Source organism: Ovis aries, chromosome 1 (assembly GCF_016772045.2).
Source record: "Ovis aries strain OAR_USU_Benz2616 breed Rambouillet chromosome 1, ARS-UI_Ramb_v3.0, whole genome shotgun sequence".
In the NCBI taxonomy this organism is placed as follows: Eukaryota; Metazoa; Chordata; class Mammalia; order Artiodactyla; family Bovidae; genus Ovis; species Ovis aries.
This window is the reverse complement of record NC_056054.1, coordinates 52119577-52191665: the sequence shown is the minus strand read 5'-3', so window position 1 is coordinate 52191665 and position 72089 is coordinate 52119577. Positions and strand designations below refer to the sequence as shown.

General features: G+C 38.2%; 1 protein-coding gene across 1 annotated transcript; it reads left to right on the top strand.

Moving 5' to 3' along the window:
* The first annotated feature begins 45720 nt into the window (after positions 1–45720).
* On the top strand, positions 45721–66639 carry ASB17 (ankyrin repeat and SOCS box containing 17). The gene is made up of 3 exons (XM_004002089.4): positions 45721–46121; positions 63786–64065; positions 66433–66639. Exons 1-3 carry the CDS (start codon positions 45721–45723, stop codon positions 66637–66639), a joined length of 888 nt encoding a protein of 295 aa, XP_004002138.1.
* The last annotated feature ends 5450 nt before the right edge of the window (positions 66640–72089 follow it).

Genomic DNA, 72089 nt, shown 5'->3' with positions numbered 1-72089 from the left:
AAGCTCTACTTGTTTATAATTCTTAGAAATATATACGATCAATTCTCATTTATGTGCTGAAATGACAAAAATTGACAAAATGCAGTGATATTCCACAACAAAAACTTTTCATTTCATTATACTTTCTGACCAAATATTTTATTTTTAAAGCAAAATTAGCTTTAAGAAAGAATACAAAATATTGATTTTAGTTTATGTTCTCCACTAGATACTCAATGAAGTTCTAAAGGTGCCCTGGAGAAACAGGAAAAGAGAAAACAAGAAGTCTAAACAATATATAGGCTTTATAACCAGTTCTCAGAGTATTAGTCATAGATCCACAAAAATTTTAATTTTTCATTTATCTCATAAAGCTGTCTTTTATTTAGCCTCTCATATCGTGACTGATTCCCAGGTATTTGATATGATTGATATGCCATATCAATCATACACCATATGCCATTGATATGCCATATCTAATTGAGAGGCCATATCAAGTCATAGTTGTTCTCACTTTTGTTAGTGAGATGAAAATATCAATTATCCAATCCACTAAGAAAGAACACTGGGCTGGGTAATAGAACTAAAATATGGGAAAGTCTCATTATTTTGGGATAAGAGAGCGTTTAGGCATAAAGTTTAAAGTTGCTGCTGCTGCTGCTGCTGCTAAGTCGCTTCAGTCGTGTCCGAATCTGCGGCCCCATAGACGGCAGCCCACCAGGCTCCCCCGTCCCTGGGATTCTCCAGGCAAGAACCCTGGAGTGGGTTGCCATTTCCTTCTCCAATGCATGAAGGTGAAAAGAGAAAAGTGAAGTTGCTCAGTCATGTCTGACTCTTAGCGACCCCATGGACTGTAGCCCACCAGGCTCCTCCGTCCATGAGATTTTCCAGGCAAGAGCACTGGAGTGGGGTGCCATTAGCTAGAAGTAACTGATTTGCCCCAAACCAATTTTCATGAAGTAACAATGAAGACAGTGATGCTCTGTGGTCTGCTGAAACCCAGGAAGAATTTCCAGAAATCAAAACGTGGATGGGTTCCTGGCAGAACAAATGAATGAGCAGAAGAACTGTAAGATAATCAGACCCAATTCTACTTTCATGTCTCCAAAGGACATGGCATCTTTAAGATGCAGGAGAACTATTTCTGTGCATCTCTACACTTCCCCTCCCCAGAATGAAGATCCTGGAAAGAGGCACCATATCGATTTTACTCATTCTATTTTTAAAGCCTAGTACATTGAGGAATAGTTGGCACTCAATAAGTATTGATTTCAACAAAAAATGAAGCGAAGGGCACACATAAGAAGATTCTTAAAATCTAGAAAAAAGGAAAATTGTAGGGGAAAAAGTGAGATATATAATAAAGACTTCATTAAGAGACCACAAACACATTCACAGAGAAGTAATAACAGAAGCATGTTTTTAATTGATGTGTTCCTTCAGATCCAAAGAGCTTACCAGATATCAGGTAAAATAGAAAAAAAAAAAAAGAACCATCTAGATATAATTCAATGATACTTTAAAATTTCAAGGACAAAGGAGAAATCCTACAAATGTTTAGAAAACTAAAATAGAAAAATAAATAAAAACTTGATCTAAAATATTTCTGCAGGAGTAATGCCATTGGACAACTTGTTTAGCATTCACCAAACTTTGAAAGATTATGTAATACACATTCAAATTGTTGTTTGTGTAATAAGAGAAAGAAGTTTTTAGTTACAGAAAGATACAGAATATATAACCCTATAGTTACCTTCCTAAAAAAATATTTACTTGAAAGTTTATTTAAGGGGTTGGGGGGGAATTAAAAATTGAGAAAATATAAAGAGACTTGTGGAAAGCACCAAAACCAACTAAATATGTATTGTCTAAAGTTGTTGAAAATATGATAGGAAAGCATTAAAAACTTGAAAGAAATGAACTAATACTTTAGAGAACCATTTAAAAATAAAACTGTTATATAACATTGATAGTACTGCAAAGAAATAACAACAATGTAAATCTGAAACAGTAGATTATATCACCAAAGCAAGGAAGTGACTCAATAGAATATCGTTTAGCCAATAAAAGATATAAAGACATTTCAGAAGGCAGAAACTGAATGAGTCATGTGCTCAGACAAATATACAATAAATCCAGAAATAATTTTTAATTCCAAAACTCAGAACACTTAGAAATATTAAAATACCATCACAAAGCAAAGATAATCCAGTCATTAGAAATTTACTCAAATATTTTCCATAATAATAAGTCAAAAAAGAAAAATCATATATTTGAGGATGGTTCTCAGACACTTTCCTCCTGTAGCATACCTTCAACTCTGATCCAAAAGAGGTCAGCCATGAGGTCTTATGAAGTTACTTCACAAAGCAGGAGTCAACTTCCACATGCCAGACCTGCTTCTTGATTCTCTGTCCTTGAAATTATTAGTAAAGCCTGACATTGGGCAAGATCTCTGATTCATCTGAGTATGATTTGATGATCTGATCCTTTGTGGTATATCAGGTTATAGATTAAGATTTGATGCAAGGATGGCTGCCCATCTGTGTTAACTGGTGAAAGTGTTGAAGCAAATTACAGATAACAAATCTTATCAATAAAATTGGAGGAATTCAGAATTTGTAGAAAAGACTTAGTCCTAAAGGAAATGGCAAGCAAATTGTCATAGAGTGGCAGGCAGGAAGTGACAAGTAGCCACCAGAACCAGTTTAAACATTTTCAGTGGATCAATGGTAATATGCATTGCAAACCATTCTGAAAGTCATCTAGTTCAGAAGAGATTCCAAGAAGCCTTCTTTGAATGCCAAGCAATTATTATCAAAACAGGCTTGTTTGCCCTTCACACAGTAAACCAAATACTGAGACATGGAGGTTTGCAGCTGAGAAAGAGTTCATTCAGAAGGCAGCCAGGCGAGGAGATGGGAGAATAGCCTCAGATCTGCCTCCCCAAAGACAAGGGGCTTGGGATATTCATGGGATAAAGAAGCAGGGTGGTCTCAGGCTTGGGGAAAGGGGTTTGGAGGAAGGGAAAAGGTAACATAATCCATGTTTTATTCAGGTGTATCTGGGTTACACACTTCTTTGTGGGATAAATGTTCAAGACTGGCACTTATCATGATCTGAGGGTGGAGTTTTTGGCTCTCTAACATCAAAAGGTCTCTCATAGGACACCAGCATAGGCCCAGTTTTGGGATGGTCTCAATCAGTCTTGACCAGCTTGAACTGAGCAGAAGCCAACTCCAGGTTCCTTGAAAACAACATAATCCCCCCTCCATTATTATAATAACTCATAAGATAGAGGCATTATCTATAGAGGTTGTTAAGAAGTCTAGTGATATGTATTACCTAGGCTATGTGAGCCTCAGAGGGTATACAATTAAGAAATAAAAAAACAACTAAAGTAGGCTTAATTAGCAAAGGCAATTTACAAGCAGAGGGGTTTATAACAAGCTGTTCCCTTATCTGCTGTTCTGTAAGATACATTTCCACAAACTCATCAATGTTTTCATTGGATTCTCTCCAAAACTTGTCTTCTTCATTTGTGAAAGATCACTTTGTTTAGTCCATATTCTGGAGTCAACAGTAGTCAGGTTGTTGATAGTTTGACCCTTTCTAGCCTCTCCTTGGTTGAGGAATCTACGACAATGTCCAAAAGTATACTATTTGTTCAGTTAAAGTGGCTTTCTTGTTTCTAAAATGTTTGTCTGTGTCAGTAACTCTCAACTGGGGTGAGTTTGTCTCCCATGGGACATCTAGCAATGTCTGGAGACTTTTTTAAAAATTTTATTGAAGTATAATTGATTTATAATAGCAAAGTAATTCAGATATATATATATATATATATATATATATATATATATATACATTTTTTCATGTATTTTCCATTGTGATTTACCATAGGATATTGCATATTGTTCTCTATGCTATACAGCAGGAACTTGTGGTTTATCCATTCAATATTAGAGACACTTCTATTGTCACAACTGCAGACATTTTAAGTCGAGGCTAGAGATATTGTGAAATATTCTACAATGCAGGAGAGTCCCACATGACAAAAAATTATCTAGAGAACCAACAACAGTGTATCAAACTCCAGACAATCCTCATTGGTCTCTCCTGCAGCTTTATTGAATGACGACCACAAAGGGCAACAGGAAATAAAAAGGTTCTCATGCTCTTAGAAAAAAACCTGACTGTTCTGTAGACATAGTGGCATATAGTCAATCACGGAAAGTCCCTTGCTTCTGGAATTCAGCCAATCGGGGATAGACTGACTTCAATAAACTCACCTATAAGTGCCAATTATTCAACAACAATCTTATTGAAGTAACTAAGCTCTACTCAGAGAGACTGACCAGCACACTCTCTGAAGTAAGCCATCAATTCAGCTTTGTCTTTTTATTCACACATTGAATAATGCTCTCATCATCCTTTAACAACATATATGTCTTCATGGTATGTTCCTTATGACTACTTGGCTAGGAGGGAAAAGAACCTCAAGTCTGATTTATAGATGATTCTACATAATATGCCAGCACAGACAAAACGTGGGCCTTCACAGTGGTACAAGCCCATTTGGGAGTGTTCTGGAACAGTGAGGAAAGAACATTCTCCCAGTGAGCTAAAACTTTGAATACTGTTCCATCCACTTGATCCAGATTAAAAAATTGTCATATATACAGATCTGTCTACTATTCATAGATAATGGCTAATTGTTTGATTTTATTGTCAGGGAATTGAAAGAAATAGGATTAGAAGATTAATCCATAAGGAAGCCTGGGAAAGAAGTAAATGAACAGACCTTTAGCAATAGGAACACTGTGAAGGTGTATCCTATGTGAATGTATACCCAAGGACATACACTATAGAGAAGTTGCCCAATAATCGGGTTGACAAAATGACATTCTGTGTATGCCACTCTTTTCCCCCAACCACTTCTATGCCTGCTCAAGGGACCCAGGAGCAAGTGACTGTAGTGAAAGAGAAGGAGCTAAAAATATACATATTTCCCCTCATTGAGGCTGACTTGGTGTGGCAGATTTTATTTTCCTAAAGATGGTCACAACACTATGGATATAAATCATCCCCCACATGCTCCTCTTACAATGTGACCTTGACACTTTTACCCTCAAGTAATGGGTCAATGTCCCCTCCCCTAGAACTTAAGAAGATCTTTACTATGGCTTTGATCAGCTAAATACAACAAAAGTGATACAATTTGACTTCACAAAATAAATCACAAAAATGGCACTCACTTCCAACTTGTCTTTTTAAGACACTCACCTTTGGAGGTCTAGGCCACCATCTAAGACAGCTGAGGCTATCATGCTGTGAGAAAGTCCAGGCTACAGGGAGAGACCCTTTGTAGGTTTGTTAGCCAACAGCCAGCATCAAGTGCCAGACATGTAAGTTAAGACACTTTCAGACGATTTCAGTCTTCAACCATCAAGATACTCTCAGTCTTCTCAGATGAGGCCTCAGACAACAAGGAGCAGAGAAAGGCCACATCTACTATCTAAATAGCAGTGATCTATCTCAATTAGTGATTCATCTATCTAAAAAAAATTGTGATCTATCTAAATTCCTGATCCATAGGATCCATGAGTATAACAAAGTGGTTGTCTTATATCATTAAAGCTTCTTTTTTTGGGGGGTGGGGGTGGGGGTTATGCAGAAATAGATAACTAGAACAAAATTTAAAGCCTGTAAGTGGAGATGTTCATACCAAACACATAAACTATGTGGTGCTGACTTTGGGACCAAGCAAAGCTGGATGGATTTGAGGACAGTTAGTCTAGAGTGCTTCAAAGAGGCTTTTAATGAGTGCTCAAAAGATACTAAGGAAAATGTTATTGCAGTCTGGAGGAGAGGGAAATCTTTCTATGTATTATTGAAAAGTTTGGCAGCATAGCGTCTTGTTCACAGTGTTTGCTGAACCCAGGATAGGCAAGGTGTGAGCAGGGAAGCTGGAAGGAAACTCAAGGAGCCATAGGAACTGAAGACGTGTTTATTCTTTTCTGGCTGGCACGGCAGCCATAACAGCAGACATGGTGTATTCTCTCCTCTCGTGATTGACCCAGCAGACACAGCCCTAATGTAGCCATAACACACCCTCAAGGCCGTCTCTGATGGCGCTTATATAGGTCACCGCACAAAGTAGCCTGTGACCAAGTGAGTATCTCGTGGTGTGTAGGTGCAGTGTTATAAATGATCTCAGCTGTTACATAATCATTATTTACAAAACGTGGGGCAAGAGAGCCTGATTACACCACACCATCTTGGCTAATTTGCTCCTCCGTTACACAAAGACAATAGAAATGTATATAAGGAATTTAATAAATAAAACTAAGAAGATTTCTAGGCAGAATATTAAAAGTGCTACCTGACTTCTCACTATGATAAAATATGAAAGTAAAGAAATTAATTAAATAATAAGCTGTTGAATATAAAGGATCTAGCATTCACTAGGTTCAAAAATAAAGCTGTTTCGAATCCTAGTGGCTTCCAGGTTAAAGTCAAAAGTGCTTTCCCCATAACAATCTCACATGAGCCCAAAGTAAAGAAAAGACTATCTTAAAATAATTTCTGGCTTTTATCTAAATAGTGAAAGTCACTCAGTCATGTCCAACTCTTTGCAACCCCATGGACTGTACAATTCATGGAATTCTCCAGGCAAGAATACTGGAGTGGGTAGCCTTTCCCTTCTCCAGGGGATCTTCTGCAACCCAGGGATCAAACCTAGGTCTTCTGCATTGCAGGTGGATGCCTTACCAGCTGAGCCATGAGGGAAGCCCAAGCCCAAGAATACTGGAGTGGGTAGCCTATCCCTTCTCCAACGGATCTTCCCAACCAGGAATCTAACCAGGGTCTCCTGCATTGCAGGCAGATTCTTTACCAACTGAGTTATCAGGGAAGCCCTCTTTTCCAAATAAGCGTATTATAAATTGATGCATTAAAAAGTCTGTAAAATTTTTCAAAGGATTTACCAGCTTTGATTGAAAAGGAAAGAGACAGAAATAAAGAAGAGGTGTTTAGAGTACCAGCACCTACTTGTACAGATGATGTCACAGATGTCATTTACACCTGTGACAGTTCACCAATCCCTGAATTCAAGCTTCAAAACACCCCTTATAAGATTAGTGGGACTTCCCTGGTGGCACGTAGAGTCCACCTGCCAGCACAGGAAACAAGGCTTCACTTCCTGGTCTGGGAAGATTCCATGTGTAATGGAGCAGCTGGGCCCATGTGCCATAACTACTGAGCCTGCATGGTACTGAAACCCACATGCCTAGAGTCTATGTTCCACAGTAAGAGAAGCCTCTGCAATAAGAGGCCAAAGCACTGCAAGAAAGAGTAGTGCCCACTTACTGCAACTAGAAAATCCCTGTGCAAATCAGTGAAGACCCAGAGTAGCAAAAAAAAAAAAAAAAAATTAGTGGATGCAGGCAAAGTTTACTCAGTTGCAAACACAGACAACTTTTTATGGAAAAGGAAGGATGATTTAAGAGGCAGAGGGAGTGGAGCCATGACTCCAGGAGCACAGCCAAGAGTCATGGAAAACAATTTCTAGGAAGCAGGACTGAGGCTTATTCAAGGAATTGGCCACATGTGCCTGCTGGGTTTTGGAACTGCTATAGACCAGTGACTATTTTCCTCCTTTATCTATAAGGGGTTCCCCTATGTATATCCCACAGTTTCATGTTGAGCATGTGTGGGATATAAATAATTTCGTTTACAAGTCTTCAGAGGGAACCACACCCAAGGAGCCTTATCTGAACCTGGATCTGATTAGGTAGCAAGATGCATTGAGTTTAAGCTGATGCTATGCTGAAATAACACTAGAGGGATCCTAAGAGAGGAGGTGAGTCAATGTTGCACATGAGAGGGATGTGAATTACGACCAGAAGATGGCCAGAGTGTGGATCTAGTGGTTCTCATAGATAAAATCACACACAGGTAAATCTGAAATTCATAATCCACAGTAATTCAGTTTGCTACTTAGTATACCAACTGTGTAGGAATCAGCTGACATTTTCAAACCAGGTGTTGTATCAGAATTGATTACTTGAAAGGAGAATTTGTAGTTTGAAAATTGATTGCTTAGCACAGAATTAGAGCAAAGAAAGGATTTATGCAAGGAATGTAGTCTGATGAAATCTGATGAAAAGTTCCTGTCCTTTAGAAAAGACCCTAGAGATCTTGACGCTCATGTAATTCAGATTTTAAAACACTCTAGAAAATGCTCGATGCTCATTGCTATGTGTTTCTGTAAAGTGTGCTTTTTCAGATGCTGGCTATATGCTTTTAGTAAGAGTTTTAAAATACATATTAATATCACTGATTAAGCAACAATCAAGTAATTTTTTTCTATGGACCTAAGAGATATTTTGTAGTACTCATGTTGGTTTGATTAATTTAGATTTCAAAATAGTAAGCTTTATTTTCCTTAAGCTTTTTTACCAAGCACAATTTATATAGACACTTTATATTTTACAAATTGGTTTATAAATAAAACAATAAAATGAGATTTATTTACATGTTATTATTATAATATAAACATAATTTTTATAATTATACATAATAATAAATACATATTATATATATATATATCATGACAAATCAACTCATCTAAAACTTAAGCCACTCTACTACAAAGCTTTTTAGCACTTTTCATTGCTATCATCTGTAGACTTGCCACCACCTCCTTAATCAATGAAGTGTATGGGATTTTATTCACATTTTTATCTGCCCTAACTTTTCCAATCTTCCTACATCTACAGGAGCAATTCATATAATGACTTTGTCATAAAATTGCTGGACTCTTAAACTGCTATAAGTCTAACTCTCCTCCCAGGCTCTAATGTGGATCTTGTCTTCAAAAGAACTTCCCCACCTCAGATACATTAAATGTTAATGCTGTACTCTCTGACCCGCCAGATCTCTTCTTCACTGTTGCTTCACCTAATCTTTGGCCATGCAGCAATACAGTCCCCAGTATCTCCCAGCCCAATCCTTTCCTGACTTCTTTTTCTTCCCACCTTCACCTAGACACTACTGCTGATCATTTTAACCTTAGTTCTATTTGTTTATAAACCACAATATGACCAAAAAGTTACAATTCTGATTTCAAAAGTAAAGTTAATTTGGCTTTTCTGGCCTGATTACAAAAGAAACACACAGGCATTGGGCAAATATTTAAGAAGCAAAGAAACCAATAAAGAAAATTAAAATCACCATAAACCACATTAAAAAGAAATATCCAGTATTAACATTTTGCTATATATACCTTCTAGTTATTTTTACTCATGTATATATGCTGCATGTATTTTTTTAAAATATAGACTGAATTGTATATGCTGGTTTTTTAAGCTGTGTGACTTTTTTATTCAAATGTTACTTTATAAATAATCAAGAAAAAAGTTTTTTTTACAAGATAACAGCATTTTTGAAAATATATTACAAATGCCTTTAATTTAATATAGAGATTTAAGTTATAACGACCCTGATGCTTGGAGGGATTGGGGGCAGGAGGAGAAGGGGACGACAGAGGATGAGATGGCTGGATGGCATCACCGACTCGATGGACGTGAGTCTGAGTGAACTCTGGGAGTTGGTGATGGACAGGGAGGCCTGGCATGCTGCGATTCATGGGGTCGCAAAGAGTCGGACACAACTGAGCAAACTGAACTGAACTGAACTGAATGATATAATTTATGTAGCAGAGATCTTTTATGAAAGTTACGACCAAAATTATTACAATCTCACATTATTTCCTGTCATCCTTTAAAATTCTAACTGTGATTATATTTCTCTCTTGGTTAAAATGTTCTGCATGTAGAGGTCGTTTCTTATTCTAAACACTTTGGAAATTAGAATTTGACAAAATTTTGAGACGTAATGGCCTGTTTTCTTTTTAGTATTGCCATTTTCTTCAAGTAGAATGTATCAATAATATTACCATAAGTCTCTGTATGCTAATTTTCAAGAGTACATATTTTCTTTTCAGTATACCTACGTTCCTATTTTAAAATACTCGTTATTATTTTTAAAAAAAAAGTCTCCACCCTAATAAAGCCATTTTAAAGCCCTCTTCCTGCACTTTAAGTAGGTACAAAAAACAAAACTAATTCAGAAAAAGAAGAGGAAAGAAGAATCCCAAAAAACAGCCTATTTATGAGTTGAAAATAAAAGTGGTAGAATATTTTCAGACATTGTTCTCGCTTTAAAGAAAGAGAACACTAGGCCAGTAGTTTTCAAATATTTTTAGCAGGGTTTATTTTACAAAAGGAAATATTGTAAGAGAACAGTACATAAAACACATGAAGTGGGCTACTTCAGTTCAAGCACAAGGGAGCAGGTCCCAGACACACCCAGTTAGATCTGTCTCACCCTATGCTAACCCTTGAACCACAACTACAGCCCTCAGGGTTCTGGGTAGCAGCTATGAACAAATAGTTATCATTAAACACCTATCAGCAACATGGTATTATCAACAGACAAGTCTCAGAAACTACTGAAGAATGTGACTGTATATCAAGTATAATTGTTCTACCTTTTTTATATTAAAAATCACTATATGGAGTTCTATTTTTAATTACTTGAGGAACCTCCATACTGTTTTCAATCATGTCAGAACCATTCTATATTACCACCAACAGTGTATAAGGGTTCCAATTTCTCCATATCCTACCCAATCAACAGTTTAAAAAATTTTTATAAAAGCCATCCTAATAGGTGTGCTAAGGAGTGTCCGCCTCTTTGTGGCCCCATGGACTGTAGCTAGCCAGGTTCCTCTATCTGTGGAATTTTCCAGGCAAGAATACTGGAGTGGGTTGCCATTTCTTACTGCAGGGGATCTTACTGATCCAGGGATTGAACCCACATCTTTTGCACCTCCTGCATTGGCAGGCGGATTCTTTACCACTAGCGCTACCTGGGAAGCATCCTAATAGGCATGAGGTTATAAATCACTATGGTTTTAATTGAGAAATTTCATTTTGGGTATATATACAATAGACTTGAAGTCAGGATCTAGAAGAGGTAACTACAATCCCACATTCATATCCAAGTAGGACAATGAATCCAGGAAAACAACCTAAATATCCATCAACAATGAATGAATAAAATGTAGTCAGTTCAGTTCGGTTCAGTTCAGTTACTCAATCGTGTCCAACTCTGCAACCCCATGGACCGCAGCACACCAGGTCTCCCTGTCCATCACCAACTCCTGGAGTTTACCCAAACTCATGTTCATTGAGTTGGTGATGCCATCCAACAATCTCATCCTCTGTTATCACCTTCTCCTCCTGCCTTCAATCTTTCCCAGTATCAGGGTCTTTTCAAATGAGTCAGCTCTTCGCATCAGGTGGCCAAAGTATTGGAGTTTTAGCTTCAACATCAGTCCTTCCAGTGAACACTCAGGACTGATCTCCTTTAGAATGGACTGTTTGGATCTCTGTGCAGTCCAAGGGACTCTCAAGAGTCTTCTCCAACACCACAGTTCAAAAGCATCAATTCTTCAGCGCTCAGCGTTCTGTATAGTCCAACTCTCACATCCATACGTGACTACTGGAAAAACCATAGCCTTACTAGATGGAGCTTTGTTGACAAACTAATGTCTCTGCTTTTTAATATGCTGTCTAGGTTGGCATTAACTTTCCTTCCAAGGAGTAAGTGTCTTTTAATTTCATGGCTGCAATCACCATCTGCAGTGATTTTGGAGCCCCCCAAAAACAGTCTCTCACTATTTCCACTGTTTCTCCAACTATTTGCCATGAAGTGAGGGAACTGGATACCATGATCTTAGTTTTCTGAATATTGAGCTTGAAGCCAATTTTTTCACTCTCCTCTTTCACTTTCATCAAGATTCTCTTCAGTTCTTCTTCACTTTCTGCAATAAGGGTGGTGTCTTCTGCATGTCTGAGGTGATTGATATTTCTCCCAGCAATCTTGATTCCAGCTTGTGCTTCCTCCAGCCCAGCGTTTCTCATGATGTACTCTGCATAGAAGTTAAATAAGCAGGGTGACAATATACAACCTTGATGTACTCCTTTTCCATTTTAGAACCAGTGATCTGTTCCATATCCAGTTCTAATTGTTGCTTCCTGACCTGCATACAGCTTTCTCAAGAGGCAGGTCAGGTGGTCTGGTATTCCCATCTCTTTCAGAATTTCCCACAGTTTATTGTGATCCACACAGTCAAAGGCTTTGGCATAGTCAATAAAGCAGAAATAGATGTTTTTCTGGAATTGTCTTGCTTTTTCTATGATCCAGCAGATGTTGGCAATTTGATCTCTGCCTTTTCTAAATCCAGGTTGAACATCTGAAAGTTCACAGTCCACGTATTGCTGAAGCCCGGCTTGGAGAATTTTGAGGATTACTTTACTAGCATGAGATGAATGCAACTGTGTGGTAGTTTAAACATTCTTTGGCATTGCCTTCTTTGGGATTGGAATGAAAACTGACCTTTTCCAGTCCTGCGGCCACTGCTGAGTTTTCCAAATTTGCTGACATATTGAGTGCAGCACTTTCACAGCATCATCTTCCAGGATTTGAAATAGCTCAACTGGAATTCCATCACCTCCACTAGCTTTGTTCGTATTGATGCTTCCTAAGGCCCACTTGACCTCACATTCCAGGATGTCTGATTCTAGGTGAGTGATCATACCATCATGATTATCTGGGTCGTGAAGATCTTTTTTGTACAATTCTTCCATGTATTCTTGCCACCTCTTCTTAATATCTTCTGCTTCTGTCAGGTCCATACCATTTCTGTCCTTTATTGAGCCCATTTTTGCATGAAATGTTCCCTTGGTATCTCTAATTTTCTTGAAGAGATCTCTAGTCTTTCTCATTCCATTATTTTCCTCTATTTCTTTGCATTGATCTTTGAGGAAGGCTTCTTATCTCTCCTTGCTATTCTTTGGAACTCTGCATTCAAATGGGTATATCTCTCCTTTTCTCCTTTTTGCTTCTCTTCTTTTCACAGCTACTTGTAAGACCTCCTAGGCAGCCATTTTGCTGTTTTGCATTTCTTTTTCTTGGGTATGTAGTCTATATGTGCAATAAAGTATTATTCAGCCTTAAAGAAGAGGAAATCCTACCACTTATGACAACATGGATGAATCTACAAGATATTATATTATGTGAAATAAGCCAGTCACTTATGCCAGTCATGACAAATGCCACATGGTTCACTTATATCCATCCAAAATAGTCAAAGAAAATATAATGGTGGTTTCTATTTTGGGGGAAGAGGAAATGCGAAATTGTTTTTCAATGGATATAAAGTTTCTGGTATGCAAAATGAGTAAGTTCTAGAAATTTGCCGTACAACATAGTACCTGTAGTTAACAGTATGATATTATGCATTGTAAAATATAACAAGAGGAGAGATCTCATGTAAGTGTTCTTACCAAAAAAAAAAAAAAAAAAGGAAATTTTTGGAGGAGATAGATATGCATAGTACCTTGGTTTTTTTGATGGTATCATGGGTGTATGTATATGTGTGAACACATCAGAATAGATACATTACATTAAATGTGTGAAATATTTTTCATATCATTCATACCACAATAAAGGTTAAAATTCAACATAAAGGCCTTTCACGACATAATTCTGCTTTCATGTAAACATATGTCTATTTCTATATTTTTTGGAAAGAATTTAACTTATAAATAAAAATTTTGGATAGAACTCTGTTCATTTACAAATAAAAAGCTCAAAATTTATATAAATCTTAGCATTTCCTTTCATTGTCAAATGTCTCCTAATCTGGGTAAAAATTAGCATTTTATGTTAAGAAATTTCAAATGTTGACACCTTCGGTTGACTTTTTATAGAAAAAGTCAAAAGAAAAGCGAAAATAACATCAGTTGGAAAATTACTCTAAGGATGCTGAAGTACCTGATAAGCTCAGAGGAAAAGCAAATTATACTAAGCGAAGGATATTTTCATTTCTATTTTTTAAAATAAAATGTCATGTATATACACTGCTGCTGCTGCTGCTGCTAAGTCCCTTCAGTCCGGCTCTGTGCGACCCCATAGATGGCAACCCACTAGGCTCCCCTGTCCCTGGGATTCTCCAGGCAAGAACACTGGAGGGGGTTGCCATTTCCTCCTCCAATGCATGAAAGTGAAAAGTGAAGGTGAAGTCGCTCAGTCATTTCTGACTCTTAGTGACCCCAAGGACTGCAGCCCACCAGGCTCCTCTATCCATGGGATTTTCCTAAAACAGATAACTAATGAGAACCTACTGTATAGCATAGGGAACTGTACTCAGTGCTCTGTGGTAACCTAATGGGAAGTAAATTCAAAAAAGAGGGGATGTATGTATACATATAGCTGATTCATTTTACTGTACAGTAGAAAATAACACAGTATTGTGAAGCAATTATATTACAATAAAAATTAACTTAAAAATATAAAATTTTCAAAAATGTCATGTGATAGTCCTAGTTTTCTGAGATGCAGACACCAACATAGGATTAAATGTGGGCGGAATGTTTTAAGGAAATACTGTGAGTGGGAGAGTTAGTCAGATTGCAATGGTAGTCTAATGCTGAGGGACGGAGGAAGGAAGGTTGGGTGGAAGAGACATAAGCTGAGGTTGGTGTGCTGCCAGACATATCTCACGGCCACCACCAACATGTGAGTGTTTCAGCCCAAACTTTTCCACAAATACTCTTTTTGGCTAACATTTAGAGACCTTTCTACAACTTTCAAATAAGTCACCTATTATTCCTTTCAATGTTTCTCCAAATTTAGATGCTGTAAAACTGTCTGCTAAATTTTATTCATTCCAGACATAACTTAAGTTTACCCACTTAAAATTTCTTTCAAGTTGAATTTTACAAGGTAGACTTAGAGAATTTGCAAACCAATGTTCACATGATGGCCTGTCCTTATTTAATTTATTCAGTACTTCCCTTGCTTGTGAGGATAAAGTTCAGCATCTTCCATTGTGCAATTTTTTATTTAATAATTACAATTTTCTAAAAGTTTTAAAAACTGGAGGTGTTGATTGCTCCATTCATTGAATATTTTCATTAAAAATCTCAAGCTGATTTTGAATAAATTCAACAAATATTTGGAGTACCCATTTCCAAAAATACCATTATGGTAGGTTAAGTTGACTTACAAAATAGTTCTTCAAAGGCTCAAGTATTTCTAAAGTCTGACTGGTTATGGATAAAGGGAGAAAGTATATATTTTCTGAAGTATGGTTTATAGTTCAACATAGCCTTCTTTGTTGAATTAACTTTGCAATTAACTTTGTAAGTCAATTGTCCATATATGTTTACAAATTGACAACCAAATCTTCTATTTAGACTGGCTTCTATTTAAAATATCAGAGCTCTGTTTGGATTCAATTGAACATCATATGTATTCTAGAAAGAATTCTTTAGTACATTTCTGTATCCTAGGTCTCAATTTACTAAGAACATTGTTTTGTCACAGAGCTGTTTCTTCATAAAATCTGTTTCATATTATCATTGTTAAACCCAATAGTTTTCTTTTTAGTGAGAAAATTTATTCTTGACTTATAATTACATTCAAAATATTAGCTGATTCACCTTTGACATAATGAATTCCCCAAAGTTTTACTTTGATTCCATATATTGAATGAAAACTTGAGCCATCAATAGAATGAACTGATTTCATATTTGAATCATTTGATGACACAAATATAAAATTGGCAGCACTTGACTATCTGTGATGTTCTGCTGATGAAGCCAATGTGTTCACATTCTTCAATTGTTTCTTGTTTGCATAAGTGCATGCTAAGTCACTTCAGTCATGTCCGACTCTTTATGACCCAGTGGACCATAGCCTGCCAGGATCCTCTGTCCATAGGATTCTCCAGGCAAGAATACTGCAGTGGGTTGCCATCCCCTCCTCCAGAGGTTCTTCCTGACCCAGGGATCGAACCAACTTCTCCTACATCTCCTGCATTGGCAGGCAGGTTCTTACCACTAGTGCCACCTGGGAAGACATTTTCTTACTTATTTGTCTCTATTCATGATCAAGTGAACTAACACTTCACTTTTCATGTCTACACATGAAAAGCTTGAATAAAAAAATGAGCAAGCAATTATTTTTTTATCTAGATGAAAAAATCATGCCCTCCACAGTGATGTATAATATATTCTGAAAGTTCATTTGTGAAATTATGAACTTTGGACACAGCTTTCTTCAAAAAACTACTAATTTGAAACAAACAATACTGTTTCTTCAGTAGATTTGTCTCTTGGCTTTCAAGTGACCAGATATGGTCCCCATGTGGGTCGCAATACTGATCCAAGTGTTTTAAGCAAAATACATTCTGCTCATCAATTTCTTTGAGAAATGTAAATTCTGAATGAAATTTTTTCGAAGTAAAGCATGCACTTTATTTAAATCATTAATGCTGAAAAAGGGTATTAGAAAACACAATACAATGAAATTATGCAGTAGTTTCATTGTATAATCAATGACAAAATAATTAAAATAAGAGCTTTTAATATATCCTATGTACCCTAGGAGAGGAGTATTCAGCTTCTATTTTCATATTCTACATATTTCATGTACAGCTTTTACATATTTCATGCACACCCAACCAATAATCTTCCTTGTTTCCCACTGACTCTGCCTACTATTGTCCGGGTAGACTTGAGTATCTTGAATGTTGTAGCACAAACCATATCACAAATGACTGTAATGACAGGCTTTGTTAGGGACATCACCACTGAATATTCTACCACCACCTGCCTCCAGAGTTAGCTGTTTCTCCGCTGCTGTTGTTGCTGTTTAGTCACTCAGTTGTGTCAGACTCTTTTGTGACCCCATGGACTGTAGACCACCAGGCTCCTCTGTGCAGGGGATTTTCCAGGCAAGAATACTGGAGTGAGTGGCCATTTCCTTCTACAGCAGATCTTCCCTACCCAGAGTTTGAACCCAAGTGTCTCCTGCATTGGCAGGTAGGTTCTTTACCACTCAGCCACCTGGGAAATAAATTTAACCTCTCATTGGGAGCTCTGGAGCTGGGATGGATCTTATGAGTGTCCAAAATTGGAAGCGGATAGGACTTTTATTCCTTGCATTTACCAGGCATTAAATGAGATAATATGTCTCTGAGGACAAGTCTTGGAATTAAATGACTAGATCACAAATTTTAAGCATTTAGAGAGGAATCCAGTTGAGACCTGTCTGCTGCCAATCACTACCAGCAGCTGGAGAGATGAGTGCTTTGGTCTGGAAGAATCAGGGTGCATAACTTGGCACCAACAACTTCTAAAAATACATCCGAGTTTATCTCAATGAAAATACTCATAACATCTCATTTAACATGAAAAACCTGGAACAAAATTAAACTGGACAGGAGTCAGTATAGCAGGTATAATTCAGTGCTATCCTAGACAAACCAGTATATATGACCAAGTACTACCACTCTCTTCTGGTTCTCTCTTTGGGGAATCTTTGACCACGTTTTGGTTCCTATTGCCCAGTTTCTTCCCTTGCCTACTTCTTAAATATTCCCTGAAGATCCGATCTTTGCCACTTTATCTTATTACTCTGTATTAATCTTGTACATACTGATGACTTGTTATTTTTGAGTGGATTTTATGTGCCACTGTGCCAGTGTCTAGGGGTTAAAAAGAGATTTCATCTATGTTGTGTAGAGGTAAACACATAATCTAGGGGAGCACAAAAAAGATTCATCAAGGGGCACCAAATCCAAATCATATGACGGATTTAGTGTCAGGGAAAAATGCTTGCCTTAAGAGATATAAAAGAAGAATTCCTATCAATGTGGGAGGATTTGGAGATTTTTCGTGTAGAAAAAATAGCATGGCACATTCAAGCAGGTACAAATATTCCAGCATGGATGAGATTCACAGAGTGAAGTCTCTCAGTAGTGTCCAAATCTTTGCGACCCCATGGACTGTAACCCGCCAGGATCCTCTGTGCATGGGCTTCTACAGGCAAGAATACTGGAGTGGGTTGCCGTTTCCATCTCCAGGGGACCTTCCCAACCCAGGGATCGAATGTCCTGCATTGCAGGCAGACTCCTTACTCTCTGAGCCACCAGGGAATCCTTGTTGACTACATGGTGGAGTAGAAGGACATGTGCTCATCTCCTCCTGCAAGAACTCCAAAACTACAACTTGATGCTGAACAACTGTCAACAGGAGAATGTTGGATCACACCAAAAAAAGCTACCCCACACCCAAGAGCAAATGAGAAGCTCCAGTAAGACAGTAGGAGGGGAAAAATCATGTTTAGAATCAAACCCCATACCTGCCAGAAACATTTAGAAGGCTCAAACAAACCTTGTGTGCACCAGGACCCAGAGACCCCACAGAGACTGAACCAGAACTGTGTCTGAGTGTTTCCTGTGGAGGGACAGGTCAGCAGTGGCCTGTCGCAGGGGCAGGGCTTTGGGTACAGCAGACCTGAGTATGGCATAAGCCCTCTTGGAGGAGGTTGCCATTAACCCCACCAGAGAACCACCAGAACTTACAAGGACTGGGGAGACAGACTTTTACAGGGCACAAACAGAAACTTGTATGCACCAGGACCCAGGATAAAGGAGCAATGACCCCACAAGAGACTGACCCAACTTGCCTGTGAGTGTCCAGGAGTCCCTGGTGGAGGTGTGGGTTGGTGGTGGCCTGCTGCAGGGTCGGGGGCACTGAGTACAGCAGTGTATGCATGGGATCTTTTGAAGGAGGTCACTATTATCTTCATTACCTCCACCATAGTTTGGCCTCCAGGTCAAACCACAGGGAGGGAACACAGCACTACCCATCAACAGAAAATTGGATTAAAGATTTACTGAACATAGCCTCACCATCAAAACAAGACCCAATTTCCCCCTCAGTCAGTCTCTTCCATCAGGAAGCTTACATAAGCCTCTTATCCTTATCCATTACAGGGAAGACAGAATGAAAACCACAATTACAGAAAACTAACCAAACTGATCATATGGACCACAGCCTTGTCTATCTCAATGAAACTATGAGCAGTGCCATGTAGGGCAACCTAAGATGGGCGGGTAATGGTGGAGAGTTCTGATAAAATGTGGTCCATTGGAGAAAGATATAGTAAACCACTTCAGCATTCCTGCCTTGAGAACCCCATGAACAGTATGAGAAGACAAAAAGATACGACATTGAAAGATTAACTCCCCAAATTGGTAGGTGCCCAATATGCTACTGGAGATCAGTAGAGAAATAACTCTAGAAAGAATGAAGAGACAAGCCCAAAGCAAAAAAAAATACCCAGTTGTGGGTGTGACTGTGTGGTGTAAGTAAAGTCTGACACTGTAAAGAGCAATATTGTATAGGAAACTGGAATGTTAGATCCATGAATAAAGGTAAATTGGAAGTGGTCAAATTGGAGATGGCAAGAGTGAACATCGAGATTTTAGGAATCACTGAACTAAAATGGACTGGAATGGGTGAATTTAACTCAGATGACCATTATATCTACTACTGTGGGCAAGAATCCCTTAGAAGAAATGGAGTAGCCATTATAGTCAACAAAAGAGTCCAAAATGCAGTACTTGGATGTAATCTCAAAAACGACAGAATGATCTCTGTTCATTTCCAAGGCAAACCATTCAACATTATGGTAATCCAAGCCTATGCCCCGACCAGTAATGCTGAAGAAGCTGAAGTTGAATGGTTCTATGAAGACCTACAAGACCTTCTAGAACTAACACCCAAAAAAGATACCTTTTTCATAATAGGGGACTGGAATGCAAAGGTAGGAAGTCAAGAGATACCTGGAGTAAAAGTCAAATTTGACCTTGGAGTACAAACTGAAGCAGGGCAAAAGCTAACAGAGTTTTGCCAAGAGAACACACTGGTCACAGCAAACACCCTCTTCCAACACACGAGAGGACTCTACACATGGACATCATCAGATGATTAATACCGAAATCAGATTGATTATATTCTTTGCAGCCAAAGACGAAGAAACTCTATACAGTCAACAAAAACAAGACTGGGAGCTGACTATGGCTCAGATCATGAACTCCTTACTGCCAAATTCAGACTTAAATTGAAGAAAGTAGGAAAAACCACTAGACCATTCATGTAGGACCTCAATTAAATCCCTTACAATTATATAGTGGAAGTGACAAATGGATTAAAGAGATTAGATCTGACAGACAGAGTGCCTGAAGAAATATGGACAGAGGTTTGTGACACTGTACAGGAGGCAGTGATCAAGACCATCCCCAAGAAAAAGAAATGTAAAAAGGCAAAATGGTTGTCGGAGGAAGCCTTACAAATAGCTGAGAAAAGAAGAGAAGCTAAAGGTAAAACAGAAAAGGACAGATAGACCCATTTGAATGCAGATTTCCAAAGAATAGCAAGGAGAGACAAGAAAGCCTTCCTCAGTGATCAGTGCAAAAAAATAGAGGAAAACAACAGAATGGCAAAGACTAGAGATCTCTTTAAGAAAGTGAGAGATACCAAGGGTGCATTTTGTGCAAAGATAGACACAACAAAGGACAGAAATGGTATGGACCTGACAGAAGCAGAAGATATTAAGAAGAGCTGGCAAGAATACACAGAAGAACTATACAAAAAAAGATCTTCATGACCCAGATAACAATGATAGTGTGATCAGTCACCTAGAGCCAGACATCCTGAAATGCGAAGTCAAGTGGGCCTTTAGGAAATATCACTATGAACAAAGCTAGTATAGATGATGGAATTCCAGTTGAGCTATTTCAAATCCTAAAAGATGATGCTGTGAAAGTGCTGCACTCAATATGCCAGCAAATTTGGAAAACTCGGCAGTGGCCACAGCACTGGAAAAGGTCAGTTTTTTCTTCCAATCCCAAAGAAAGGCAACATCAAAGGATGCTCAAACTACTGCACCATTGCACTCATCTCACACACTAGTAAAGTAATGTTCAAAATTCTCCAAGTCAGGCTTCAACAGTACGTGAACCATAATCTTTGAGATGTTCAAGCTGGATTTAAAAAAGGCAGAAGAACCAGAGATCAAATTGCCAACATCTGTTGGATCATTGAAAAAATCAAAAGAGTTCCAGAAAAACATCTACTTCTGCTTTACTGACTATGCCAAAGTCTTTGACTGTGTGTATCACAATAAACTGTGGAAAATTCTTCAAGAGATGGGAAAACAGACCACCTGACTTGTCTCCTCAGAAATCCGTATGCAGGTCAGGAAGCAACAATTAGAACTGGACATCGAACAACAGAATGGTTCCAAATAGGGAAAGTAGTACATTAAGTCTACATATTGTCACCCTGAGTATTTAACTTATATGCAGAGTACATCATGTGACATGCCAAGCTGGATAAAGCACAAGCTGGAATCAAGATTGCCAGGAGAAATATCAATCACCTCAGATATGCAGATGACACCACCCTTATGGTAGAAAGTGAAGAAGAACTAAAGAGCTTTTTGATGAAAGTGAAAGAGGAGAGTGAAAAAGTTGACTTAAAACTCAACATTCAAAAAACTAAGATCATGGCATCTGGTGCCATCACTTCATGGGAAATAGAGAAACAATGGAAATAGTGACACACTCTTTTTTTGGGGGGGGGAGGGGCTCCATAATCGCTGCAGATGGTGATTGTAGCCATGAAATTAAAAGATGCTTACTCCTTGGAAGAAAAGCTAAGGACCAACCTAGATAGCATATTCAAAAGCAGAGACATTACTTTGCCAACAAAAGTCCATCTAGTCAAGGTTATTGTTTTTCCAGTAGTCATGTATGGTTGTGAGAGTTGGACTATAAGGAAAGCTGAGCACCAAAGAATCAATGCTTTTAATTGTGGTGTTGGAGAAGACTCTTGAGAGTCCCTTGGCCTGTGGGGAGATCCAACCAGTCCATTCTAAAGGAAATCGGTCCTGAATGTTCATTAGAAGGATTGATGCTGATGCTGAAACTCCAATACTTTTGGCCACCAGATGCGAAGAACTGACTCATTGGAAAAGTCCCTGATGCTGGGAAAGATTGGAGACAGGAGGAGAAGGGGACGACAGAGGATGAGATGGTTGGATGGCCTCACTGACTCTATGGACATGTGTTTGAGTAAGCTCTGGGTGTTGGTGATGGACAGGGAGGCCTGGAGTGCTGCGGTCCATGGGTTCACAGAGTCGGACATGACTGAGTGACTGAACCGATACTGACTGACATTCACAGGAATGAAACACTGAGAAATATTATTAAATAATAGACATATAGGAGTTTGTTAATTTATTTTGAAAGCTACAATGAGGCTCAAAAATATTCTTTAATGCAATATTAGTATCATCAGATTGCGTTTTGGAAAATCAAGCTGGTAATAATATGGAAAATGCTTTGGACTAGGCAAAACATAACAATTAAAGAATCTAGGAAGAAATCATGGGGTCTAACCTAAATCAGTTCAAGTGATGTTGGAGAAAAGAAGAATGCTTTGGAAGACATTACAAAGAGATATAATATATACGAAAACTGGTGTGGTGGTGGTGATTGTTGTTCAGTCACTAAGTCATGTCTGATTCTTTGAGACCCCATGGACTGCCGCACAGCAGGCCCCCCTGTCCTTCACTAACTATGTCCTGGAGTTTGCTCAGATTTCTGTCCATTGTGTCAGTTATGCTGTCTAATCTTCTCATCCTCTGCTGCTTCCTTCTCCTTTTGTCTTCAGTATTTCTCAGCATCAGGGTCTTTTCAAATGGAAAAAAATATATGTGTATATATAAATATACTGGTGTGGAAGTGAGAAAATGGAATACTATGACTTTAAGGCTTCTCACTATGGAAACTGGTTAGGTAGTAGTACCACTCACTAAGAAAGAAAATGTAGAAGGAGTAATTTTAACTTGTATCTGAAGTGCCTGTGAGTTATTAAAGAGATGATGTATAACAGGCAGTTGCATATATACAATTAGAGTTCAGAAAAGAAATATGGGCTGAAGACATACATTTTGGGAGGTCAGTATCATATAGTTGATGCAGAAGACATGCAAGGAGTAAGACTAACCAAGAAAAGACTATACAGTGAGAGAAGAAAGATAAATTAATCCTAGGAGGACATCACAATCCTGGAATGTGAGGTCAAGTGGGCCTTAGAAAGAATCACTATGAACAAAGCTAGTGGAGGTGATGGAATTCCAGTGGAGCTATTTCAAATCCTGAATGATGATGCTGTGAAAGTGCTGCACTCAATATGCCAGCAAATTGGGAAAACTCAGCAGTGGCCACAGGACTGGAAAAGGTTAGTTTTCATTCCAATCCCAAAGAAAGGCAATGCCAAAGAATGCTCAAACTACCGCACAATTGCACTCATCTCACATGCTAGTAAAGTAATGCTCAAAATTCTCCAAGCCAGGCTTCAACAATATGTGAACCGGAAACTTTCAGATGTTCAATCTGGTTTTCAAAAATGCAGAGGAACCAGAGATCAAATTGCCAACATCGCTGGATCAGAAAAACATCTATTTCTGCTTTATTGACTATGCCAAAGCCTTTGACTATGTGGATCACAATAAACTGTGGAAAATTCTGAAAGAGATGGGAATACCAGACCACATGACCTGCCTCTTGAGAAATTTGTATGCAGGTCAGGAAGCAACATTAGAACTGGACATGGAACAACAGACTGGTTCCAAATAGGAAAAGGAGTACATCAAGGCTGTATGTTGTCACCCTGCTTATTTAACTTCTATGCAGAGTACATCATGAGAAACACTGGACTGGAGGAAACACAAGCTGAAATCAAGATTGCCGGGAGAAATATCAATAACTTCAGATATGCAGATGACACCACCCTTATGGCAGAAAGTGAAGAGGAACTAAAAGCCTCTTGATGAAAGTGAAAGACGAGAGTGAAAAAGTTGGCTTAAAGCTCAACATTCAGAAAACGAAGATCATGGCATCCAGTCCCATCACTTCATGGGAAATAGATGGGGAAACAGTGGAAACAGTGTCAGACTTTATTTTTTGGGGCTCCAAAATCACTGCAGATGGTGACTGCAGCCATGAAATTAAAAGATGCTTACTCCTTGGAAGAAAAGTTACGACCAACCTAGATAGTATATTCAAAAGCAGAGACATTACTTTGCCAACAAAGGTCCGTCTGGTCAAGCTATGGTTTTTCCTGTGGTCATGTATGGATGTGAGAGTTGGACAGTGAAGAAGGCAGAGCGCCGAAGAATTGATGCTTTTGAACTGTGGTGTTGGAGAAGACTCTTGAGAGTCCCTTGGACTGCAAGGAGATCCAACCAATCCATTCTGAAGGAGATCAGCCCTGGGATTTCTTTGGAAGGAATGATGCTGAAGCTGAAACTCCAGTACTTTGGCCACCTCATGTGAAGGGTTGACTCATTGGAAAAGACTCTGATGCTGGGAGGGATTGCGGGCAGGAGGAGAAGGGGATGACAGAGGATGAGATGGCTGGATGGCATCACTGACTTGATGGACGTGAATCTGAGTGAACTCTGGGAGTTGGTGATGGACAGGGAGGCCTGGGTGCTGCAATTCATGGGGTTGCAAAGAGTCAGACACGACTGAGCGACTGAACTGAACTGAACTGAACTGAGAAGAAGAAAAGCCTTCCAAAAAAACCTAAGCATTCATAGCAAGAGGAACCATATGGAAAGTGAAATACCATGGAACTCAAGGGATTTGATTTGCATGGTCTAATTTGAAGAAGTTGGGAGTGCTGAAAAAAAATCCAATGATGCGCTGTTTTATAATAGAAGAATTAAGATTTGTCCATTGATTTAACATCAAAAAGAACATTAAAAATCTTGACAAGAGTGAGCAGTCTGAGTGGTGGGGCAGAAGCCTGACTTCAATTGATTGAAGAAAAAGCTGAAGAGGAAACATAGTAAATATAATTATAAGATGCTTGTTCAGGGCTATAGGAAGAAGAGGTAGGGTACAAGAAATATAGGGTTGAGGTAGGTAGGATTTGTAGCTTCTTTTAGGATGAACATGAGTTAAATAAGTTTATATGATGAGAAACTGCCAGAAAAGAAATGATGTTACAAGACACATGAGAGGAAAATGTTACTTGGGACAAGGTCACTAAGAAGAAAGAACAAGACACATTTGAGAGGAATATACTTAAACAGGAAGGATACTGGGATGTCGAAGAAATGAAAGGTAAGGGTGGGTGCTATTGCAGGCTGAGCTGTATCCCTAAAAATATGTATATGTGTGTCCAAGTCCTAAACTCTGATACCTGTGAAAATGACCTTATTTGGAAATAGAGTCTTTATCTATGTAATCAAGTTAAATGAGATCATATTGGACTAAAGGTAATCCAATGACTGATAACCCGCTAAGATGAAAATTTGAACACAAACATACGGATACAGAGGTGAGAAGGTTGTGTGGATACAAAGATTATTTTAACAAAATATAACATTTCTGTTTGGAACTAGGTTTAGCTAATGAAATTCAACACTTGGTTGAAGTGGGAGTAATATGCAATATCTGATTTCAAGTTTCTACTAGACCAGTGATGCTGACCATCAGAACAACTGTTTGAGACCAAATAACCAATACTCACTTCTTTTATTCCCTGGCATGGAAAATAAGGCAGGGTTGTAAGTCGCAAAATTATTTGAGCATCATGTAACTGGTACTTACTTCTCAGGTACTGATACTGATTAGAAAGTTTGTTCTAATGACTAGTTTAATCTTTCCTGTAAAAGTCTCAAACCAGTCAATCCTAAAGGAAATAAACTCTGAATGTTTACTAGAAGGACTAATGCTGAAGCTGAAGCTCCAATACTTTGGCCATCTGATGTGAAGGGTCAACTCTTTGGAAAAGATCCTGATGCTGGAAAAGATTAAAGGCAGGAGAAGAGGCTGACAGAGAATGAGATGGTTGGATGGCATCACTGACTCAGTGGACATGAATTTAAGCAAATTCTGGGAGACAGTGAAGGACAAAGGAGCCTGGTATGCTGTAGTCCCTGGGATCGCAAAGAGTCGGACATGACAGCAACTGATCAACAACAACAAAATCTCATTGATTTCCATTGTAAACTATTTTTCCAGGTGTCTTTTATTCTTTCTGCCTAGATGATCAGATAGGTACACCCATGGCTGATTCATGTCAATGTATGGCAAAACCAATACAGTATTGTAAAGCAAAATAAAGTAAAAATAAAAATTAAAAAATAAACTTCTATTGAATGAATGAAAAAAAAACTGAGAGAATTCAAATTAATGTTTTACTCTAGTCTTTCTTCAGTATTTTTTAGTCAATCACTTCATTCCCTTCAAATGATTTTTAATGCAAATGAAAGAATCTAAGAAGTCACAGTTGGATTCTGACCTCTTAAGTTAATTTCATTTAAATAGCTCCAACTACAGGAAAGAGTAGAACTTCTTGCTTTTGGGGTGAAAAGAATCACAATTTGAAATGTCAGTTGCCTCAGGCAGGCACATCACATTGAGTTGTATTTAAACATAGCTTAAAGACAGCTTCACACTGAATTATAATAGAAAAGTTACTGAAGACATCTCTTCATCTATAATAGAAAAAGGAAAAGAATTTTAGTATTATTTAACAAAGGAAAAATGGTTTATATAACAGTCCATTATATTTACCTTGTTTAACAATAATTTTTCTCTGAAAAAAATCTAAAAACTTGCAAAGTCATCCAATAATTGATATAATTTGGTATAATATGAGCATATATATGAATTAGTACGATAAAAATAATTTTCACTGGCAGTAATGAAGATTCCCAGTTAATGATTACCTAAGGTAGATGTGTGTGTGTGTGTGTGTGTGTGTGTGTGTGTGTGTGTGTGTGTGTGTGTGTGTGTGTTCAGTCCTGGTAGTCTTGAGTGTCTTGAATGTTGTAGCACAAACAATATCACAAATGTCTGGAACAACAGGTGTTGTCAGGGACATCACCACTGAACATTCTACCACCACCTGCAGCCAGAGTTATCTGTTTCTCAACTGCCATTGTTGATGTTTAGTCCCTCAGTTGTGTCAGACTCTTTTGCGACCCCATTGACTATAGCTCACCACACTTCTCTGTCCCTGGGATTTTCTAGGCAAGAATACTGGAGTGGGCTGCCATTTCCTTCTCCAGGGGATCTTCCCAATCCAGCAATTAAACCTGAATGTCCCCTGCATTGACAGGCAGATTCTTTACTGCTGAGCCACTTGGGAAGCCACTATAATACATATATTACCTTATATTACTTACTAAATATTTCCTAATCCAAAAAGGAAGTCAAGACTACAAATAGAAACAATTTCAGAACTAACAAAAATGCATCAAATTAAAAATTACTATAGCCTAAAACTAAGATCCATCTAGTCAAGGCTATGGTTTTTCCTGTGGTCATGTATGCATGTGAGAGTTGGACTATGAAGAAGGCTGAGCACCAAAGAATTGATGCTTTTGAACTGTGGTGTTGGAGAAGACTTTTGAGAGTCCCTTAGACTGCAAGGAGATCCAACCAGTCCGTTCTGAAGGAGATCAACCCTGGGATTTCTTCGGAAGGAATGATGCTGAGGGTGAAGCTCCAGTACTTTGGCCACCTCATGCAAAGAGTTGACTCATTGGAAAAGAGTCTAATGCTGGGAGGGATTGGGGGCAGGAGGAGAAGGGGACGACAGAGAATGAGATGGCTGGATGGCATCACTGACTCCATGGACATGAATCTGAGTGAACTCCGGGAGTTGGTGATGGACAGGGAGGCCTGGCGTGCTGCGATTCATGGGGCCGCAAAGAGTCGGACACAACTGAGCAACTGAACTGAACTGAACTGAACTGAACTGAAGGATGAAGCACAAGCTGGAATCAAGATTGCCGGGAGAAATATCAATAACCTCAGATATGCAGATGACACCACCCTTACGGCAGAAAGTGAAGAAGAACTAAAGAGCATCTTGATAAAAGTGAAAGAGGAGAGTGAAAAAGTTGGCTTCGAGCTCAACATTCAGAAAACTAAGATCATGGCATCTGGTCCCATCACTTCATGGCAAATACGTGGAGAAACAGTGGAAACAGTGGCTGACTTTATTTTGGGGGCTCCAAAATCACTGCAGATGGTGATTGCAGCCATGAAATTAAAAGACGCTTACTCCTTGGAAGGAAAGTTTTGGCCAACCTAGACAGCATATTAAAAGGCAGAGACATTACTTTGTCAACAAAGGTTCGTCTAGTCAAGGCTATGGTTTTTCCAGTAGTCCTGTATGGAGTGAGAGTTGGACTATAAAGAAAGCTGAATGCAGAAGAATTGATGCTTTTAAACTGTGGTATTGGAGAAGATGCTTGACAGTCCTTTGGACTGTAAGGAGATCCAATCAGTCCATCCTAAAGGGAATCAGTCCTGGGTGTTCATTGGAAGAACTGATGTTGATTGAAGCTGAAACTCCAATATTTTGGCCACCTGATGCAAAGAGCTGACTCATTTGAAAAGACCCTGATGATGGGAAAGATTGAGGGCAGGAGGAGAAGGGGACAACAGAGGATGGATGTTGTCCAACAGAGACAACAGAGGTTGGATGGCATCACCAACTCAATGGACATGGGTTTGGGTGAATTCTGTAAGTTGGTGATGGACAGGGAGGCCTGGCATGTTGCAGTTCATGGGATCACAAAGAGTCGGGCACGACTGAGCAACAAACTAACTAAAGTGGTACCTCGTAAAAAAGTATAACTTTGAATAGTTTCAGGAAAATGAACTAAAGAGATTACAAAGAAGATAAAAATTAACAGGAAGCTCTTTAAAAATGAAAAAAAGGAATGATATTAATAAATACAAAAATTAAAAGATTAGTGAAGGAAAACATTAGGACTTTGTCTATGCATCATCCATACTGGTGGTTTTTTAGTTTCCTTTTTCTGCCTCTGGGCATTTTCATACGTTATTTCCTCAAACTGCAATAATATTTGTCTCTTCTTTTCACCTAAATAACACTCATTAAATCTTTAGAGATCTCAGTTTATTTCTTCAGAGAGGTCTCTTTGACACTTATGTGGGTTAAATCCTCCTTGTACATGCATCCATGGCTCAGACAGTAAAGAATCTGCTTGCAATGCAGCAGACCTGGGTTAGATCCCAGGGTGTGGGAAGATCCCGTGGAGAAGGAAATGGCAACTCGCTCCAGTATTCTTGCCTGGAGAATTCCGTGGACAAAGGAGCCTGGCCAGCTATAGTCCATGGAGTCACAAAGAGTCGCACATGACTGAGTGACTGATACTTTCACTTTCATATGCATCCACACTCCCTGATTTCTTATTACACACTATTTGTTCATTGCTAGATTATAAGCCTCACAAAGGCATGGACCATATCTAACCATCTCAACACTGAATCTCTAGTGCCCTATATAGTGATCTTCATATAATGAGAGCTTGAACATTTGTGTTAAATGAATGCATAAGTAAATAAATGAATAAAAGGAGTCTTGGGAGAAAATACAATCAAATATACAATTTTCCAAAAATTGTAATTCATGAATAAAAAAGAACCACAAATACACAAAATTAAGAATGAGGAAAGGAAAGAACAGATATTAAAGAGATTTTAAAGAGCCATACAGGCATCAAGGAAACCTCTCTGAAGAAATTTTCTAACTGAGACCTCTAAAGATTTGGTAAGTGTTATTTAGGTGAAAAGAAGAGGCGGTTTGAGGAAACTGTTTATGATAGTGCCCTGAGGCAGAAAAAGGAACAAAAGAAAACCAGGTTACTGTGGATAAAAAAGTCCTATTTGGTGCACTACAGACATTTCCTTTAAACTCAATAGCAAAGCAAGAAAGCCCATTAGCAACAGTTATTAAAAACTGACTAAAAATGCCCACCTAGTACAATAAATAAGAAACCAAAATATGATATATAGCTATTGTACACAAAGGATCAAAATTATTTTTATTTTCAAATGATACTCTTATCCAATTAAAAAATAGAAGAGAAGAAATGTAAAAAGAAAAGATTAAAACTAATAAGAGAGTTTGTAAGACATCTGGTTTCAACAATATGCACATGGTTTCATGTTAGTCTCATCTTACTGACAGTGATGCTATTAGCCAGGATTGCTTGGGGCATGGTAGTACTTCCAGCAGCCTCCCCCCGCCCCCGCAACACTTTTCCCCCACCAGAGCCAATGCTGTGCCTAGACCTGCCTTGTGGTTCTTATTATAACTGTAAGATACACCTCAGCAACAGCAATCAGGGAATTTTGAAAAGACAAGCTTTATTACTCACAGTTCTTGGAGAGTACACGGCACACACGTGAGGAGCCACACAAGGAAGCTGTGGGTAGAAAGAGAGGGAGAAAGTGTCCATCTGGATTCTGCCTTTATTGGGGTTGAGGACGAGTTCTCTAGTGGTTTATGTGTTGACTCTTCATAAGATTTATAACATAAGAGCAAGAATTAGGGTGCAGAAAGGGAAAGTGGTGACATTGTTTTGCTAGTAGCTGTGTCATACAGCTGACAGTAAGTTGATTCGAGATGGCTATCTTTGAAATGGATGCCGCAACAATAAAAAGTTTAATGTCAGGCGGTTACATTAAAAAAAAAAAACTTATTGTCAGGAACTTGTACTATACATATATCAGTTCAGTTCAGTCGCTCAGTCATGTCCGACTCTTTGTGACCCCATGAATCGCAGCACGCCAGGCCTCCCTGTCCATCACCAACACCCAGAGTTCACTCAGATTCATGTCCATCAAGTCAGTGATTGCCATCCAGCCATCTCATCCTCTGTCATCCCCTTCTCCTCCTGCCCCCAATGCCTCCCAGCATCAGAGTCTTTTCCAATGAGTCAACTCTTCGCATGAGGTGGCCAAAGTACTGGAGCTTCACCCTCAGCATCATTCCTTCCAAAGAAATCCCAGGGTTGATCTCCTTCAGAACGGACTGGTTGGATCTTCTTGCAGTCCAAGGGACTCTCAAGAGTCTTCTCCAACACCATAGTTCAAAAGCATCAATTCTTCGTGTTTTGCCCAAGGTCCCAATCCCCAGAACTGAGAGAACAAGACATCCACAGCAATGCAAACGCAAAAAGGGAATTTATTGCTAGCTCGAGCCAGGACCCAAGTTTCATCCAATGCAATGGAGTGGAACAAGGGCCCCGAGCCCTGAATTACAGCAGTATTTATAGGGTTAAGACAAAGACGGAGTTGGCAGGGGTGGATTGGTTACAAGGGCTCCTTAGCATCTGCTAATTGGCTAGATTTTCGCATGCGCGGGCTTTCTCGGGGGGTTTTCGTCCTTGTCCTGATAAGCTTGAACCAGGCTACAGGGAGTATACTGATTGGTTGAGTCCTGGCACCTGCAGAGGATGATCTCAGCTCCTCCTTGGCAATAACTCAGCCCCTCTGTAAAGGAGACTTAGGCTTACCTTGGCCCCCTGAAGCCTGCCATGGCGCCTGTTTGGTCCTAACACTTTGGTGCTCAGCCTTCTTCATAGTCCAACTCTCACATCCATACATGACCACAGGAAAAACCATAGCCTTGACTAGACGGACCTTAGTCGGCAAAGTAATGTCTCTGCTTTTGAATATGCTATCTAGGTTGGTCATAACTTTTCTTCCAAGGAGTAAGCATCTTTTAATTTCATGGCTGCAATCACCATCTGCAGTGATTTTGGAGCCCAAAAAAATAAAGTCTGACACTGATTCCACTGTTTCCCATCTATTTCCCATGAGGTGATGTGACCGGATGCCATGATCTTCGTTTTCTGAATGTTGAGCTTTAAGCCAACTTTTTCACTCTCCACTTTCACTTTCATCAAGAGGCTTTTTAGCTCCTCTTCACTTTCTGCCATAAGGGTGGTGTCATCTGCATATCTGAAGTTATTGATATTTCTCTCAGCAATCTTGATTCCAGCTTGTGTTTCTTCCAGTCCAGCGTTTCTCATGATGTACTCTGCATAGAAGTTAAATAAGCAGGGTGACAGTATACAGCCTTGACGTACCCCTTTTCCTATTTGGAACCAGTCTGTTGTTCCATGTCCAGTTCTAACTGTTGCTTCCTGACCTGCATACAGATATCTCAAGAGGCAGGTCAGGTGGTCTGTATTCCCATCTCTTTCAGAATTTTCCACAGTTTATTGTGATCCACACAGTCAAAGGCTTTGGCATAGTCACTAAAGCAGAAATAGATGTTTTTCTGGAACTCTCTTGCTTTTTCCATGATCCATTGGATGTTGGCAATTTGATCTCTGGTTCCTCTGCCTTTTCGAAAACCAGCTTGAACATCAGGAAGTTCACGGTTCATGTATAGTGAAATACTAATATTTAAGAAGATATATATCTGGGGACTTCCCTGGTGGTAGAGTGGATAAGGGTTCACCTGCCAAGGCAGGGGATGTGGGTTTGATCCCTGATGTGGGAAGATTCCACATCCTGCAAAGCAGCTAAGCCCATGCACCCTAACAACTGAGCCCTAGAGCCTGCGAGCTGCAACTGCTGAAGCCAGCGCACTTAGAGCCTGTGCTCTGCAACGAAAGAAGCCATCGCAATGGGAACATCACCACATTACAATGAAGAGTAGCCACTACTCATGGCAACTAGAGAAAGTCTGCAAGCAGTGAGACTCAGTCCACGAGACTCAGAGCAACCAAAAATAACGAATAATTTTTCAAAAAAAGGTACGTAAATGCCCATGAGTATCTCTGAGTGGTAAAATTACAGATGATTTTCCTTTCCTTTATACCTTTCCTTTGATAGAAACTAATATAATCAAGTTATAAATGTATAAAATAATTATAAATGTACCTACTTGCCAAAAAGAGCCTATATAATTATATTGATAAATGTCAGTTATTATACAGTATAAAATAGCCTCAAGTTTCAATATAATTGTGTTTTCCCCCAAAATGAACAATCCCTCTCTCCAATAATTGGAAACATACTTACTTCATCTCTACCTATATAAGCAGAACCTTCCAGTGGCACTTGCCTGGCTTCACCTTCTATCCCTTAATTTAATTTTCAATTTGGAGAAACACGTCAGTCATGAGAGTTACCTGAGAAAAAACCAAATAACCAAGTTTAAGTCAATAGCCTTAGCACCATGTATAATAAGTTAGGAGTCTTCCACTATTTTAAAGTACTTCAGCTTTGCAACTGGCTCTCTTTTCCTTCTTTGATACTCAAAGACCTTTTTTCACTTCATATTTGTATTTTGCATTGATCAGACTATCAAAAGTCAACAAGAAAGAAAGAAAAGAAAGAGAGACAGAGGAATAAAAGAAGGAAGAAAAAAAGATATTTATGAACTTAATATCAAAAAATGATACCTTAAAGAATGAAAATTTAAACTACACATTTCCTTTGACTTACTGAAGTTCAAATTCTTCTATATGATGCATGCTCATACTGAAGATTCATATATTAAGATAGAACAGAGAGGCAAAATAATAATTCAAATAGAGGGATAACAGTCTTAAAGACATTTTAACACTTAAAATCAATTGTTACTAACACAGGAACCCAGAGGCTATAAAAAAATGTTCTGATCCCCAAAGTAATTCTTAGCAACTGCCAATATTTTTCAAGTTATTCAGCTTTATTGCAAAAAAACTGTACTTGGATATTGTCTAAGCTTGTTACAGACAGACCTTTATTAAATTATTAAGAAGTATCATATCCTTTTCTTTTTAGAGAATTGAAGGGAAAAGAACAATATAAGAAATATCCACTGAAAAGTTTGGGGATTTTTACAAAACTCTAGCCAAAAATATTGTTTATTATATTTTAAAAGAGTATTATGACAATGAATTATATCTCAATTAAAAAAACCCATAATGTTTTTAAGCATTATGCTCATCATGCTACTTAGTGTCCATTAACAAAAGGAGCCACATAACAGTGACTTCACAAAAGATCTGGAAACTTTAATTCCTAATAATCTAAGACTTAGAAATAACATTAATATAACCTAGAAAATGCATCATTAATTTGTCCCTTAGATTTTTCTCTTTTAAACATCAGCTCTCAACTGACAACTGGTTAAATGCTAGATCCCAACAATCTCATGTTTGAATTCTCTAAAATGCTAATTTATTAGTAAATGCTTGATATAAATCACAGAAATAGGGGGTGACTTGAGCAAGATGGTAGACTAGGAAGCTTCAAGACTTTCCTTCCCACACTGACAAAGAATTAACAGTACATGGATCAATTCCTTTTATGAGAAAACAACAACAACAACAACAACAAAAAAAAACAGTTAAGAGGCTCCTGCACCACAGGAAAGCTTGAAAACAGTTGTATAAAGTCCAATAAGAAAACTCATGGCACCCACTCTCCAGAGCCCCTCTGCCCCAAGCACAGCAAGATAAGGAGGAAATTCCCAACCACCAGCTTTTCTAGGGGAGGGGAAAAGTTGGAGGCTGTGTCCAGCATTCTGACTTCTCAGGGGCTGCCCAAAAGATGGGCTGTCTGGTCTGTCTCAGAGGGCACACTTCCAATCTCATTCTATGAGGTCTACATTACCCTGACACCAGAGCCAAACAAAGACAAGAATTAAGACTACAGGCCAATAACTCTGATGAATGTAGATGTAAAAATCCTCAACAAAACATTATCAAACTGAGTCCACAGCACACTGAAAGGATTATACACCATGACCAAGTGGGACTTATCCCTAGGATAGAAGGATGTTTCAACATTAAAAAAATATATATACATATGATTTACCACATAAATAGAACAAAGTACAAAAAGTCACATGGTCATATTTGACAAAATTTAACACCTTTCATGATAAAAACATTCAACAGACTGGAAATGATCATAGTCAATGGTACAAAACTGAAAGATTTTCCTCTAAAATCAGGAACAAGGCAAAAATGCTTGTTTACAACTACTATTCAACATAGTGCTATATGGTCCTAGCTAGAGCAATTAGGAAAGGAAAAGAAAAGGCATCACAATTATAAAAGAAGAAGTAAAATTATCTCTGCTCTCAGATAACATAATCTTATATATAGAAAACCCTAAAAGATTCCATTAAAAAAGTGATAAAAAATGAAGTCAGTAAAGCTGATGGATAGAAAATCAATATACAAAAATCAACAGTATTTTCATATATTAACAGTAAAAAATCTGAAAAGGAAATTAAGAGAACAATCTCATTTAAATATATCATTAAAAAGAATAAAATACTTAGGAATTAATTTAATCAAGAAGGTGAAAGACTTGTATACTGAAAACTATAAAACCCTGCTGAAAGAAATTTGAAATGACACAAATAAATGAAAAGACATCTTATGTTCATGGACTGGAAGACCTAATATTGTGAAAATGTCTATACCAACAGAAGCAACCTACTGCTCCAATGCAATCCCTTATCAACAGCCAGTTCTGGACTTCTTTAGTGGTCCAGTGGTTAAGAATCTACCTGCTAATGTGGGGGACATGGGTTCAATCCCTGGTTTAGGAAGATCCCACATGCCACAGGGCAATGAAGCCCATGCACCACAACTACTGAGCCTGAGTACCACAGCTACGGAAGCCCACTTGCCCTAGAGTCTGTGCTCCACAACAAGAAAAGCCACGATGAGAAGCCCACACTGCAACTAGAAAGTAGCCCCCACTCAGCGCAGCATGCAGCAATGAAGACATAGCACAGCCAAAAAACTAAATAAAACAAGAGGTACTATCTGAGTATATCAAAATAAAAATATATGTATATAACAAACTAAAATGAAGACATAGCACAGTCAAAAATAATAAGAGTTAATATCTTTATATATATGTATATGTATGTGTGTATGTACATACATATATATATATATATATATATATATATATATATATATATATATAAAATGGGCTTCCTTGGTGACTCAGACAGTAAAGAATCTGCCTGTTTTGATTCCTGGGTCAGGAAGAGCCCCTGGAGAAAGAAAAGGCTACCCACTCCAGTACTCTTGCCCGGAGAATTCCATGGACAGAGGACCCAGGTGGGCTACAGTCGTTGGGATCACAAAGAGTTGGACATGACTGAGCACTCATACATGCACGTACTATACATTATACACATGATGGAATATTATTCAGTCATAAAAAGAATGAAATGTTTCCATTTGCCACAGTGTGGATGAACTTAGAGGGTATTAGTCTAACTGAAATAAGTCAGGAAGAAAAAGACATACGGTATGATTTCACTTACATGTGGATTATTAAAAAAAAAAACAAATGAACAAACATAACAAAACAGAAAGAGTTACAGATACAGAACAAACAGGTTGTTGCCATCAGGAGAGAAGGAAAGAAATAGGAAAGGGAGATTAAGAGGTACAAACTTCTAGTTGTAAAATAAATGAGTCATGGATATGAAATATGCAGTATGAGGAATATAACCAATAACTATGTTGTATGTGTTAATGGTAACAAATCAAAACTAGATTTATTGTGGTGATCATTTTGAAACATATTGAAATAGTGAATCACTATTCTTTGTACCATGAGCTAGCATACTGTTGTGGGTCAATTATACTTCAAAAACAAACTAGGAAAAAAGACCAGATTTGTAGTTGCTAGAGGCAGCAGGCAGGAGAAGAAAGAACCGGTGAAGGCAGTCAAAAGGTACAAACATTCAGTTATAAGGTAAATAAGTAAGAACAAATTTTCGATTGTAAGATAAATCAGTTCAGTTCAGTTCAGTCGCTGGTCCTGTCCAACTCTTTGCGAACCCATGAATCACAGCACATCAGGCCTCCCTGTCCATCACCAACTCCCGAAGTTCACTCAGATTCACGTCCATCGAGTCCGCGATGCCATCCAGCCATCTCATCCTCTGTTGTCCCCTTCTCCTCCTGCCCCCAATCCCTCCCAGCATCAGAGTCTTTTCCAATGAGTCAACTCTTCGCATGAGGTGGCCAAAGTACTGGAGTTTCAGCTTTAGCATCACTCCTTACAAAGAAATCCCAGAGTTGATCTCCTTCAGAATGGACTGGTTGGATCTCCTTGCAGTCCAAGGGACTCTCAAGAGTCTTCTCCAACACCACAGTTCAAAAGCATCAATTCTTTGGCGCCCAGCCTTCTTCACAGTCCAACTCTCACATCCATACATGACCACAGGAAAAATCATAGCCTTGACCAGACGGATCTTTGTTGGCAAAGTAATGTCTCTACTTTTCTGTATGCTATCCAGGTTGGTCATCACTTTTCTGCCAAGGAGTAAGCGTCTTTTAATTTCATGGCTGCAATCACCATCTGCAGTGATTTTGGAGCCCAAAAAAATAGTCTGACACTGTTTCCCCATCTATTTCCCAAGAAGTGATGGGACTGGATGCCATGATCTTCGTTTTCTGAATGTTGAGCTTTAAGCCAACTTTTTCCCTCTCCTCTTTCACTTTCATCAAGAGGCTTTTTAGTTCCTCTTCACTTTCTGCCATAAGGGTGGTGTCATCTGCATATCTGAGGTTATTGATATTTCTCCCAACAATCTTGATTCCAGCTTGTGCTTCTTCCAGTCCAGCGTTTCTCATGATGTACTCTGCATAGAAGTTAAATAAGCAGGGTGATAATATACAGCCTTGATGTACTCCTTTTCCTATTTGGAACCAGTCTGTTGTTCCATGTCCAGTTCTAACTGTTGCTTCCTGACCTGCATATAGGTTTCTCAAGAGGCAGGTCATGTGGTCTGGTATTCCCATCTCTTGAAGAATTTCCCACAGTTTATTGTGATCCACATAGTCAAAGGCTTTGGCATAGTCACTAAAGCAGAAATAGATGTTTTTCTGGAACTCTTTTGCTTTTTTGATGATCCAGTGGATGTTGGCAATTTGATCTCTGGTTCCTCTGCCTTTTCGAAAACCAGCTTGAACATCTGGAAGTTCACAGTTCATGTATTGCTGAATCCTGGCTTGGAGAATTTTGAGCATTACTTTACTACCGTGTGAGATGAGTGCAATTGTGTGATAGCTGGAGCATTCTCTGGCATTGCCTTTCTTTGGGATTGGAATGAAAACTGACCTTTTCCAGTCCTGTTGCCACTGCTGAGTTTTCCAAATTTGCTGGCATATTGAGTGTAGCACTTTCACAGCATCATCTTTCAGGATTTGAATGAGCTCAACTGAAATTCCATCACCTCCACTAGCTTTGTTAGTAGTGATGCTTTCTAAGGCCCACTTGACTTCACATTCCAGGATGACTGGCTCTAGGTGAGTGATCATATTATTGTGATTATCTTGGTCATGAAGATCTTTTTTGTATAGTTCTGTGCTCAGTCATGTCCAACTCTTTGCAACCCCATGAACAACTGCAGCACTCCAGGCCTCCCTGTCCATCACCAATTCCTGGAGTCCATCCAAACCTATGTCCATTGTGTTGGTGATGCCATCCAACTATCTCATCCTCTGTCGTCCCCTTCTCCTCCTGCCCTCAATCTTTCCCAGCATCAGGGTCTTTTCCAATGAGTCAGCTCTTTGCATCAAGTGGCAAAAAGTATTGGCCTTTCAGCTTCAACATCAGTTCTTCCAGTGAACACCCAGGATTGATCTCCTTTAGGATTAACTGATTGAATCTCCTTACAATCCAAGTGACTCTCAAGTGACGCATAACATATGAAAAACAGTAAGATATTTATTTGAAACTCACAATTTTTCAATCATCAGTGCATAACATATGGAACATTTTCCTTTAAATTGATGCGTTTGAACACTTGGACAGTTCAAAAGCATCAATTCTTGGTGCTCAGCTTTCTTACAGTCCAACTCTCATGTCCATACATGGCCATTGACTCATGTCCTTGACTAGATGGACCTTTGTTGACAAAGTAATGTCTCTGCTTTTTAATATGCTGTCTAGGTTGGCCATAACTTTCCTTCCAAGGAGTAAGCATCTTTTAATTTCATGGCTGCAATCACCATCTGCAGTGATTTTGGAGCCCCAAAAAATAAAGTCTGACACTGTTTCCCCATCTATTTGCCATGAGGTGATGGGACTGGATGCCATGATCTTAGTTTTCTGAATGTTGAACTTTAAGTCAACTTTTTCCACTCTCCTCTTTCACTTTCATCAAGAGGCTCTTTTGTTCTTCACTTTCTGCCATAAGGGTGGTGTCATCTGCATATCTGAGGTGTCTGATATTTCTCCCGGCAATTTTTATTTCAGCTTGTGCTTCTTCCAGTCCAGCGTTTCTCATGATGTACTCTGCATAGAAGTTAAATAAGCAGGGTGACAGTATACAGCCTTGATGTACTCCTTTTCCCTTTTGGAACCAGTCTGTTGTTCCATGTCCAGTTCTAACTGTTGATTCCTGACCTACATACAGGTTTCTCAAGAGGTAGGTCAGGTAGTCTAGTATTCCCATCTGTTTCAGAATTTTCCACAGTTTATTGTGATCTACACAGTCAAAGGCTTTGGCATAGTAAGATAAATAAGTTCTAGGAAAACAAACAAACTTAAAAAGACACAGAAGTGGCAGAGATGACATTCCATTGCAGAAGAGAAAGTTAAGACCCTTACTTATATTCTTAGGAATATAAGCTCATGTGATTTCCACCCCAAAATGTAAAGTCTGGAGTTTAGTATACTTTTGATTTTAATGTACTATTTTTTTCCTTTTTTAAATTATTTTTATTATTTTATTATTTTTTTAAATGTACTATTAAATGTGTTAATTAGATTGGATATGTTCATCTGAAAGAGCCTTGCATAGCTGAACAGAATGACAGAGAAGAATCTGGTGGTAGGACACTGGCTTGATCCCTGGTTTGGGGCTCAGACAGTGAAGAATCTGCCTACAAAGCAGACCTGATTCAAGCCCTTCAACTGCAGGGGGCACCTATGACTTACCAGTAGAACTTATTTCTGGTGAAACTGATTAGCTGGCCAAGTCCGTCCTTGGCACCTCTCCTTAGTCACCTCTCGGCTATCCAGTACTGTTGTGTTACATTCTCTGTACTTTGCCAATTCTTAACCTATAGCTCTAAAATTTTCTAGATAAGCTTCCCAAGTAACAAAATATAGCTGCCTTCAGCCCAGCCGGATTAAAGGTGTGGCCTCTAATAAAAATGAGTTTATTTAAAGGATTAATGAGTGATAACAGTTTCAAGTCCAAGCCTTCTAGATAACATCTAGCCCAGAAGTGTACAAATCGAAAGGAAAAACAGAGTAGGAGTTTTAGGTAGCATGTGAAAAGAAGAGAAGTGAAAAACAAGGAGAAAAGGAAAGATATAAGCATCTGAATGCAGAGTTCCAGAGAATAGCAAGAAGAGATAAGAAAGCCTTCTTCAACTATCAGTGCAAAGAAATAGAGGAAAAGAACAGAATGGGAAAAACTAGAGCTCTCTTCAAGAAAATTAGAGATACCAAGGGAACATTTCATGCAAAGATGGGCTCAATAAAGGACAGAAATGGCATGGATCTAAAAGAAGCAGAAGATATTAAGAAGAGGTGGTAACAATACACAGAACTGTATAAAAAAGATCTTCTTGACCAAGATAATCACGATGGTGTGATCACTCATCTAGAACCAGCCATCCTGGAATATGAAGACAAGTGGGCCTTAGAAAGCATCACTACTAACAAAGCTAGTGGAGGTGATGGAATTCCAGTTGAACTCTTTCAAATCCTGAAAGATGATGCTGTGAAAGTGCTACACTCAATATGCCAGCAAATTTGGAAAACTCAGCAGTGGCAACAGGACTGGAAAAGGTCAGTTTTCATTCCAATTCCAAAGAAAGGCAATGCCAAAGAATGCTCCAGCTATCACACAATTGCACTCATCTCACACGGTAGTAAAGTAATGCTCAAAATTCTCCAACCCAGGATTCAGCAATACGTGAACCGTGAACTTCCAGATGTTCAAGCTGGTTTTCGAAAATGCAGAGGAACCAGAGATCAAATTGCCAACATCCACTGGATCATGGAAAAAGCAAGAGAGTTCCAGAAAACATCTATTTCTGCTTTAGTGACTATGCCAAAGCCTTTGACTGTGTGGATTACAATAAACTGTGGAGAATTCTTCAAGAGATGGGAATATCAGACCACCTGACCTGCCTCTTGAGAAACCTGTATGCAGGTCAGGAAGCAACAGTTAGAACTGGACATGGAACAACAGACTGGTTCCAAATAGGAAAAGGAGTACGTCAAGGCTGTATATTATCACCCTGCTTATTTAACTTCTATGCAGAGTACATCATGAGAAACTCTGGACTGGAAGAAGCACAAGCTGGAATCAAGATTGCCAGGAGAAATATCAATAACCTCAGATATTCAGATGACACCACCCTTATGGCAGACAGTGAAGAGGAGCTATAAAGCCTCTTGATGAAAGTGAAAGAGGAGAGTGAAAAGTTGGCCTAAAGCTCAACATTCAGAAAACGAAGATCATGGCATCTGGTCCCATCACTTCATGGAAAATAGATGAGGAAACAGTGGAAACAGTGTCAGACTTTATTTTCTTGGGCTCCAAAATCACTGCAGATGGTGATTGCAGCCATGAAATTAAAAGATGCTTACTCCTTGGAAGAAATATTATGACCAACCTGGATAGTATATTCAAAAGCAGAGACATTACTTTGCCAACTACGGTCCATCTAGTAAAGGCTATGGTTTTTCCTGTGGTCATGTATGCATGTGAGAGTTAGACTGTGAAGAAGGCAGAGTGCTGAAGAATTGATGCTTTTGAACTGTGGTGTTGGAGAAGACTCTTGAGAGTCCCTTGGACTGCAAGGAGATCCAACCAGTCCATTCTGAAGGAGATCAGCCCTGGGATTTCTTTGGAAGGAGTGATGCTAAAGCTGAAACTCCAGTACTTTGGCCACCTCATGCAAAGAGTTGACTCATTGGAAAAGACTCTGATGCCAGAAGGGATTGGGGGTAGGAGGAGAAGGCGATGACAGAGGATGAGATGGCTGGATGGCAACACTGACTCGATGGACATGAGTCTGAGTGAACTCTGGGAGTTGGTGATGGACAGGGAGGCCTGATGTGCTGCGATTCATGGGGTCGCAAAGAGTCAGACACGACTGAGTGCCTGAACTGAACTGAACTGAGACCTATGAGCTTTTGGCCTACTCACTACACAGAGGGGTCAATTCACAGTCTAAGTCTAGGGTACTATGAAAAACAGTAAGATATTTATTTGAAACTCACAATTTTTCAATCATTGGTGCATAACATATGGAACTTTTTCCTTTAAATTGGGACATTTATAAAAGCTGTTGAACATATTTTCAGTGTCATTGACTTCTAATGATTCTATTGAGGGATTTTCCACGAAAATGAGAACATATAAGCTATACTCTGGCACAGATGTTATACTAAAGTCTGAAGGCAGCTGAGCACAGAGACAAAGGATATGGACTGTAGACTCAGTTTTGGTTCAAATCATTGCTGCTCAGTAACTACATGACTCTGGCAAGTAGCTTAACCAATCTAAATCAAAGGTTTTTCTACCATAAAATAGATATTAAATAATAGAGAACTAGGAAGATTAAACGGAAAATGCATGTAAAGCACTTGTAGAGTCTAAGTACATAAGAACTCAATAAATACTATTTATTAATATTACTATTAATCAGCAGATTGTGCACTGAACCTGTTTTTGATGTTTACCATTAATAGTGGCTATAATTAAACATCTTTTTAAATTAATGCAACATCAATTTTGACTTAATATGTCTGGTTATTATAATTCAAAATGAAAATGATTTTACTACTTTTTTATTATAATAACATAATCAGACATTCAAGCCATAAACAAAATTATAAAGGAAAGAATCACTCAAAATTTATACATGCAGAGATATACATTATTCCTTCCTTAGTCACTAAGTTGTGCCCAACTCTTTTGTGACCCCATAGAGTGTAGCTCGCCAGGTTCCTCTGTTCATGGAATTCTCCAGGCAAGAATCCTGGAATGGGTAGCCATTCCCTTCTCCAAGGAATCTTCCTGACCCATTACTCCTTTAATAATAACACTTTTTACCTAGCAGGATTAATCTACCAACTATTTATTGATATTTTTTGAGATATAACTGCAGAGCTCTTGTTTATTGACTTCTGTTCATGAATCAGCCATGAAAACGGAAAGGAAATTCTCTTTTTTGGAGAAGCAGGAGAAAGAAGAAGTGAAGCCTCTATTCCCATCCTGAAAGTGAAAAATTACTAGTGGCTCAGTCATGTCTGACTCTTTGCCATCCCATGGTCTGTAACCCGCCAGGCTCCTCTGTCCTAGGGATTTTCCAGGTAAGAATACTGGAATAGGAGGCCATTCACTTCTTCAGGGGATCTTCCTGACCCGGGGATCGAATCCATGTCTCCTGCATTGCAGGCAGATTCTTTACCATCTGAGTCACCAGGGAAGCCCATTCCCATCCTGCCTGGGTTCAAATTCCAGATTTATTATGTACTAGACATAACATCATAGGTAAGTCACTTAAGCGGTATATCTCAGCTTCCTTATCTGTGAAATGCAGTTACTGGAAGGATTAAAGGAGTTAGTATAGACAGTATTTAAAATAGTACCTAATACATAGTAAGAAGAACATAAAAGTTAACTATTATATATGGTCCTACAAAGGTACCTGAGATATATTGTCATATAAATAAAAATCAGCTCATAGAACCAGTTATATATAATATTTCCCATATAAAAAGAACAAAGTATATAATAATACATCTATTTATATACATAAGCATAAAAATATTTAAACAGCTCCATATAAAACTGCTAATATGTTTATCTTGAGGGACTTTCACTGGCTCTATAATGTTTTAATTTTTAGTTACTACAATCTTTGTCTGTAGTATTACTAAGAAATCAAAATAGTTCAGTTAAAAATGTATTTTTTGAAATAGGAAAAAGAAGAAAAAAAAAGTAGAGGAAAACAACAAAACTCTTGGTTTTTAGAAAGATGATAATAATTATCAAGTTTTTATTCTAAAGAGTTTGGATTTTACAAAATACAACATTAGTGGAAGTATATTATAATAGTAAGCCTAACGTTATAATTTCCTTCACTAAAGAGACATCATTCATCTTATGTAAAGAAAAATATGCAAAACACTTAAGTATCCTTAAAATTGTTAAAAATACGTCCAAGGTTGTTAAATTTAACAGAAAGTTGGCTGAAGCATTAACTACTGAATAATGACAAAACAATCTTAACATATTTCTGCTTTACTGAGACAAGGATGCCAAAATAAGCCTGAAGTACTTTTAATGCCCCCCACTGTATATATTCTACATAATATATAGAGGAATGATCTCTATAAAACATAATTTTAACAGAGTTTCAAAATTTTGTTTAATATTGTATGACATATTTTCGCTCTGAGAATACAGTACCTATAGGCAGATCTCTTAACCTATCTTAGCCTTCAGTTCAGTTCAGTCACTCAGTAGTGTCCAACTCTTTGCAACCCCATGAATTGCAGCATGCCAGGCCTCCCTGTCCATCACTAACTCCCGGAGTTCACTCAGACTCACGTCCATCGAGTCAGTGATGCCATCCAGGCATCTCATCCTCTGTTGTCCCCTTCTCCTCCTGCCCCCAACCTCTCCCAGCATCAGAGTCTTTTCCAATGAGTCAACTCTTCACATGAGGTGGCCAAAGTACTAGAGTTTCAGCTTTAGCATCCTTCCTTCCAAAGAACACCCAGGACCGATCTCCTTCAGAATGGACTGGTTGGATCTCCTTGCAGTCCAAGGGACTCTCAAGAGTCTTCTCCAACACCACAGTTCAAAAGCATCAATTCTTCAGCGCTCAGCTTTCTTCACAGTCCAACTGTCATATCCATACATGACGACTACTGGAAAAACCATAGCCTTGACGAGATGGACCTTTGTTGGCAAAGTAATGTCTCTGCTTTACAATATGCTATCTAGGTTGGTCATAACTTTCCTTCCAAGGAGTAAGTGTCTTTTAATTTCATGGCTGCAATCACCATCTGCAGTGATTTTGGAGCCCCCCAAAATAAAGTCTGACACTGTTTCCCATCTATTTCCCATGAAGTGATGGGACCAGATGCCATGATCTTAGTTTTCTGAATGTTGAGCTTTAAACCAACTTTTTCACTCTCCTCTTTCAACCTTCATCAAGAGGCTTTTAGTTCCTCTTCACTTTCTGCCATAAGGGTGGTGTCATCTGCATATCTGAGGTGATTGATATTTCTCCTGGCAATTTTAATTCCAGTTTGTGTTTCTTCCAGTGCAGCATTTCTCATGATGTACTCTGCATATAAGTTAAATAAGCAGGGTGACAATATACAGCCTTGACGTACTCCTTTTCCTATTTGGAACCAGTCTGTTGGGAAAATATTAAGTCTATTGGGAAGATTAAGTGAGAATATGCAGTCCTCATGCAGAATATGAGAACAATAGTACTGAACTTTTTCATTCTATCACTGTCTGTTATATTATGGCCTAAACAGAATAATCAATCTGATAATATTTGGTCTCATGTGTATACTGTGGGTTTTAGCACATGATAAACATACTATTAGCTTGAAGTGAATTCTTAGAAAGTTACAAATATCATATCTTATCTCTCCCACATGCCATTTCTGTCCAATATGTCTTTCTCAAAAGTCATCTGTTACATTTAATATCCCAAATTTCTGACCTGTACTGATGACAGATCTCTATCTATTGTGATGTCATCCAGTACTTGATGGTAATATTTCACATGATTATTTTTTTCTGGCTATGGTTTAAAGGGCACTTCCTGTTTGTGAAGTAAAGCCTACCATACTATCAAAATATGTAACTGAAGGGTTACAGTATGACTTCCTGTGATTTTATTTCTATATCATTGCCTTAAATAGCAATGAGTAAATCTTCTAAATTATGTTGTAAGACTTCTTGTCCACGAAGCAATATATTCTGTAGTCTCATTGACAAAGTTTTTAAAAGACCATCCTTGCAGTCTTTGCATCAGTGGGGATATCACTGCTATGAGCCCAGGGTTTATAGAACACTGGCGAAAATTCTGAGGTACATCGACTTGGAAGGATTTGACCTACTACTCTCAGATTATATTGCATTTGTGGAAAAATCAAGATGCCGTTCCGAACTAAATTTTAACCTTGAATTTACTGAAATATGTGTGAATACAATTCTGTACTGGGTTTTTGCCAGAAAAGGTAATCCTGACTTTGTGGAGCTGCTTCTCAAGAAGACAAAAGACTATGTTCAAGACAGAAGTTTTAACCTGGCACTGATATGGAGGTAATAATCTCCTATGTTTTAATAATCTCCTATATACATAAAATGTGTATGCATAGCGACTATATAAGGAATCCTGACTTGACTGTCCATTCATTTGTTCATTCCTTCATTATTTATTCAATAGAATTTTGCCTATATGTACATGATTATGTGTCAATAAATTACTTGTGGTTTGCCCGATAGAGCTTACATGTTAGTGCTCAAGATAATGCAACATTAGACAACCTAGATTTCTGTAACTAGTCAAAGACATTGCTTTTGTAATGCTGTGATCTCTTCTTTTTGAGAATACTGAAAATGTTTACCTATAATATCATGTATATAAACTGACTTCCAAAGTATAATTCAGAGTATAAACACATATTCACTTAGTAATACTTATTAAACATTATAATTCTCTTTTTATGTTAATATTATTGGCAAATTTGACATCAAATTCCCCGGAGTTGACTACAATGAACGTCAAATACCTGATTCAATCTGCTATGGAATCACATTTACATATAATGCAAACATGGCAATCTAGCTAATGAATATTACTGAGGATCTTATCAGAATAAAATATCTAACATGACCTCATTGTAGTCTGTAATACAGATTTTAAAGTTACTTAGTTTGCACTAACTCCAATTTACTTTTTGGTTTGAATGTCTAATGAACAGAATAGATGTGCATATGTTCACTCATTCAACAAAATATTTATCACCTTACTATATATGAGGCACTGTACTTACCACAAGGATAGAACTATGTATGTAATGAAAAATAAGACAGATAAGATCAGTTTAAGACTAAACCAGTTTCAATTCTTCCTGAAGCAGTGTTGTTTTCTTGTGATCCTATGTGGTGTTAGAGAACCACTAGATTACTTTCCTTAATAATAACCAATAATAACCTAAGTACAAAAACTGAGAGCTGAATTCTGCAATATCAATAAATAAAACTCCCAAATAGCACTTTTTCGTTGTTTTAAGGGCCATTATATATGTAACTATAGCAGAGATCAGCAACTTCTAACAATGAGTATCACTAACTGGACTAAGTAATGCCTTTGTGTATCCCTGACAGGCCCATAGGAAAGAAAAATGAAATGAAACAGAGGAAGAGAGGATTAAGTTTTTACAAAGGTTAATGGGGGAGTGGAGGGGCAAGGGAAAACTGAAAAGAAAGAACAGAAAATGAAAAAGAAACACAGAGTGGGACATAAGAGTGTGCCATTAACAACCGTTTTGATAAACTGTTTTAAGATTCATATATTTTGACTTAGATGCATCCTCAAGGTAAAACACCTTACAGACCAATTCTGTGTACCCCAGCTTTTTGGATCTTTCAGAGTCACAGAACTCTAAATTCAAATGGAACCTAAGAATTCATTAACAAACCTCCCCCAGCCCCTCTTCCTGGACAACAACTCCCATAATGTATCCCTGGTTGCTGCTCATCTGGTCTCTGCTTGAACAACACTAGTAGTAGTGAGTTAACTATTTCCTGAGATAAACCATTCTTTTACCAGGGGCCATTCTCTGTCCTAGCCATCCACTTCCCTGTCAAAGATTTTACCCAGTCCCACGACTTTAAATATCATCATATGTCAATGACTCCTAAATCTTTATCTCCAGCCCTGACCTCTCCTCTGAGCCCCAGACTCCTCTTATAATAGGCTGTTGGCTCAACATCTAAAATTTAACAGAAACAAAACAGAGTGTTGATCTAAGTTACCCTCTGCCTGCTAACTTGCTCCTTCTCTTGAATTCTCCACTAGATTAACAGCCTCTGTTGCTCAGGTCAGAAATCTAGGACTTATTCTTGTTTCTTCTCTTTCTTTCACATCACATCAGCAAACCTTTTTGACTTTATCTCTAAAACATATCCCAATTAGTTATACTTTTCATCTCCTCCATTCCTAACCTAGGTGAAGCCACCATTACTTCTTACCTAGATAACTCCAAAAGACTCCTACTAGAAATCTTCTAGCTTCCATTCTTCCTTCTTACAATCCATTCTTGACGCAGCAGCCTGAGTGACCTTTTAAAAATGTAAAATAGGCCATACTTCTCATGTTTAAAATCATCCAAAGTTTTCCCAGTACCAGTAGAAAAAAATTCAAAATCAATATCCATTTTTAAAAATTCCCATACAATCTATCACCAAATCCAACCTCCCAAATCTATTCTTATGTCACTCTTCCTTGAACACTATATTCCAACCATGTATTGGTTGTCCACTATATACTCTTGCTAAAAGTAAGCTCCAGGAGGAACTTCCCAGGTGGTCCAGTGATTAAGACTCTGTGCTTCAAATGCAGGGGGTGCAAGTGTGATCCCTGGTTGAGGGACTAAGATTCCACATGTCATGTGGTGTGGCAAAAAAAAAAAAAAAAAAAATGCTCCACGAAAGGAGGAAGTTTGACTACTTCCTCAACAGTGAATCCTCAGTGCCTAGAACTATCCGGATACATAGCAAGTGGTTAATGAAGATTGTATTCAATGAAAAATGAATTTTTATACTGTGTTTAGATTCTTCTTTCTCATAATGCACTGAATTCTGTCTCCATTTCTCCAACTCTGCCCCCAGAAATATAAAGTCTACTCATTCTGTCTCCTATATGAAAACCTCTCAAATATTTGAACATAGTTATTATGACCCCAAAAAGAATATCTTAAGTTTCCTACTATCTGTTGTTTATTTCCATAACAGCATCACTCTTTGGTCACCTCCCCTTGTATACACTCCAGTTTGATAATTTCCCTAATACAATCATAAAGTGTATAAATAGGACCCTGGGGGAAAAAAAAAGACAGAATTAGTGAGGGAAAGGAACTTAAAGTTTGTTCATTTTTGCTTATTTATTATAGCAAAAATAAATGCTACTGTATGACAGACTGTAAGTGGTTAAAGAGAAAAAATATCATTCAGTTAAAATAATAGCAAGTATTTAGCATTTTCTAAGTACTAGGCATTGTGTTATTTGTTGGGGACACAAAAACAAAGTAGATATGTTTCCTAATTTTGGAGAGCTCACAGACTAGTAAGCAGGCCATGAAAAGAATAATTACACTATAAATTCAGAAACAGAAGTATGTACAGGTAGAAAGAATATAGGACATTGTTAACACTATTGGGGAGGAGCAGATATCTAGAAGGCTCTTTAGAAGTGATGTCTTAAACTGATTTTTCAAAGATAAAAAGGAGTCTTCCCTGTCTTTCCATTGAAGAAACATAATCTAGGCAGAGAAAGGCTGACTAAAGCCAAGAGAGACACAAACACATTTTATCCATTGACTACAGGCAATTCAGCAACTGCTAGAGAATGAGATGGAAATCAAGTAATAGTGAGCAATAAGGCCTAAAAGTGAAACTATGAAAGATTTTGTAGGCCATACTAAGAAATCTAAAATTTACACCATGGTTGATGCCCAGTCAGTGAAGATCAGAACTGTAGTATGAAAAGATTAACCAGCTCTCATCTGAAGACTGGACCGTGGGAAGAAAGGCTGCAGCTGGAGCTGACAGACCAGTTAGTAGTAGACTGCTCATCTGCATATTCAGAATTTCTATGTAGAAAAGGTTGAGGGACACATCTGAAATAAAAGAGGCAGGCGGTTAGAGGAGTTGCTTGAAACTGAATTTGCATAGCATGCTCAGTATGCTAACTAAGATTATTTGGGTATTTATAATAATTTGGGAGGAAGAACTAATTCTGCTCTACTACCACCACCACCCACAACAGCCCCTAGCCACCTTTTGTTATCATAACTGTCCAGGTAAATTATAATAAGGACTTAAAACAATAGCAATGGGAAAAGAAGAGATATTACTAAACAGAATAACCAGAATTACAGTAGGTGACCAGAAGTAGAGAATGAAAGAGGAAGAAGAGTTAGACTTCAGATTTATAAATTTTGAGACTAGTTGATGATTATATTAGTTTCCTTTTGCTGCTATAACAAACTGCTACAAACTTAGCGGCTTAAAACAAGATAAGTTTATTATTTTATATTTCTGATGATCAAAAGTCCAAAATGAGACTACAATGGCCCATATCAAGATGTCACAGGACAGATTCCTTCTGGAGGCTCTAGCTAGAGGCATTAGCTGCTTTTGCCAGCTTCTAAAGCCTGCTTACATTCCTTGATTCATTCGTATGGAACAATGAAAGACTATCAACAGCCAAAGCAACCTTGATAAAGAAGAAAAAAGCTAGAGGTATCATACGCCCTGATTTCAAACTATACTACAAAGCTATAGTAATCAAAACTGTATAGCAATGGCATTAAAAAAAAAACAGATAACATACATCAATGGAACAGATTTGAATGTCTAAAAATAAACCCATGCTTTTATGGTCAATCAATCCTGTGGTCATGTATGGATGTGAGAGTTGGACTGTGAAGAAGGCTGAGTGCTGAAGAATTGATGCTTTTGAACTGTGGTGTTGGAGAAGACTCTTGAGAGTCCCTTGGACTGCAAGGAGATCCAACCAGTCCATTCTGAAGGAGATCAGCCCTGGGATTTCTTGGAATGATGCTAAAGCTGAAACTCCAGTACTTTGGCCACCTCATGTGAAGAGTTGACTCACTGGAAAAGACTCTGATGCTGGGAGGGATTGGGGGCAGGAGGAGAAGGGGACGACAGAGGATGAGATAGCTGGATGGCATCACTGACTCGATGGACGTGAGTCTGCGTGAACTCTGAGAGTTTGTGATGGACAGGGAGGCCTGGCATGCTTCAGTTCATGGGGTCGCAAAGAGTCGGACATGACTGTGGGACTGAACTGAACTGAACTGAAATGAATCTACAACAAAGGAAGCAGGAATATACAATGGGGAAAAGACAGCCTCTTCAGTAAATGGTATTGGGAAAATAAGATAGCTACACACAAACTGACCAGATTGTTACACTATATACAAAAATAACCTCAAAATTTATTTAGAACTGAAATATGAGACCAGAAATCATAAAAATTCTAGATGAAAACATCAGTTCAGTTTAGTTCAGTCACTCAGTTGCGTCCAACTCTTTGCGACCCCATGAATCGCAGCACGCCAGACCTCCCTGTCCATCACCAACTCCCAGAGTTCACTCAGACCCACGTCTGTCGACTCAGTGATGCCATCCAGCCATCTCATCCTCTGTCGTCCCCTTCTCCTCCTGCCCCCAATCCCTCCCAGCATCAGAGTCTTTTCAATGAGTCAACTCTTCACATGAGGTGGCCAAAGTACTGGAGTTTCAGCTTTAGCATCATTCCTTCCAAAGAAATCCCAGGGCTGATCTCCTTCAGAATGGACTGGTTTGATCTCCTTGCAGTCCAAGGGACTCTCAAGAGTCTTCTCCAACACCACAGTTCAAAAGCATCAATTCTTCGGTGCTCAGCCTTCTTCACAGTCCAACTCTCACATCCATACATGACGACAGGAAAAACCATAGCCTTGACTAAACGGACCTTAGTTGGCAAAGTAATGTCTCTGCTTTACAATATGCTATCTAGGTTGGTCATAACTTTTCTTCCAAGGAGTAAGCATCTTTTAATTTCACGGCTGCAGCCACCATCTGCAGTGATTTTGGAGCCCAAGAAAATAAAGTCTGACACTGTTTCCACTGTTTCCTCATCTATTTCCCATGAAGTGATGGGACCAGATGCCATGATCTTCGTTTTCTGAATGTTGAGTTTTGAGCCAACTTTTTCGCTTTCCACTTTCACTTTCATCAAGAGGCTCTTGATTTCCTCTTCACTTTCTGCCATAAGGCTGGTGTCATTTGCATATCTGAGGTGATTGATAATTTCTCCTGGCAATTTTGATTCCAGCTTGTGTTTCTTCCAGTCCAGTGTTTCTCATGATGTACTCTGCATAGAAGTTAAATAAGCAGGGTGACAGTATACAGCCTTGACGTACTCCTTTTCCCATTTGGAACCAGTCTGTTGTTCCATGTCCAGTTCTAACTGTTGCTTCCTGACCTGCATACAGATTTCTCAAGAGGCAGGTCAGGTGGTCTGGGATTCCCATCTCTTTCAGAATTTTCCAGTTTATTGTGATCCACACAGGCAAAGGCTTTGGCATAGTCACTAAAGCAGAAATAGATGTTTTTCTGGAACTCTCTTGCTTTTTCCATGATCCATTGGATGTTGGCAATTTGATCTCTGGTTCCTCTGCCTTTTCTAAATCCACCTTGAACATCTGGAAGTTCACAGTTCACGTATTGCTGAAGCCTGGCTTGGAGAATTTTGAGCATTACTTTACTAGCATGTGAGATGAGTGCAATTGTGCGGTAGTTCGAGCATTCTTTGCCATTGCCTTTCTTTGGGATTGGAATGAAAACTGACCTTTTCCAGTCCTGTGGCCACTGCTGAGTTTTCCAAATTTGCTGGCATATTGAGTGCAGCACTTTCACAGCATTATCTTTCAGGATTTGAATGAGCTCAACTGGAATTCCATCACCTCCACTAGCTTTGTTCATAATGATGCTTTCTAAGGCCCACTTGACTTCATATTTCAGGATGGCTGGCTCTAGATGAGTGATCACACCATCGTGATTATCTGGGTCGTGAAGATCTTTTTTGTAAGGTTCTTCTGTGTATTGTTGCCACCTCTTCTTAATATCTTCTGCTTCTGTTAGGTCCAGACCATTTCTGTCCTTTATCGAGCCCATCTTTGCATGAAATATTCCCTTGGTATCTTTAATTTTCTTGAAGAGATTTCTAGTCTTTCCCATTCTGTTCTTTCCCTCTATTTCTTTGCACTGATTGCTGAAGAAGGCTTTCTTAACTCTTCTTGCTATTCTTTGGAGCTCTGCATTCAGATGCTTATATCTTTCCTTTTCTCCTTTGCTTTTTGCCTCTCTTCTTTTCACAGCTATTTATAAGGCCTCCCCAGACAGCCATTTTGCTGTTTTGCATTTCTTTTCCATGGGGATGGTCTTAATCCCTGTCTCCTGTACAATGTCACGAACCTCAGTCCATAGTTCATCAGGCACTCTATCTGTCAGATCTAGACCCTGAAATCTATTTCTCACTTCGACTGTATAATCATAAGGGATTTGACTTAGGTCATACCTGAATGGTCTAGTGGTTTTCCCTACTTTCTTCAATTTAAGTCTGAATTTGGTAATAAGGAGTTCATGATCTGAGCCACAGTCAGCTCCTGGTCTTGTTTTTGTTGACTGTATAGAGCTTCTCCATCCTTGGCTGCAAAGAATATAATCAATCTGATTTTGGTGTTGACCATCTGGTGATGTCCATGTGTAGAGTCTTCTCTTGTGTTGTTGGAAGAGGGTGTTTGCTATGACCAGTGCATTTTCTTGGCAAAACTCTATTAGTTTTTGCCCTGCTTCATTCTGCATTCCAGGGTCAAATCTGCCTGTTACTCCAGGTGTTTCTTGACTTCCTACTTTTGCATTCCAGTCCCCTATAATGAAAAGGACATCTTTTGGGATGTTAGTTTTAAAAGGTCTTGTAGGTCCTCATAGAACCGTTCAACTTCAGCTTCTTTAGCATTACTAGTTGGGGCACAGACTTGAATTACTGTGATATTGAATGGTTTGCCTTGGAAATGAACAGAGATACATCAGTCTTAGCAATATTTTCTTAAATACATTACCTCAGGGAAAGGCAACAAAAGCAAAAATAAACAGATGGAACTACATCATAATAAAAAAGCTTGTCAATAGCAAAGGAAAGCATCAACAAAATGAAAAGGCTACCTATTGAGTAAGGGGAGATATGTACAATATATCCAATCAAAGGTTAATATCTAAAACACGTAAAAAACTCAATATTATAAGAATAAAATTTTGAAAAAGGGCTGGAGACCCAATAGGTGTTTTTCCAAGGAAGACATACACATGGCTTTAGACATGAAAAGAGGCTCAACATCACTAGTATCAGTGTGTGTGCATGTGTGCACACATATTCAGTCAGTTCACTTCAGTCACTGAGTCATATCTGGCTCTTTGTGACCCGATGAACCGCAGTATGCCAGGCCTCCCTATCCGTCATCAACTCCCGGAGTCCACCCAGACCCAAGTCCATTGAGTCAGTGATGCCATCCAACCATCTCATCCTCTGTGCTCCCCTTTTCCTCCCACCCCCAATCTTTCCCAGCATCAGGGTCTTTTAAAATGAGTCAGCTCTTCGCATCAGGTGGCCAAGGTATTGGAGTTTCAGGTTCAACATCAGTCCTTCCAATTCCACTCAGGACAGATCAGCTTTAGGATGGACTGGTTAGATCTCCTTGCAGTCCAAGGGACTCTCAAAAGTCTTCTCCAACACCGCAGTTCAAGCATCAATTCTTCAGTGCTCAGCTTTCTTCACAGTCCAACTCTCACATCCATACATGACTACTGGAAAAACCATAACGTTGACTAGACGGACCTTTGTTGGCAAAGTAATGTCTCTGCTTTTCAATATGCTATCTAGGTTTGTCATAACTTTCCTTCCAAGGAGTAAGTGTCTTTTAATTTCATGGCTGCAGTCACCATCTGCACTGATTTTGTAGCCCCCCCAAATAAAGTCAGCTGCTGTTTCCACTGTTTCCCCATGTATTTGCCATGAAGTGATGGGACTGGATGTCATGATCTTAATTTTCTGAATGTTGAATTTTAAGTCAACTTTTTCACTCTCCTCTTTCACTTTCATCAAGAGGCTCTTTAGTTCTTCACTTTCTGTCATAAGAGTGGGTCATCTGTATATCTGAGGTTATTGATATTTCTCCTGGCAATCTTGATTCCAGCTTGTGCTTGATCCAGCCCAGCATGTTTCATGATGTACTCTGCATAAAAGTTAAATAATCAGGGTGACAATATACAGCCTTGACGTACTCCTTTTCCTATTTGGAATCAGTCTGTTGTTCCATGTCCAGTTCTAACTGTTGCTTCCTGACCTGCATACAGATTTCTCAAGAGGCAGGTCAGGTGGTCTGGGATTCCCATCTCTTTCAGAATTTTCCACAGTTTATTGTGATCCACACAGTCAAAGGCTTTGGCATAGTCAATAAAGCAGAAATAGATGTTTTTCTGGAACTCTGTTACTTTTTCCATGATCCAGCGGATGTTGGCAATTTGATCTCTGGTTCCTCTGCCTTTTCTAAAACCACCTTGAACATCTGGAAGTTCATGGCTCACATATTGCTGAAGCCTGGCTTGGAGAAATTTGAGCATTACTTTACTAGCATGTGATATGAGTGCAATTGTCCGGTAGTTTGAGTATTCTTTGGCATTTCCAATGAAAAGGCAAGAAGATAGGACGCTGAAACATAAACTCCCCAGGTCGGTAAGTTCTCGATATGCTACTGGAGATCAGTGGAGAAATAACTCCAGAAAGAATGAAGGGATAGAGCCAAAGCGAAAATAACACCCAGCTGTGGATGTGACTGGTGATAGAAGCAAGGTCCGATGCTGTAAATAGCAATATTGCATAGGAACCTGGAATCTTAGGTCTATGAAACAAGGCAAATTGGAAGTGGTCAAACAGGAGATGGCAAGAGTGAACGTCCACATTCTAGGAATCACAGAACTAAGATGGATTGAAATGGGTGAATTTAACTCAGATGACCATTATATCTCCTACTGTGGGCAGGAATCCCTTACAAGAAATGGAGTACAGTTTCCCACAGGTTTTGGGTTGTTGTGTTTTCATTTTCATTCGTTTCTATGCATATTTTGATTTCTTTTTTTAATTTCTTCTGTGATTTGTTGGTTATTCAGCAGCGTGTTGTTCAGCCTCCATATGTTGGAGTTTTTAATAGTTTTTCTCCTGTAATTGAGATCTAATCTTACTGCATTGTGGTCAGAAAACATGCTTGGAATGATTTTAGTTTTTTTTTTTAATATTTCAAGGCTGGATTTATGGCCTAGGATGTGATCTATCCTGGAGAAGTTTCCGTGTGCACTTGAGAAAAAGGTGAAATTCATTGTTTTGGGGTGAAATGTTCTATAGATATCAATTAGGTCTAACTGGTCCATTGTATCATTTAAAGTTTGTGTTTCCTTGTTAATTTTCTGTTTAGTTGATCTATCCATAGGTTTGAGTGAGGTATTAAAGTCTCCCACTATTATTGTGTTACTGTTAATTTCCCCTTTCATATTTGTTAGCATTAGCCTACATATTGTGGTGCTCCTATGTTGGGTAATTGTTATACCTTCTTCTTGGGTTGATCCTTTGATCATTATGTAGTGTCCTTCTTTGTCTCTTTTCACAACCTTTGTTCTAAAGTCTATTTTATCTGATATGAGTATTGCTACTCCTGCTTTCTTTTGGTCTCTATTTGCATGGAATATCTTTTTCCAGCCCTTCACTTTCAGTCTGTATGTGCCCCCTGTTTTGAGGTGGGTCTCTTGTAGACAACATATATAGGGGTCTTGTTTTTGTATCCATTCAGCCAGTCTTTGTTTTTGGTTGGGGCATTCAACCCATTGTCATTTACTTTATTGTTTTGGGTTCAAGTTTATACACCCTTTTGTGTTTCCTGTCTAGAGAAAAGATCCTTTAGCATTTGTTGGAGAGCTGGTTTGGTGGTGCTGAATTCTCTCAGCTTTTGCTTGTCTGTAAAGTTTTTGATTTCTCCTTCATATTTGAATGAGATCCTTGCTGGCTACAGTAATCTGGGCTGTAATTTTCTTTCATCACTTTAAGTATGTCCTGCCATTCCCTCCTGGCCTGAAGAGTTTCTATTGAAAGATCAGCTGTTATCCTTATGGGAATCCCCTTGTTGTGTAATTTGTTGTTTTTTCCTTGCTGCTTTTAATATTTGTTCTTTGTGTTTGATCTTTGCTAATTTGATTAATATGTGTCTTGAGGTGTTTCACCTTGGGTTTATCCTGTTTGGGACTCTCTGGGTTTCTTGGACTTGGGTGATTATTTCCTTCCCCATTTTAGGGAAGTTTTCAACTATTATCTCCTCAAGGATTTTCTCATGGTCTTTATTTTTGTCTTCTTCTTCTCGGACTCCTATGATTCGAATGTTGGGGTGTTTAACATTGTCCTGGAGGTCTCTGAGTTTGTCCTCATTTCTTGTAATTCATTTTCCTTTTTTCCTCTCTCATTCATTTATTTCTACCATTATATCTTCTACTTCACTGATCCTATCTTCTGCCTCCATTATTGTACTATTTGTTCCCTCCGGAGTGTTTTTTATCTCATTTATTGAAAAAGGAACCCTCTTACACTGTTGGTCGGAATGCAAACTAGTACAGCCACTATGGAGAACAGTGTGGAGATTCCTTAAAAAAATGGAAATAGAACTGCCTTATGACCCAGTAATCCCACTACTGGGCATACACACCAAGAAAACCAGAATTGAAAGAGACACGTGTACCTCAATGTTCATCATAGCACTGTTTAATAGCCAGGACATGGAATCAACCTAGATGTCCATCAGCAGATGAATGGATAAGAAAGCTGTGATACATATACACAATGGATTATTACTCAGCCATTAAAAAGAATACATTTGAATCAGGTCTAATGAGGTGGATGAAACTGGAGCCTACTATACAGAGTGAAGTAAGCCAGAAAGAAAAACACCAATACAGTATACTAATGCATATATATATGGAATTTAGAAAGATGGTAACGATAACCCTGTATGTGAGAAAGCAAAAGAGACACAGATGTATAGAACAGTCTTTTGGATTCTGTGGGAGAGGGAGAGGGTGGGATGATTTAGGAGAATGGCACTGAAACATGTATAATTTCAAATATGAAACGAATCACCAGTCCAGGTTCAATGCATGATACAGGATGCTTTGGCTGGTGCACTGGGATGACCCAGAGGGATGGTACGGGGGAGGGAGGTGGGGGGAGGGGTTCAGGATGGGGAACAATTGTACACCCGTGGCGGATTCATGTTGATGTATGGCAAAACCAAAACAATAATGTAAGGCAATTAGCCTCCAATTAAAATAAATAAATTTATTTAAAAAAAAGAAATGGAGTAACCATCATGGTCAACAAAAGAGTCTGAAATGCAGTTCTTGGGTGCAATTCAAAAACGACAGAATGATTTCTGTTCATTTCCAAGGCAAACCATTCAACATCACGGTAATCCAAGTCTATGCCCCGACCAGTAACACTGAAGAGGCTGAAGTTGAATGGCTTTATGAAGACCTACAAGACCTTTTAGAATTAACACCCAAAAAAGATATCCTTTTCATTATAGGGGACTGGAATGCAAAAGTAGGAAGTCAAGAAACACCTGGATTAACAGGTAAATTTGGCCTTGGAATGCAGAATGAAGCAGGGCAAATAATAGAATTTTGCCAAGAGAACGCACTGATCATAGCACACGTATTAGAGAAATGCAAATTAAAACTGTAATGAGATCACTTCCCACTTGTCAGAATGTTTGTTATCAAAAAGACAACAAATAAGTGTTAATGAAAAGAAAAGGGAAACTTTGTGCACTGTGGCTGAAAATGTAGACTGTGCAGTCACTGTGGAAAACAGTATGTAGGTTCCTCAAAAAATTAAAAATAGAGTTACCATAGGACTCAGTAAGTTCACTTCTGGGTATTTATGTGAAGAAAATGAAAACACGAATTCAAAAAGATATATGCATGTCTATGTTCATTGCAGCATTATTTACAGGACCCAAGATATGGAAGTAATCTAAGTAACCATAGTAGATAAAGAAGTCATGTCTGTGTATATACACATAAATACAATGGATTATTACTCATCCATAAAAAAAGAATAAGATCTTCCTATTTGTGATAACATCAACAGATTTAGAAGACATTCAGTTCAGTTCAGTTCAGTTCAGTTCAGTCACTCTGTCGTGTCCAACTCTTTGCAACCCCATGAATTGCAGCACGCCAGGCCTCCCTGTCCATCACCAAATCCCAGAATTCACTCAGACTCATGTCCATAGAGTCAGTGATGCCATCCAGCCATCTCATCCTCTGTCATACCCTTCTCCTCCTGCCCCCAATCCCTCCCAGCATCAAAGTCTTTTCCAATGAGTTAACTCTTCACATGAGGTGGCCAAAGTATTGGAGTTTCAGCTTTAGCATCATTCCTTGCAAAGAATACCCAGGGCTGATCTCCTTCAGAATGGACTGGCTGGATCTCCTTGCAGTCCAAGGGACTCTCAGGAGTCTTCTCCAACACCACAGTTCAAAAGCATCAATTCTTCAGCGCTCAGCTTTCTTCACAGTCCAACTCTCACATCCATACATGACCACTGGAAAAGTCATAGCCTTGACTAGACAGACATTACACTAAGTGAAATAATTTAAATAGAGAAAAACAAATACTATATTATTTCACTTACATGTAGAATCTAAAAAACAAAACAAATGAACAACAACAAAAAAAGGAAACAGACTCATAGATACAAACTATTGGTTTTAGGGCAGCAGGGTTAGGAGTTGGAAGAAATAGGTAAAGGAGATCAAGAGGTACAAACTTCAAGTTATAAAATAAGTAATGGGGATGTAATTTGCAGCATCGGGGATATAGTCAATAATATCATAATAACTTTGCACAGTAACAGATGATGAATTGTAGTGGTCAGTTCATAATGTATTTAAAAAATATCAAACTATTATGTTATATACCTGAAAACATATTAACCACACTTCAATTAAAAATAAAATAAAATTGACAAATGACCTCACTGTACCTTCTCAGCATTTCCATACTTATCCTGCCTTACTTTTTCTTTTTCCCCACAATATTTATCAGAACCTCTACATACTATAAAATTATCTTGTCTGCTATGATCATTCTGTATTGTTTGTTTCCCCTCACTGCTGTATTAGCAAGAAAGAAGGTATCTTTGTTTTGTTCACTCATATATCCCAAGTACCCAAAAGAGTGCCTGGCATACAGTATGCAATCAATAAGTATTTGTTGAATAAATGAATAGCAGAGACATTACTTTGCCGACTAAGGTCCGTCTAGTCAAGGCTATGGTTTTTCCTGTAGTCATGTATGGATATGAGAGTTGGACTGTGAAGAAGGCTGAGCTCTGAAGAATTGATGCTTTTGAACTGTGGTGTTGGAGAAGACTCTTGAGAGTCTCTTGGACTGCAAGGAGATCCAACCAGTCCATTCTGAAGGAGATCAACCCTGGGATTTCTTTGGAAGGAATGATGCTGAAGCTGAAACTCCAGTACTTTGGCCACCTCACGTGAAGAGTTGACTCATTGGAAAAGACTTTGATGCTGGGAGGGATTGGGGGCAGGAGGAGAAGGGGACGACAGAGAATGAGGTGGCTGGATGGCATCACTGACTCGATGGATGTGAGTCTGAGTGAACTCCGGGAGTTGGTGATGGACAGGGGGGCCTGGCGTGCTGCGATTCATTGGGTCGCAAAGAGTCAGACACGACTGAGTGACTGAACTGAACTGAACTGAATTCATGTTACTATCATAGATGAAATTGCCTGAGAATAGTTAGTCAGATGAAAATAGTCAAAAGCCCACATTTACTTTACTCAGATGTTAAGGGCAGAGAAAGAGGGATCAGTGAAAGAGGGTTGAGAATGAATAGTCAAAGAGAGCTGCATCTTAAAGAGAATGGTCCCACTGAGCCATGGGAAAATATCTCACGAAAGTCAACTGTGTCAAATATCAGAGATAAAATTATTGTGAAGAAACATATATTGAATTGGCAGTCAGACCAAAAGAGAAATACTAGGAAACATTTTAGAAATAACTATTATAGCTGCAAAACAGAATCATTCTCTGTATATCTCTATGGAAATATTATATCCCATTTCGTAACTGTGTATATGACAGGTTTTCAGATACAGAGGGTTCAGTTCATTAAGCTCACATTTAAAAACTGATTCTTGACTTGTTTGCCTCCCTCCATCCATATAAGCACTGTTATAATTAACTGTCAGTACAGATTAAGCAAATTTTGGTTTACAATAACATGGTCTTTAAACGTGAGGATTAATCATATGCCATTTGGGTACAGACTAGACATTCAAATTTCATTTTAAACCTATTTGAGTTTTAGTTATGTTTCAACATTTTTGGTCCAAAGTATCTTCTACAGGTAATCTTAATATCTTAAAATCAGCTAATATCTCTAAATCTTAAAAAGGTCCACTTATGGTATTTTTTGCTCCAAGTCCCCTAAATCCCAATACTTATAAGACTTTTAAGTCAAATATCTTAAGAGTTAGCAAGATGAATAATTGAGATTGTTCTTGAAAATTCTAAGTGATTGCACTTCACCAAAAATCTTATTAGGTCCAAAGCTATAGAAGAAATTAATACTTTAATAATATTAAAATTAAATATTTTAGCTTTAATTAATTAAAAAATAATAATATTTCTCAGGATAATAGTAAAAAAAATCACTTAACATATACTTGAGTATCTACTATGGGCCAATCATTGTTCTAGGCATTTAGGGATATAATAGCATACTAAACAGACAAAAAGCATTGCCCCATAGAACTTAAAATTTTATAGTTTATCTTGCCCACCCATTTATTTTGAAGATAAGAAAATGAAAGATTAGAGACATTAAGCAAGTTGTCTAAAATGATAAGGGCTAAATGGAGCTATGTACAAAGAGCCATAAGGAGTAAGACAAAATCAGGCAATCAAAGAACACTTTGTAAAAGTTTATTTGATAGAGTCTTATACAATCAGCAAGACTTGCCCCAGAATTGAAAGTGGAAGGGAAGAACACACACAAATCCAAGAAACATAGAAAAGTTGAAGGCAGTTGTGATTTGGGAAAGTGAATACCAATAATCAGGAGAAAGAATACAGAGGTAGTTTAGAAATTCAATTTTGCATATGTGTTAGAAGTATTTGTGAAAAAGAGGAAATATTCAGGACAATATTGATCTGGAGATGACTCTAGGAGAGAGTTGATATATACTTTATATTGAATTAAATGGATATATATAATATCACTGGCAGAGTGTTAACAAAATCTTAATTTCTAAAATGCTATTCTGCACTGCACATTTTTTTTTAAATCATAAAACTTGGCATTTCAGAGTTCAGTGAAGCTTTGAAGATAGACTTTTGGTCTAGTAATTTTCATGCTGTACTTTTTGGAGTTCCTGACAAGAACCACAGGGGAGGTCTCTAGGACCCCAAATACACATCAACAAGAGAATTTATCTAATATAGAACATACATTTTAGATAGCAAATTCTTACACAACAACACTCCAATGTTGGTTTATATCTGTAAATGAAACATTCTTTCCAATCTTTATTGCCAAACATCCACTAATCATTCAAATCTTAGCTCCAGGATAACCTACAGGCAATGAGTATTCTAGGCAGAGTTGAGTGCCTCTCCTCAATGCTTTTACAGTATCTTAAGCATATTTCTATCATCTGGCTTGAAGTTTTTAAAAGCTATTTCCCTTACTAGACCATAATAAGCATCTTTCATCTCTGCAAATCTAGTACTTAGTACACTCTGGACAAGTGTTGAATAAATTAGCTAATGAATGCCTGAGCAAATGAACACATAAATAAATGCATGAGGAAAGGGAGACTCAAAGAGGCTGACGTACCCAATGTCACACATCTTATTAGCAGAACCGAAACCTAGAAACTAGAACTTTTAAATCTCTACTGTTTCGGGCATTTTATCATGTCACCTCTCATTTTAATTATTTGAAATCCTAAATTTCTTTTTGAATAATGCTCTCCTTGATAGGCATAATTGTCTAAAACTAATATTTATAGTTTGTATGTGGTTTTGGACTATATCAGTATTTTATTAGACCAATCAAGAGAATTCTAGAGACAGGACTATGAGTAAAATTTCCCTTTCTTTGGTCCTAAAATCCATGTTTACTTGGCTAAATCAAGGCTTCATAATTAATTAAAACAATCCCCTATGGTTGATTCTACCATGTACTATTTACATATCTTGACCAGTTTAATAGCAAACATAAATGTCCATTAACTGAAACAACTGCAAGAACTGCATACAATTAAAAAAAATAAAATTTTCATTTCTGTCATAATAGAGCATAAATTTTCAAGTCCAGCCACCATATAGTACTCCAGGAAAAGCAAGATTTCAGAGAACTCTCAAAACTCTACTGAAGAAGGAAAATTAAATTCTGTCCTTGAGAGACCTGATATGGTCCTCATCATAATTTACATTTCTTCAACCTGAAAATACCAATTCTAATTTTATTAAAGTGAAAAAATAGAATTAAGGTAGTTACACTGTTTCTTTTTTCAGTCTAATTTTCAAACTCAATTCAATCCCAAGCCTGATATATGATTAAGAACAACAAAAACAAAAAGATATCAAAAGGGTCACATAATTCTGTTCTATTAAAAAGTGAAATACAAAAGTCTGTCCTTCTATTCCATTTTAGATTTTCTAGAGCTATATCAATTTCATAATGCAACTTCTAATCACTATGGATTTCTCAAATGAGAAACAGAATTGCTATCACTAAAGTTAAATATTTTCCATACAATATAAATCTTTTTTTTTTTTTTACACATGTAAAAGGGGTTTAAGTATGTAGTACGAGCTTTCTTATTTTTTAATCTTCAAGTTGGCCTAGATTCAGAGTGGAAAACTCTTTTTAAGACATATTATATATAAAGGTAAAGTTATATTAAAGTTATTTAAGATAATACTATGATTTTAAGACAAACAGTTTACCACATTTCTTAATTCTACATTCAATGAGGTCTTGTTTGTTTGTCTGGTTCACAGAACTTTCACTCCAGTATACTGTCCAAGCCCATTAAGTGGCATCACACCTCTACTTTACGTAGCTCAGACGAGACAATCCAATATCTTAAAAATACTCCTGCAATATGGAATCTTAGAAAGAGAAAATAACCCTGTCAACATTGTGTTAACAATATTGCTCTACCCTTCAAGAGTGAGAATAATGGTTGATCATGAATTGGTAGACATCGAGGAAGATGCCAAAACATGTTTAGTGCTCTGTTCCAGAGTGCTTTCCACCATTTCAATCAGGGAAATAGAGGTAAGCAAATATCGTACTTTGTACTTTGACTCAATTATTGATCAAGTTTAAGACAGAACTGTGAGGCAAGAATAAAGTCAATTTTACACCTATGGATCCAGTGAAAATTAATCACTGAGTATATGCTTATAAATTAAAAACAAGTAGAATTCCAATTTTCTTGAACATTAACTCTTTTAGCTCATAATTTTATATCTTCTAAATATGAAATAATTTTTAAAAGTTAAATCTATAGTTTATTTTAGCATTTATTAAGTTGATGTATGTTATTATTATATCCTAATTACATGATAACCTGTTTATTAGGATTTCTATATCTATTAAAATCACAACAAATTAAATTTTAACAGACTTCTTTTCCTATAGAATATTTTAAAATAAAAGTTTCATTTCTCCCCACATAAAATCACAAAACATAAAATCATAAAACATATTTTGCTTTTCAAAATTCCTGAACGATTTTAAGCATGAAAATATAAAGGCTTTAAATATTTGTTCAGTTGAAAATATCTATCCCTCAGAAATAAGAAGAGTTTCTCCTTGATAAGGTTTAGGGAAAACAAAACAACAAACAAACGATGCAACAGGCATGTTCACCCTGTCAAAATGAATTGCAAGTTTCAGCATCAAACTGTATCAAGTTTATTAGTGTCAAAAAATAAGTCTGCTTAAGATAAAGAAGGTAGCCCTATAAATTTAAACCAGTCACATTACTAAAGAATTTAGCAATTCCCCTTGTCTTTAAAGGTGTAACTTCATAAATAAACTCTTAAGAAATATAATTCTGTTGCATCTTTAATTTTCTTAAGCCTCAACTATGTATATCAATCAGACACCCCTGGGCCAATTGGAAGGAGGGCAAATTGGTCAAATTGTAGCTCAGTTGGTAAAGAATCTGCCTGCAATGCAGGAGATGGGGTTAGATCCCTGGGTTGGGAAGATCCCCTGGAGAAGGAAAATGCAACCCACTCCAGTATTCTTGCCTGGAGAATTCCCATGGACAAAGGAGCCTAGAAGGCTACAGTCCATGGGGTCACAAGAATCAGACACCACTTATTGACTAAACCACCACCACCATTTTGGCAACCAGTTTTAGGAATTTGCTTGTCCTTGTCCAGTGTTAGTTTTGTACCATTATTATGGGACATATTGATTCTCAGGCATCTCTGTGAATGCTATTCCTGAAGTACACTCAAAATAGAACAGTATCAGTAGTAGGATAGAGTGAGTTGATCAAAATCTTTGCCTGAATGGCATAATTAAAGCTGGATTCCAGTCAACTGCAGTTTAATAAGTGAAGTAGCATTGAGCAAGGAGGTGAAAGATGGCATAAAAACCAGCCTAAAGAACACTTCAAATAACCTGCTTTGCATTACCATACTTCCCAGTTTTATTGTAAATATACATATACATATCTTTACTTCTAGACTACAGTTCTGTGAGCCCAGAGACTATGTCTGTTTTGTGTAGCCTAGCAATTATCCTAAATATACACAAAATATTCTTTAAAAATTTTATTAATGAAAAATTATATATCATTTAAGTATCATACAATCTGTAAAGAAGTAATACAGTAGATGTCTTTTACTTCTGAATCAGGCTAATAACATTTGTCTTCTAGAACTAAATATTTAAAAGGTTACCTTAACTAAACCTTAAAATGTCATCTTCATGGGGATGGACCTCTTGTCAGATCGTCTCGTGATTCAGCAGTATGAAATTTTACACTACAATGATTGGCATTACCTGGCAGATTTATGTTGTCTGTGTGTATGTGCTTAGTTGCTTCAGTCATGTCTAACTCTTTGTGCCTCTATGGACCATAGCCTCTAAAGGTTCCTCTGTCCATGGGGATTCTCCAGACAATACTGGAGTCCCCTCCTCCAGGGGATCTTCCCAACCCAGGGAGTGAACCTGCATCTTCTTATATCTACTGCATTGGCTAGAGCCTCCTGGGACCCCAAATCAACTAAATCAGAAATTCAGGAATAGAACCTCAGCACCGATAGTTTCTAAAGTCTCCTAGATAATTTCAGTTTATGGTCAAATTGACAACACCCTAAAGGAGAAGCTAATAAACCATAAGTATATGATCTGTCTAAAATTAAAAACACAGAGTCACTGTTGTAAGAAATAATGTTTTGTGTCCTTAGACATAAAAGACATTAAACTTTATATGTGATTTTGTTTAAAATGGGTATAAAAATTCTTGACTCAGGCAAAAATGTTTTGGGGAAAAAAAGCATTATAAGGGTTAATACACTTAAGATACAATTTTGTGAATTTAAATAAAAAATTAAAATGTTTATAATTTGGACAAATCCAGTGATTAATATTACAAATTTAAAATATTTCTCTTTTCTTTAGATGCAGCTAAGTTTAGGAAGACGTCCAATTATTTCAAATTGGCTGGACTACATTCCTTCAACAAGATACAAAGATCCATGTGAACTATTACATCTTTGCAGAATAACCATCAGGGCTCAACTACTAACCAACAATATGCTCCCAAATGGAATATTTTCACTTCTAATTCCTGTTCGTCTACAGAACTATCTGAATTTAGAAAGCTAATGAACATCTTTTTGGCGTTCTTTAAGGATGCTCACTGTTGTATGGTTTAGAAGTTAATAAACTATTAACTTCACACAAATTTTTACTGCACTGAACATTTCATTAGAAAATATATTTTTCACGTCACATACTAAATGAATCACTTTTAAATCAGTATATGGCTGTACCCATTACTTATCTATATAGTGGAACAAATTATATGCATTTTTATAACATTTTAGTTTTACCCTTTTATTCCATTTTTAAAAGTTATTTTGGCCTTGGAGCATTCTTATTACTTGTGGAAAATCTGGTTGTATTACTATCTAAGCTCTGAAGCTTTTACTATCAGTTTGTCCTAGGTTACTGTTGTTAAGTCCCTTCAGTCGTGTCCAACTCTATGTGACCCCATAGACAGCAGCCCACTAGGCTCCCCTGTCCCTGGGATTCTCCAGGCAAGAACACTGGAGTGGGGTGCCATTTCCTTCTCCAGTGCATGAAAGTGAAAAGTGAAAGTGAAGTTGCTCAGTCGTGTCTGACTCTTAGCGACTCCATGAACTGCAGCCCACCAGGCTCCTCCGTCCATGGGATTCTCCAGGCAAGAGTACTAGGTTAGGTAAATATTATTTTATATTTTGCATTCATAATAACAAATGTTTATTGAGTTACTTTGCAAATAAAACACAGTGCCTGGTAGTAGAAAATAATTAATTAAATTAATAGGTGATCCCTTCCTTGAAAGAATTTATAATTCTGTAGCAGCCATGGTCACAAAAAATACAAGGCAAAGAATAAGTCAACTAAAGTGCTGGGAGTAGGATGATAGAAATGTATTACGTCTGGAAATAATTAGCTTTAAATTACAGCAGGGAGCTTGAGTATTTTGGTATATGATACCTCTGAATACTAGACCAACAGTAGTTTTTTAGTGAGATATAGTTGCATATAACATTAAATAGTTTCAGGTATAAACATAATGATCCAATAAATTTATATACTGTGAAATAATTACCATAATAAGTCCAGTTAACGTCCATCATCACACATTACAATTTTTCTTGTGATGAGAACTCAAAACCTACTCTCTTAGCATTTTTGAAATATACAATATTAACTATAGCCACCAAGCTGCACATTACATCCTCAGGACATATTTATAACTCAAAGTTTGCACTTTTTGACCACATTCACCCATTTTGTCCACCCTCAAGTTAATATGTATTTTAATACAAATGAAACCATTTTGACCCAACATCGCATTAGTTAAATCTTCATACTCTTTGGTAAGAAAGGAACTTGTTATCTTAAAAAAACAACAGTGTATTCTACAACAGTTTTTTAGTTCTGTGCTTCTTTAATATCTAGAGTATTAGACCCCTCTTTATATAACTAGAGAGAAGTCAACTGTTGGAAGATGAGAACTGGGAGAAAATTCTCCATGGGTCTCTCATGTTATGAGCGGAGGAACTGATTGCCTTACTCTTGACTATCTTTTTAAGGATGCTTGTATAGTGAGCAGCCTTAGAAAATAGAGATAGTGACTCCCTCTAAGCAGAGGGCAGGTTTGCGCACTGTCTAATGTAATAAAGGCAATGTTTTCCTCTGGGGAAATAAATGGTCAAGCAGGTGTGCTTACAACTCATCTTAAAGGACTGGAGTTTTGAAAGCTTGGGGTTCTTCAGCTATAACACCAATCTACTGTGTGCATATCTACCCAGACAATTACACATCTGACGATGGGAGTATGTGGAACCAAAACAAACAAGAAACTCATGCTTCATGCTTCACCACTAGTAATAAAGTCCTTTGACCCAGTCTTTTGTCTTCTGACAGCAAACATGATACTGCGGGAAACTAAACTGCTAGTTTGCATGTAAGTTGAAAATCTTAGGTGCTTCACAGTCCTTGGCAATGAGAATTTGTTCCTCACCTAATCACTGCATTTAGATCATTTCAGTAGATACTGGCAGACAGTATCCATTCTCACTGTCTATCTGCAATCTGGGAACTATCAAAATTTTGACAGTTCATAAGAAAAGGGTATTATTTCAGTTTTATAGTAAGATAAAACAATTGTTTAAATTTCTTAAGAAGAGAATAGAAATAGCAAAGTAACAATACAATGAGATCACTCGCTTTTCCTCTCCTTTTACTTTTATTCCTTTAAGTGCATCACAGGGTTGAATTATAGAAATGCTTATTTATTTATTATACATAAACACATGGACTACCAGATGTTCAAGCTGGTTTTAGAAAAGGCAGAGGAACCAGATCAAATTGCCAACATTGGCTGGATCATCGAAAAAGCAAGAGAGTTCCAGAAAAACATCTATTTCTGCTTTATTGACTATGCCAAAGCCTTTGACTGCATGGATCACAATAAACTATGGAAAATTCTTCAAGAGATGAGAATACCGGACCCCCTGACCTGCCTCTTGAGAAACCTGTGTGCAGGTCAGGAAGCAATAGAACTGGAAATGAAACAACAGACTGGTTCCAAATAGGAAAACTCTATTAGCCTTTGCCCTGCTTCATTCCATACTTCAAGGCCAAATTTGCCTGTTACCCCAGGTGTTCCTTGACTTCCTACTTTTGCATTCCAGTCCCATATAATGAAAAGGACATCTTTTTTGGATGCTAGTTCTAAAAGGTCTTGTAGGTCTTCACGAAACAGTTCAACTTCAGCTTCTTCAGCATTACTGGTTGGGGCACAGGCTTGGATTACTGTGATATTGAATGGTTTCCCTTGGAAATGAACAGAGATCATTCTATCGTGTTTGAGATTGCATCCAAGTACTGCATTTCGGACTCTTTTGTTGACCATGATGGCTACTCCATTTCTTCTAAGAGATTCTTGCCCACAGTAGTAGATATAATGGTTATCTGAATTAAATTCACCCACCCATTCCAGTCCATTTTAGTTCACTGATTCCTAGAGCATTGACTTTCACTCTTGCCATCTCCTGTTTGACCACTTCCAACTTGCCTTGATTCATGGACCTAACATTTCATGTTCCTATGCAATATTGCTCTTTACAGCATCGGACCTTGCTTCTATCACCAGTCACATCCACAACTGGGCATTGTTTTTGCTCTGGCTCCATCCCTTCATTCTTTCTGGAGTTATTTCTCCACTGATCTCCAGTAGCATATTGGGCACCTACCGACCTGGGGAGTTCCTCTTTCAGTATCCTATCATTTTGCCTTTTCATACTGTTCATGGCATTCTTAAGACAAGAATACTGAAGTGGTTTGCCATTCCCTTCTCCAGTGGACCACATTCTGTGAGACCTCTCCACCATGACCTGCCCGTCTTGGGTGGCCCCACAGGGCATGGCTTAGTTTCATTGAGTTAGACAAGGCTGTGGTCCATGTGATCAGATTGGCTAGTTTTCTGTGATTATGGTTTCAGTGTGTCTGCCCTCTGATGCTCTCTCGCAACACCTACTACTGTCTTACTTGGGTTTCTCTTACCTTGGACGTGGGGTATCTCTTCACAGCTGGTGATGGATAGGGAGGCCTGGCGTGCTGTGATTCATGGGGTCACAAAGAGTTGGACACGACTAGGCAACTGAACTGAACTGAAATAGGAAAAGGAGTACGTCAAGGCTGTACATTGTCACCCTGCTTATTTAACTTATATGCAGAGTACATTATGAGAAACGCTAGGCTGGATCAAGCACAAGCTGGAATCAAGATTGCCAGGAGAAGTATCAATCACCTCAGATATGCAGATGACACCACCCTTACGGCAGAAAGTGAAGAAGAACTAAAGAGCATCTTGATAAAAGTGAAAGAGGAGAGTGAAAAAAGTTGGCTTAAAGCTCAGTATTCAGAAAATGAAGATCATGGCAACCGGTCTCATCACTTCATGGCAAATATATGGGGAAACAGTGGAAACAGTGGCTGACTTTATTTTTTGGGGCTCCAAAATCACTGCAGATGGTGATTGCAGCCATGAAATTAAAAGACACTTGCTCCTTGGGAGGAAAGTGTTAAAAAGCAGAGACATTATTTTGTCAACAAGTCCGTCTAGTCAAGGCTATGGTTTTTCCAGTAGTCATGTATGGATGTGAGAGTTGGACTGTGAAGAAAGCTGAGCGCTGAAGAATTATTTTGAACTGTGGTGTCAGAGAAGACTCTTGAGAGAGTCCCTTGGACTGCAAGCAGATCCAACCAGTTCATTCTAAAGGAGATCGGTCCTGGTTGTTCATTGGAAGCACTGATGTTGAAGCTGAAACTCCAATACTTTGGCCACCTGATGTGAAGAGTGACTCATTTGAAAAGACCCTGATGCTGGGAAAGACTGAGGGCAGGTGGAGAAGGGGATGACAGAGGATGAGACAGTTGGATAGCATCTCCAACTCAATGGACATGAGTTTGGGTAAACTCCAGGAGTTGGTGACAGACAGGGAGGCCTGTTGTGCTGCAGTTCTGCAGTTCGCCAGAGTAAGACATGACTGAGTGACTGAACTGAACTGAAACTACATTTAATTATGATTGTACATATTTTAAGCTCATAAATAAATATACAGGAAGTTCAACACACAATATATTCACATTTGAAAATTTTACCAGTAGCATATAAGACAGTTAATTTTTTTGGTTGAAAATACATATTAATATGAAGTAAAAAAATAATCACTTTTTTTTTTTCTTTTTTGGCCAGGCCATGCAGCTTGCAGAATTTTAGTTCCTTAACCAGGGATCTAATCTGAGAGCCTGGCATTCAGAGGGTTGAGCATCAACCATTGGACCACAAGAGAATTCCCTGAAATGTCTTTCTACTGGAATTATTATTTCTATATTTCTCAACATGGGTGATAGAATCACCACCTAGAATCATATTTGACTCTTCCTTTCTGTATTAATTTGCTAGGGCTGCCATAACAAAGTACACGAACTAGATAGCTTAAAACAACAGCAATTTATTATCTCCTAGTTCTGGAGCCAGAAGTCCATACTGAGGTGTTAGTAGAACCACACTCCCTCTGAGCCCTGAGGGGAATCCTCCCTTGTCGATTCCTAATTGCTGTTGGCTTCCCCGCAATCTTCGGGATTCCTTGGCTTGTAGATGTATCACTGCAATCCCCTATCTTCACATGGTGTGCTCCGCGTCTCCGTCTTCACATAGTAATCTTATGAGGACCAGTCATATAGGGGCCCACCCTTCTCCAGTATGATCTCATCTTAACAAACTACGTTTGAGATGATCCTATTTCCAAATAAAGTCATATTCTGAGTTGCAGGGGTTAGGATTTAATGCTTCTTTTTCAAACAGACACTTCACCCAATAACACCTTTCCCTCACTAAAAAATCAGAGAAGTCATGAATCATTAATCTGGTTAATCAGCACAAAATCTCCTTAATATCTTTCAAATCAATGTTTTCTCTACTCCACCATCTCCATTCTCCTTCTTTACACACACACACACACACACACACACACAAAACCTGTTCTCACTCCATT

Excerpts from the sequence above, each read along its gene's own strand:
- ASB17 (XM_004002089.4), top strand. The coding sequence starts at position 45,721 with ATGAGTAAATCTTCTAAATTATGTTGTAAGACTTCTTGTCCACGAAGC. Across the intron at positions 46,122-63,785 it reads AACCTGGCACTGATATGGAG|AACTTTCACTCCAGTATACT; the intron begins GTAATAATCTCC and ends TCTGGTTCACAG. Across the intron at positions 64,066-66,432 it reads TTTCAATCAGGGAAATAGAG|ATGCAGCTAAGTTTAGGAAG; the intron begins GTAAGCAAATAT and ends TCTTTTCTTTAG.